The 72,089-nt window shown below is 42.6% G+C and overlaps 1 protein-coding gene across 3 annotated transcripts; it reads right to left on the bottom strand.

Moving 5' to 3' along the window:
- Nucleotides 1-13,979: 13,979 nt before the first annotated feature.
- Nucleotides 13,980-48,194, bottom strand: LOC147611250 (histidinol dehydrogenase, chloroplastic-like). 3 transcript variants are annotated; one of them, XM_086784304.1, is made up of 14 exons: nucleotides 47,914-48,194; nucleotides 47,705-47,829; nucleotides 47,489-47,541; nucleotides 47,264-47,336; nucleotides 47,039-47,143; nucleotides 46,821-46,922; nucleotides 46,664-46,735; nucleotides 46,488-46,554; nucleotides 46,346-46,383; nucleotides 46,126-46,185; nucleotides 15,047-15,157; nucleotides 14,788-14,955; nucleotides 14,614-14,704; nucleotides 13,980-14,523 (listed from the first exon to the last, which is right to left on the bottom strand). In XM_086784304.1, the coding sequence occupies exons 1-14, from the start codon at nucleotides 48,149-48,151 to the stop codon at nucleotides 14,255-14,257; spliced, it is 1,572 nt and encodes a 523-aa protein (XP_086640430.1). In that variant the 5' UTR covers nucleotides 48,152-48,194; the 3' UTR covers nucleotides 13,980-14,254. The 3 variants fall into 3 exon arrangements, with proteins under 3 accessions (XP_086640430.1, XP_086640431.1, XP_086640432.1); XM_086784305.1 differs by having other exon boundaries at nucleotides 47,705-47,826; XM_086784306.1 differs by having other exon boundaries at nucleotides 47,705-47,817; nucleotides 47,914-48,185.
- Between the last annotated feature and the right edge of the window lie 23,895 nt (nucleotides 48,195-72,089).

Here is a 72,089-nt window from a genome sequence, read left to right as displayed (position 1 = left end):
ATTGGAAGTCAACTGAGTCTTCTTTTTTAGTGGTCAATGTGTTAACCGGAATGGGGAACTCGTCGAGCTCCTTTTTCCAAACCTAGCAAAATTCAGAATGTGCATAAACAGCCTCCACATACCTCAGATGGCAGTGACTTAAAGTTCATCAAAAGCTAGGGGAAGTGCTACATTGAGTTTGTCTCCTTCAAAATACTACCCTAACTTGTTCACACGGACCATAAGAACACCCATGATTCCGTCTAATTCTATGGATCCTTCGTCATTGGTCTTGTTGGAACTTCCCAATTCCACCTGGTCCTCCATTCCAGCTCTAAGCCTTCCTTCCATTCAATCCTTCCATAGACTCGGGCTAACTTCAAGTAAGGTACCAATGGGAATCTAGATTTGTGAAGATAGAAAGGAAGAGAGACTAGCAATATCTCTTGGAATGGGTGTAGGTTTGTGAATCTAGTTATCCCTATTTATGCTTAGGCTTTTCAAAGTGTAGGGTATAGGGATATGAATATCACTGTCTGATCTTCTTGGGGTGGTCGCCCCCCTCGTATTCTTAAGATGCATAGCAATAGGGACCACTTGGTGTGGAACTATCATGGCTTTTGGTTCAACTTCTTAAGGCAGATTCTCAAAGAATACTTGGCAGTTGAAGCCTCTATTAAGCTCTTGGGTTTCATTGGTTGGTCATAGAGGAACTTCCCACAGTTTTAACTCCTTGAGGTTTCTCCTCCAATTGAGCTTGACATTCCTTGACTAGGTCATGAGCGGTCTTCAGCTTACATTTCTCCTCAATCAGGTTTGGATATTCAGCTAACTTTTTGGGCAGATGATTGGGGTCTATTTTCTTCCTTGTTTTTGAGGGGTGGATGGTAGTATCTTTTCTTCATCAGATGAGGAAGATGACACATTTGTAGTTGTCCCCTTTTTATAGTAGCACAGCTATCTCCCTTATCGATCTTTGTGGCCTTTTTCTTTCGAGAGTGCCTAGTTGTTCATTCTTTTTCTCAGGAACCTCCTTAGAAGACATGATCCTTGCGTGTCCTAAGGTTTTTTGCTTCTATGAAGTAGATTAGGTAGCAGCATGAGCTACAACTCTCCTCCTTCTTTGTATTCGTGTGACTACATTCAGAGGTACCGTGTGGATGAAGTCATCCCTTACACTCAACAAGTTAATGTCGGTACTCAGTTTAGCTTCATTTCCCTTCCCCATTACACCTATTCTTAATGGGAAATCCTTGTAAATATGGTCTATCCAACAACATGTGCATAAGGGAGTTAACGGGGGAGTACTTGTTACCATATTATAGTAGTGATGTGTGTGAATACACTTAGGACCGCCGGGGCACTTTTTCCCTCACTAGGAGGTTTTTTCCCCCGTGCATTGTATATACGCCCATTATCTTCTAGGGCTTGTTATCTTTCATTTTTGGCACTCATAATACACTACTGTGTTGTGCTCAAGCTTCCTCATCTTCTTGAAGTTGTGTGTGCATTCCTGCAACCCTAATTCCAACAATTGGTATCAGAGCAGGCTTCCTCCTCCCGGGCAGCATCACTGGCACCTGCCGCTTCATCTCCTCCGATTGCGACGAGGTTTCACGAGCGTCTGCAGGTTAGTATATGCCGTCATTTCAGAATTTTGATCTGAAGTCATTTCGCCCTCCGTTTTTGCATTCCAAGTACTGCGCAGGCAAAATCGTCCTACTGTGCAGATTTTCTGTCAAGATTGAAATCTGCAGGACAGGTGCCCATTCGTCTGTTTTGGGCTGTGCTACATAGCACAGGTCGATTTTATACAGGTTTTCCTCTTGCAGACAGCATTTACATCTAGTAGTACAGTCATTGGCCATGGCTGACAACAATGATGTATTCCGCATGTTGGCTGCTGAGGATAAGTTGGATGGCACCAACTATCCATTGTGGGCATATATGATGCGACATGTATTGGTAGCAAAGGGGTTATGGAACATTGTGCAGGGAATTGATGCACGTCCTATTGTGGCTGGGAATGCTGCAAACACATCAGAAACAGGTACTGTTGATGATGGTGCAGGCACAAGTGCTGTAGCAGCTGTTCGAGAACCACCACTTTCAGCAGAGCAGATTCGTTGGGATGGTAGAGATGCGCAGGCTCATGCCTTGATTGCGCTGTCTGTCAAACGTACCATTATCCCACATATTCGCTCCTGCAGGACTTCTAAGGATGCTTGGGATGTACTTGCCACATTGTATCAGGCAAGAAATGAGGCTCGTGTTGCTTACCTCCGAAAACAGTTGGAGAGTGAGCATATGAACGAAGGTGATTCTATGGATAGCTTTTTGACAAAGATCAAGGATTTCAAAGAGCAGCTCATTTCTGCAGATGAAATCCTGTCTGACAGTTCACTTGTGCAGACTGTTTTGAATGGTCTACCAGATTCTTATCAGGGTTTTGCTTCCACTCTTCGCTTGATGATGAAAGGCAATCCCAATGCCTTATCATTTGAGGAGTTAGTTTCTGTTTTGCTGCAAGAAGACCAGTCAAGGCAAAACAGGAATATTATGCGTGTCGCAGATCAAGCTTTCGTTGCTAGTCAGAGAAGCGGGAAAGGTAAAGCTGGCTTTTCTTCTAGTAAGCAGAAATCTGCAAATGCTGCGCAACCAAAGAAGGAAGACAAAGATGAGAAGAAGGGTGACAAACAGAAGACATTTTGCAAGTACTGTAAGGGAAATGATCATGTCATCAAAGCGTGTCCTAAGCTGGCTGCGAAAGAGGCTAAGAAGAAAGAGGCTGGTATGGCTGTTTTGCAGATGCCTCTCCTTCTAACAATGAATCTGCTAATGTTGTGCTAGATACAGAATGGGCATTCAATGCGCAGTGCAGTTATGACCCATCTTTGCATGACACATGTATGTCTGCAGTAGATTCAGATGTATGGTACTTTGACAGTGGTGCCACTAAGCATATCACCTCGCAGCGCAGTTTATTCACTTTCCTTGAGTCTGCTCCCACAGGGAATACTGTCACTTGTGCCAATAACTCCTCTTATCCCGTTGAAGGAGTTGGACAGATTGTGCTGAATGTTGCAAATGGCAACACCTTTACATTTTTTGATGCATTGTATGTGCCAGGGATCAAAAAGAATCTGCTGTCAGTCTCCGCATTTGCCAAAACAGGTTTGGTTGTAAAATTTGTGGATGACAGATGTACTGTTCATGATCTCTCTTGTGGTGACATCATTGTAGCATCTGGTTCACTATGTCGAGGGCTGTATAAGCTCAATATGGATGGCAAATGTGTAGAGGATTCAGCATGTGCTATTATGGATACGCAGGCTATTTCAAATGCAAAACTGTGGCATGCACGTTTTGGTCATCTGAATTTTGCAAGTTTGCTGCGCCTGCAGAAATCTGAAATGGTGTCTTCTTTGCCTAAGCTTGAGGCACCTGTCAAGCATGTTTGTGAGGGCTGCATATTGGGTAAAATGCAGCGTGCTTCCTTTCCCAAAGATGGATCAGTGAGAGCTGAACGCAGATTGCAGCTTGTTCACAGTGATGTTTGTGGTCCCATGCAAACTCCATCATTTGGAAACTACCTTTACTTCGTGACTTTCATTGATGATTTTACCAGGCATGCATGGGTATATCCTTTGAAGGCAAAGTCCGAAGTGTTTTTGTGCTTCAAACAGTTTTTGGTTATGGCTGAAAATGTGTCAGAAAGTAAGATGGGCACCCTCCGTTCAGATCGAGGGGGGGAGTATATGTCTTCAGAATTTAATGCATTTCTGGCTGAGCGTGGGATAAAACACCAATGTACAGTGCCGTATACACCACAGCAAAATGGCGTGGCTGAGAGAAAAAACAGGTCTCTCATGGAAATGGCAAGATGTATGGTTAAGAGTCAAAGTCTACCACATGGTTTTTGGCTTGAGGCTGTCATGTGTGCCACTTATGTACTAAACAGGTGTCCCACCAAAGCATTACAGGTTGTCACTCCATATGAGGCTTGGCATAGCCGCAAGCCATCTGTTGGCCATTTACGTGTTTTTGGTTGCCTGGCATATGCATTAGTGCCTGTGCAACATCGCAGAAAATTGGATGACAAAGCTGTCAAATGTATTTTTGTTGGATATAGTGCTGAGAGCAAAGGCTATCGTTTGTATCATCCACAGACAAAGCGCATTTTGGTTAGCCGTGATGTTGTATTTGTGGAAGATGCAGTTCAGCCCTTGGTTTCATGTACTAAGGAGACAGATATCAGCTCACGTGATGTCTATGATACATTGTTGCCTCTTTTCAGTGGTGCACAGTCAAGTGCAATACCTCATGAGGCAGTTTTTCAGCCTATGCAGGTTTTAAATGATGGCACAGATCAGCCTATATCTGATGCAGATGTGCATGATGCACTTGAGGATGAGAGACAAGAGATTGAGGGCTCTAGGAATATGCCTAGATGGCTGGTGCAGACTTTGCGTGACAGCAAGTTGGATGCCCCTTTGTCTAGTCGCACTCGTTCTGGCTCTCATGGTGCCTCTTATGCGTCAGATTGTTATGCATTGGCTGTTTCTAGTATGTGCGATGAAAGTGAGCCTGTTTCATTTGATGAGGCACAAAGTTCAGAAAATTGGATGGCTGCTATGCAAGCAGAATACGATGCTATTATGAAGAATGGTACATGGTCTTTATGTGACTTGCCCCCTGGCAAGAAGGCCATTGGCACTAAGTGGGTATACAAATTGAAGCGTAAGCCTGATGGCACAGTGGATCGCCATAAGGCTAGGCTTGTTGCAAAAGGTTATGCTCAAGAGAAGGGCATTGATTTTGATGAGACTTTTGCTCCCACATGTCGTATGACCACTGTTCGTAGCATCTGTGCATTAGCAGCTCATAATGGTTGGAATGTACATCAGCTGGACATAAAGACTGCGTTCTTAAATGGAGATTTGCATGAGGAGGTGTATGTATCGCAGCCTCGTGGTTTTGTTCAAAGAGGGCAGGAAAACAAAGTGTGCAGGTTAAAAAAGGCTTTATATGGTTTAAAGCAAGCTCCACGAGCTTGGTATGAAAAAATACATGCATATTTGACTGCACATGGGTTTCAGAATAGTCCAACAGAAAGCACTTTGTATGCTAAACGTGTGGATGGTGTACATCTAATCATTGCTCTCTATGTCGATGACATGCTGCTCACAGGACCAAATGAGAGTCATATTGCTGATTTTAAGGCTGATTTGAATGCCTCTTTTGAGATGTCAGATTTGGGGCATTTGCATCATTATTTGGGGATACAATTTAAGCAGTGTGATGGAGGTATTGCTTTGTGTCAAACAAAGTATATTGAAACATTGTTGCGGAGATTTGGCCTTGAAGACTGCAAGCCTATTGCTACTCCAATGGAGACAGGTTTGAAGTTGAGTCTTCATGATGCTGGAGATCACTTTGATGTCACACTCTATCAGACAGCTGTTGGTTGCCTCATTTATGTATGCATTACGAGGCCAGACATTCAGTTTGCAGTCTCACAGGTGAGCAGATTTATGCATAGCCCAGGCATTAAGCATTGGCAGGCAGTGAAGCGTATCTTTCGCTATTTGAGTGGTACTCGGCATCTTGGGTTGTTTTATCCCAAGGGGGGATCATTGCCGCCAGATTTACATGCTTTTTCAGATTCTGACTGGGCTGGTTGTTATGACACACGCGTGTCCACGAGTGGTTTTTGCTTCATGCTTGGAAGCTCATGCATATCATGGTTGAGCAAGAAGCAGCCTACTGTGGCCACTTCTAGTTGTGAAGCTGAGTACAGGGCAGCTTTCACAGCTACGGTTGAGTGTGTGTGGCTCAGACGCCTTATGGCTGATTTGGGTGTTGGGCAGCCATCTGCCACCACCATCTTCACTGACAGTCAGAGCGCATTGGCAGTTGCGCGGAACCCAGTGTTCCATGCTCGTACGAAGCACATTGAGGTGCACTACCATTATGTCAGGGAGAGACTCTCTGCAGGAGAGATCAGTTTGGCTTATGTGCCAACACAGGATAACCTTGCAGACCTTTTCACAAAGGCTCTGCCTCGTGAGAAGTTCGAAGCTTTTCGCAAAGCTTTGGGCTTACTCCCTTTTGTGGATTCGTCCACATAGCTAGACACTTCCCTATACATGAGTGCTAGCTCTTGTTCACCGCATCACTCCAGGGGGGATTTGTTACCATATTATAGTAGTGATGTGTGTGAACACACTTAGGACCGCCGGGGCACTTTTTCCCTCACTAGGAGGTTTTTTCCCCCGTGCATTGTATATACGCCCATTATCTTCTAGGGCTTGTTATCTTTCATTTTTGGCACTCATAATACACTACTGTGTTGTGCTCAAGCTTCCTCATCTTCTTGAAGTTGTGTGTGCATTCCTGCAACCCTAATTCCAACAGTACTCATCATAAGGGAGTTAACGTGGGAGTACTCGCCATCCCCCTCTTTACTAGACATTCAGTGATTTGATGAGTTCTAGCACAATGATAGCATTGCATAAGTGGTCTTTTAGACATATTGTTCAAGTCTTGCCCCCGAGGTATTGTGGCTGTTAGGTATACGGGGTACATGTGCTCACCCTTCATCACATAATGACTCAAGATTTATGGGGATGGGCTGCTTGGCTCAAGGGGGTTCAAAGATGGTGTTATTGGTAGGCTCTCCCTCCTCACCTTTTTCAAAAACAAATGTCAAGGTCAATTGGTGAACGGGGATCACTCGAGGTAACGGTGGTTGGTGTGGAAGGACTGGAGGTGGCAAGGGTACTTTAGGTACCTGAGGATTTCTTGTTGGGCCACTTTATGGCCAGGTTGAGGTGTATTGTGCGGTGCTTGTGCTAGTAAAGCCAGTGGGTGGCTACCTTCTATTAGAGGCGACAAGGCCTGCGGCCTTGCTTTAGCAACTCTTTGGTGGTAGCAGTTTGATGTTTCATGATTGTCCCATCTTTGGTAGTGAGTGCAATAGAGAGTGGGTCTGGGTCTCACGTGGACATTCCGTTCTAGTGTGGTTTGCTTGGCAAATCGAAAACCACACTAGTTCTCTCTTGGGATGATTAACATGCAATTTTTCTATTTACTTGAAGAAAAAACCAAAAATCAATGGAATCAAGAGCAAAATTAGGGAAATTAATTGCAGCTTCCTCTTTTAGTGTAGCCTTTGAAGCTCCTATTGCTCCCAATGCTCCCTTACAACTCCATTATACCAAGAAAAATAAAAATAACACAAATCAAACAAGCAACTCATACCAAACGCCTACAACAACCGGTGGGTTTGCATTCCAACCGGACCAAAAAAAGCTCTATCTTAGGAAGAGATTGTGAAGGACCCTAAGAGCTAAGTACTAGCAGTGCGCCAAAGATGGTCACCTAAATGAGAATTCTCCTTGCATGAGAAAGGAAGAAGATAAGAGAAGAGAGAAGATGCAAGGGTCGGTTCGGTAACATGTACTTAGCCAACCCTAAGTGGGTTAACTCCTCGAAGCTACTAGGGGCTCACTCCACCACCACTATGTCACTCAAGTGGAGATTTCCTTGAGCTAGGTAGGTCACAATGAGAGAAGGAGCTATGGAGAGCTCTAATCCTATCTCAATTCCTTCATGTGTGTGTGTGTGTGTGTGTGTGTGTGTGTGTGTGTGTGTGTGTGTGAGAGAGAGAGAGAGAGAGAGAGAGAGAGGAAGAAGAAGAGGGAAGGAAGGACGCATCACCTACAACAAGCACACACTCAAAATCAAGAAAGCAAGCATGCGGCAACACACAAGCTTACCACCATAGCCATAAAAGAGCAAGAGGGAAGAAGAAGAAGACTCAGTTGTGATAATGGGATTGTTTCTTTTCATATTTCCTAAGTCACTTATATATATGAGCTCTCTTTTTATAATGGTTGGCCTCCCATTAACCATTGGGGGTCCAAAATTGGTTCTCTAGCTCTATATACACCTAGGCTTTGTTGCTCATGGCTAGCGTTACACATTTCATAAGCTCGGTCATCCCATATCTTTTTACATAAAGCACTAGCATGGCTTTGCATAAAAATAAATTGCATGAAGTGTAACCATGCTTTGAGTAATGTTAACCATTATGGTTGACAGCTCTGATTGTTGCCAAGAGTTTATTGTGCTGCCTGAGGGTGAAGCATAATGCCTTTCTACCTTGGTAGAAAGTGCTACCATGTTTGGACAAAAAAAGATTACAAATCCAAACTGGGCAGATGTGTGGCTATAACACTTGGTTAATCCCAAGAAAGTAATGCTTCTCTTTTTACAACCCCAATAGATTCACATAAGTGGACTTCAAAGTGCTACAAAATCTCTACAAAGCATAAAGAAAGCATATAGAGAGCCAGATTGTGAGGCAATGATGAAAAACTTTGCAAAGCATGTTTATAGGGAGATTGAGAAAATCTTGAGATTGGGAGGCTAATACCTCGTTGTTGTAGGATTGCTCCTTACAGGATTATCTATTATGAAAGCCCTTCCGCAATTACCAGAGCCCATAAAGAGGCAAGCCATGTCTAGGTATCCACTCAAACTCCAAGAGGCAGAATCACTAAGGCCAACTCCCCACCCCCAAAGAAACCAATAGAGTGCAAGAGACCCCACAAATCACCACAAAAAGCTCCCATTAGACCAAGAGCCAAAAGCAAAAGTTAGTGATAAAAAGGGAATAGACTTAGCTATGGTAATTGACTCAACAAAAGCCTCGACAAAAGTTACGGTATTTGAATCCGATATCGACTCAACCAAACTCTCACACCATAGGAGCCATCACAAAAGGGGAAGGGAAAGGAAGGAGGATAAGTTGTGTAGGCCTGTTAACCACATATTGGTCAACACATTCCTATGACAACAATGTTCGCATAGTTATGTAATGGTCGCCCATGCTATATTGTAAATCCCGCCATCATGTGATGAGAGAAACACCCTAAAGACACTCCCAAAAAGTATTGAGCTAAAGGACAAACTAGAGGATCTTGGTCAATTGGCCAAACCATAGAGAAAAGCCTTGTAACTATGTTTTGGGTGCCCTAGGTCATTTACTCATAAGTGGACTAGTGGGAAAAGGCTTGGAACTATAAAAGCCAATTTCTCTTGTTTGGAACTCATTCTCCCATTTGTGCAATAGAAGTGGAGTGCTCTCTCTCCCTCTCTCTTGAAACTCTAATCTAGTTGTGTGGTGTGCTTAGGATTAGGGTTAGGGTTAGAGAGTAATTAATGCTAACCACTTGTTCCCTCTTGCTTCCTCTCTCTCTCTCTCTCTCTCTCTCTCTCTCTCTCTCTCTACCATATCCCTCAGCAGCCGCCCAAACCACAACCACAGGAGTCCCGCCGCCCTACCACCTCTACTTTCTTTACCGCCTTGATGGTAGAGAGAGCTATCCGCTGGTCACAGCATGGAAGACCAGCTGACCACACAGGTATACAGAGTGAGCATCTTATTTATGCAACTGACACACTGGGATCCTTTGTTGCTCACCTCTTTAATAGGGCACTAGTGGAGGGCCTACCAGCAACAGCTGAGTGGACTATGCACACCATCGTGCCTCTCCACAAAGCGAGATACATCATCGTGCCTCTCCACAAAAGCGAGTGGACTATGCACACCATCGTGCCTCTCCACAAAGCGAGATACATGCTAGACCCCAGCAACTACAGGACTATCATGATTGGTCATACATTGGCCAAACTTTATGGCGCAATGCTCGAGGCAGAGTTGAGCTCATATGCAGAGAAGGAGGGACTGCGAGCACCAAGGCAGGCTAGATTCCAACGAGCTTTCTCTACTATTGACCATATATTCACTCTGAGATGTCTGATTGACCAAGCTAGGGCGCGAGAGAAGAGATTATACTACTGCTTTGTGGATTTCCACAAAGCATTTGACACGGTGCCATGAGAGAGACTCTTCCAGTGCCTACAGTCAGTGGGGATCCCATCAGAGATGATTTGAGGCATCTATGCTTTATATGAGTATGTCCTCGGGCGCATACGATGCCTCGGGGGGCTATCTGATGTTATTGCTAGCACCATAGGTGTGAATCAAGGATGCATACTCTCTCCTACACTATTTGGGCTATACATGGATGAGGTGGCTGACTTCATTGGTCACGGTGTGGTGGGGACAAGGTAGACATCTCAGGTACACAGTCCACATTATGCTATATGCAGATGATATTATTCTGGTCTCTGAGTCACGGATGGGACTACAGCACCATCTCCAGGCACTCGATGACTTCTGCACACAGAGGGGGCTTACAATGAACCTTGGGAAAACCAAGGCCATGATTTTCCACACCTTAGGGTCGGTTCGACGAGACAGGCCATCTTCACACTAGCAGGAGGACAGGTAGAGGTGGTAGACTCATATATGTACCTGGGGATTACATTTACGACTCCGCCAGGAAGATTTACTATGGCACAGGCAGCCAGGGATAGACTCACACGAGGGTATGCAGCTCTAGCCATGCTAGAGAGACAGTGTCACTAGGCACACTTCCAGGAGCCCCGCACGAAGACGTGGTTGTTTGACACACTAGTCACCCCTGCTTTGATGTACGCTGCAGCAGTATGGGCACTTGGGCTCGCCACCTCCACATGGTCTCAGATAGAGAGGCCTCAAATTCTCATGCTCTAGGATGATCCACAACAAACCCTCCGTCCCACATGACATTGTCCGGAGACGGAGTTTGCTGCACCTCCTATGCTAGTAGAGGCCCTCTTCCAGACGATTTGCTTCATACAGAGAATCAAAGATATGCCATCAGATCGACTCACATAGAGCTTTTAAGGCGTCCAGGCAGCTCACAGAGAGTGGAGATAGGAGATCATGGTATTCACAAATGATACAGTGGCTCACTCAGCATGGTCTCGACATAGATCACCTGCCACCTTTCCAGTATGATATGCATGCACCACACATCCAGCTCTCTCAAAGTGAGAGGAACAGAGTTCGATAGGATTTATGGCAGTGATACACTCAAGAGACTTGGATTACACCCAGTCAGCCTCTACCGCCAAGGATGCTATATTACAGAGATCAATTTATGCGTATCTCAGCAGATGGATTCATGATACAAAAACCTGGATACATGGATGTGTACATGCCTCACAGTGCCCAATTGGCAATTGGCCAGCTCAGAGTGTCATCACACCAGCTTGAGATTGAAGCAGGTAGGGCAGCACGGATCCCCATAGCAGAGAGGATATGCAGACTATGAGAGTGAGGAACATTATGTATGCAGATGCAAAGCATATAGTGTCATTAGAGAGAGATACAGCACCATCTTCAGTGGACATCCCTCACTCCGCCAGATCATGGAGTCCGCAAACCAGCGCAGATTTAGCCAGTTCTTGTTAAGAGACACAGTGCCATAAAGAGACAATGATATGGACTCATACCACAGGGAGAGGTGGGCGACAACTCCAACTCACTGATTTCTTCCAGAGATCTATGCCAGTGCCTACCCTGGCATAGGAGGGGGTTACACTTCAGCGCGTTGCTGCGGACCTCCGAGCCAGACAGAGACCGGCTACCAGACTCCCAGACTACATCAGAGGGAGATCACAGAGATACGGGCTCGATATCAGCATCATATCCAGGAGCGGCTAGCTCACTTACACTCACACCCAGAGATCATGCTCCGAGGTATTTTTGCCTCGCCTTCGCCTATTATCAAATATTACATCCCCATTATGGTATTGGTTGGAGCTAGACAGATTTGCATTGCATTCTTGTATACCCTACGCATATAGGTTGCATACTGAGCCTCTAGCAGTAGTGCTCCATCCATCACCCCCCCCCCCACTAGCTTAGTACTTTCATACTTTATTTCATGTTCGTTTTGTCTTTTTTTTTTTGGACATCCGACACTTGTACATTGATTTGTCTCATAGGTCGAGTTCGGCCTCTAGTAGACGTTAATACAACTTTCTTTCTTTCTTTCTTTCTTTCTCTCTTGTGATTATGCTAACCAACGCGATCCTCTTTCGCGGAGATCCCACACGATCTTCGCGAGAGCTTGCGCCACCCGTCAGATTAGAGCAACCGCCTCGGAATGACAACGCGTGCGGGAGGACAGTGTTGATGAGCGCGTACAGTGGAGCTCTTGAGCCAGCAACTTCCCACAACACGGTTAGGGTGGGCTTTCCGAATGCTCTTATTCTCTACTCTCCCTCTTGCCTCTTGCTTGCTTGTATACATGATTTGAGCTCTCTAGCTGCTTGTCTATGTGTGTGTGAGTGAGTGTGTGAGAGGGCTCAAGCTGTGAGGTGGTTGAGCTATGAGGAGTGTGTGGCGATGATGATGGCATAAGATCTTGAGAGAGTCTTTCATCAAGAGAATCCACACTCCGAAGGTCCACTCCCTTTGAGCCTACCATATGAATAGCACTGATCTCGCGCAACCAATCTTTAAGGAAGAATAGAATCACCCTTTTCTCCCTACCCTAGAGCTAAACTCATAATCCTAAACCTTACAGCTAAAGCCTATAATGCATCAACTTCATGTTGAGAAAAACAACAAGAAAAAACGAACTCTTTGGATCTAGAAACGCTTCAAATTTTTCTTTAAAGAAGATGATCATTGCATCGTGCCTTCATTCTTTAGAACACAATAAAAAACATCACATTCATTATTGTTATGTATGCATTTCTCGTCTCCAAGGCAGAACATACATGACTATCATCATTAGTTACATTTGATACACCAATAGTAGAAGAAATTTTACTCATTGAACCAAATAAATCAACCAAGAAAAACTTTTTCATATTATGTTCAAAAGTGATTACATCATGTACATAGTCAATATTTTGCAATAGGGCTTTTGTGAAAAAAACCACTCTTTGCTCAGTAATACATCTATGATATCCATGCGCATAACAAGGTAAAAAAAGATCTTCAAAATAGATAAATAAAAATAGAGCTTAACTCTCTAATAATCGTCGAGTCCATGCTTCCCGCATGCGGGAAGCTAAAAACATAAAACAAACGAACACGCATTTCTCTCATCATATTGGTTGCTCAACCATATTTCTATTAAAAGGACAACCATAACTCACATAAAACTCAAACAATCCTCTACAATATTATACACAAACACAAGGATAATTTCTTCAAACATTAGGCAAGCTCTGATACCAAATGAAACACACCAACTTTAGATTCCACTTACCTCTGTGGTTGCCCAAGACCAACACCATTGCATATCATCATGAGATCACAAAACAACAAAGGGAAAATATAAAGGTTTGGCTAGTACTTGCCAAACAACCTTAGGCTCCAACACCACGCGTGGTGGGTAAGCCACCCGCCGAGCTAGACACCACCGCAACCCTAGCGAGCCCGTGCTCACAAAGCATGTGTGTCCCATACCACAACCCCCCAACCATCTCGATTGTCACTACACTACTCACCAATGGGCTACCCACTAGCTAGGACCCTTGGGATGCCATAGTAGCTCCACAATTGGAACTACAGCCATAATCCCAACTATATAGCCACTTGACCAATTCACACTACCATGAGAATATCCCACCGGCCTCTAACACTAGTCACGTTATGTCCACACAGCACAGGACAACACACATGGCACACGGGTCCCTTTCTCACTGATCGGACCGGCGACATTACTTTGGCATTATAGGCGGTTGCTTTGGCTCTCCCCACCCCCCTCCTCCCCAAGAACCCATGAGGTAGTTTTCCTCTGAGCAGCCAACCATGAGGGAAATCCCTGTTTGTATTTTGCCCCCTTCGAAGCCCTTCGAGGCCCTTCTAAGCGTACATCTGGGCCTCGGGCTGCCATTTTTTAACTAATAGAAGAATCTTTTTCTCGGGAAAAAAAAGGGTAGGAGGGAAGGATGAAACTCCCTCTCATCATCATCTATGATTGGTTGATACACGCATTTCTCTATCATCCTCCATCAGACCAAGGGTGTCGAGGAAATTGCTTTCCTCGCAACGTTGCTATGTCATTCGGGAGAAGGGGCTGTAATCCAGAACATAAGTTCGTTCTTGATGCAACCTCATACATTATTCATGTTTCCAAACAAGATCAGCATAAAAAAGCAATTGATTCAGCCTCACATCGACCAGATTGTCGAGATTGCTCGCACCTCCTACGGTATTGATGGAAACAATGCTTAGGTAAAATAGCATTGTTTAGCTCAGATTTACAAATAAAATGTCATAAATCGCACCAGGCTCGAGATATCCTTCAATATACTGAAGAACATTATACCACTGGCAAATCCGTCTAAGAATGGACTACACATTCACTGCAAGCTCTTGTAATCTCAAAGTTACTGCCCGCTTATGTGCATCAAGCCCTTCAACTTCCGCCATCTTTGCTACAGAAGGGCCAAGAGCTTGAAGACCTTCCTCTGTCAAGGACTGGACGGTCATCTGCTTTGTGAATGAATCCAGTGAGACTCCCCCATACATCCGTGCATAGCCGTATGTCGGTAGCACATGGTTTGTGCCACTAGCATAATCACCAACGCTCTCAGGTGTCCACCTCCCTAAGAAAACCGAACCTGATAATTTCCACAGACCAACACAACAGGTGAAACCCCGAAACCCAAACAGGTTAGTGAGAGAAGCACCAGCAGAAGATAATGACTGACCAGCATTTTCAATGTGGCCCAGCCACTCTTCAGCATCATCCACGTTAACAATCAGATGCTCTGGAGCATACAGATTGGAAAAAGAACAAGCCTGCTCTCAAACACAAAATCAAGCAATCCCTTAGACAGCTGTGATATTCAGAAACAAAGCCTGTTGCTATGATATAGATGTACCTCTGCCATGTCAGACACAAGGAGAATGTAACTATGAGCAAGGGCTTTGGCGGCTATTTCTCCACGTGGAAGCTCCTCACACTGTCTCCTAAGCTCATCTTCAATGGGTAGTAAGTCTATTTCTCCAACCCCAACAAGAACCACTTGACTATCCGGTCCATGCTCAGCCTGAGAACAAGTGAGAAGATGTCAGCTCTTCAAACACAAAGCAAACACTCCATATAAACTATCTTAATTTGTCAAGATTTTGCCTGATTACCTGTGAAAGCAGGTCAGCAGCAACATGACGTGGATTGGAAGATTTATCTGCTATTACCAACACTTCAGAAGGACCAGCAGGCATATCAATAGAGATCATGGCTTCGCTATTCTGCACCAAAAGTGAAACAAAAGCCAATCAATTCGATGAATCATAAAGCCATTAATTGGTGGCAAATTGACTCTCCTCCCTATCATTGCATTTTCTTTATAAATATATGTCATGTGCATCCCATGCTTGGATGTCATGTGGACATGACTGTATAGGACAAGGGCAGACCTAAGGCCGAACACCAAGCATTTTGTGAGCCCTTGTTCAAGGATGAGTCATTGGTGTGTTACCCCAAAGGGTGGTAAATGTACAAGTTCCTGGACACTCATTAAACGCATGTTGGGTGTATCCCAAGCAACTCGGTCTGTATCTAGGTGAGTAGGCAGGAATCTGTTGTTGCGTATGAACCCTAAGCACCACGTACTAGCAGTAACCAGAAGGTGTATGGGAAGCATAGGTATTGTTAAAGGCTATGTAGGGCTTGGCCCCAGTTAGCCAGCCAAAAAGGGGTAAAACTCCCACGACCGGCAAGTTGGCCAGCCCTACATCCAGTCAGCCTACATGGCTGCACAACTTACTTGCAAAACAAACCCTATTTGGGTCAAACTATGTGGCCATGGGGAGGATGCTTGAGAAGGAGTTCTCCACAATAGTTTGGACACCTTGTGCCACGCATAGCCTCGACTTCATGTTGAGGATGTGGGAAAGCTACCTTGGGTGTCTCATATTTTCTCTGCGGCATCAAGCATGGTCAATTTTGTCTGCAAGAGACCCCAGGTTTTGAGCATGTAGAGGGCAAATAGTGACCTTGAGCTTCTAAAGCCTTCGAAGACAAGGTTTGCATATATGTTCACAGTATTGAGATTGCTTGAGCAAAACACCTACCCAATAGAGCCCCGCCAAGTCAACCCAAACAAGAAAGACATCACAAAGTGCAATGAGCTGCCCGATATTCCACAGGAGGAGAGGGATATATACACCATGCTCTACGAGGAAATCACTGCTCCATCTCGTGGCACACGATCTCAGGCAGGAGCTTCAGCTGGTGCCAGTACTTCGCATGCACCTCCACCTGATGAGGATGCATTTCAGGAGTCTTTTGGGAGTGGCACTAGTAGTGAGGATGAGGTTGATAATATTGAGCCTACAGATGATGATATGGATCTGGCTGAGAATCAAGACGATGATAAGTCTTGACTCTAGAGTCTTCTGGTTGTAGGAATCAAGACTCAAGATTTAGGATTTCATTTATAGTTTGACTTGTGTTATTTACATTTATCTTTATATACCTAAATGAATCCAGGAACATGCCCAAATTCACCTTTTAGAACGTGCATGTTATATACTCATGGTAGTCAACCCACAAGACTATATAACTATCAACTCATTATGCATAGTATGGACTAGATACTATGACATCCCCACTAACGTCATCAGTGTCCAATAGTGGGTGTAGAACTCTATATCAAGATATGCTCTCTCTCACACACACACATAAGAGCATATATTCACACAAAGTCCTTCGTACTGAGTTTCTGTCAAACCTTTGGAGATGCAGGGCAGACTCAGCCATAATGAAGCCTAGCACTAAGGGAAGTAGCAAATAGAAAGAATTAGTACACCAAACAAGTAGTTGATAGGGTAAATGCACCGCTAAAGATAGAAAGAATAAGCACAATATCAACTGGCCGCAACTCTAGTCTCTTCATGAATCATGTGAAATGGTTTATCATTGATGACTCCAGAGTGCAAGGATTTCATTACATGATTCATATGTAATCTCATTTGAGTCATTATTCGTCTATGCTTCTGCTATAATCATTGTTGTCTGTTGAATGTTCATTTATGCTTTTGTATACAATGATGAATCATGATCAATCTGTGTTTGCTATGTATCATGAATAAGTCATGACATGAGTCATATTCTGTATATGTATAAATTTCCACACTTATTTTTCAGTCCGAATGAAACCCGTTTCTTACATTTTACGAAGCTCATACAAAACCTACGAAACCCGTTTCAAAAATGCCTTGCAACTATGCACCCAACAAATATAAAGCCCACTTGGTGGCTAAGGGCTATGCCCAAAAGGAAGGCGAGCATATCTCGGTACCAACCGTGGTATTTGCCAATAAGCAGGAAGATGAGGTTGAGGGGAAAAAGAAAGCCCTCATTCGTGCTTATGGCACAACAAAGGGACAACAATTCATTGTTCTCTTCAATATGGACAGCTCTGAGGATGCCATTTCTCCTCAGTTGGCTAAAAAGACGAGTTGTACACTTGTACCCCATTATCTGGACATAGACGGGTTCACACCTGATCTTTGCACTCACATTTCCCATAAGGCTAAGCAATTTGAATTCAAGGTTCAAAAGGCCACATTCTAGTGGGACTTAATTGTCTCATCTCTTTTGAGGTGTGATGTGATTCTCGGCATTCAGTGGTTTCGGAAGTACACACCCATTCCTGAATGGAGGCATGACACTTTCACAATTGTTGATGGTGTTCTTGAGTGTGGTTTGATTTGCAGGGATAGAAGCATTCCCGACATTCCACTCATCTCCCATATCCAGGCATCCATAACCAGCAGTCTGTTGTTTAACTAGCAACCCCTTTGAAGCAAAGACTGAAAGGTCTCCTATCACAATTTCAATATATTATGCTAAAGAATGATCTCTTGTCTCATCTCCCACCCAATCGCCCTAAGGACCATCGCATTGAGTTGGTCCCCGAGACAGAACCACAGAGTAAGTTCCCCTATATGGCATTGGAGGGCAAACTAGAGCGGCAACTTCCCCAGTTACTCCAAGCTGGATTTATCCAACCCTCATCCTCGCCTTTTGCTTCACCTATTTTATTTGTGCAAAAGAAAGACAACTCCACACGATTACGTGTGGACTACATGACACTTAATAAGCTCACTATCAAAAAGAGGTTCCCAATGCCAAGGATTGAGTATGTTCTTGAGAGACTCAATGGTGCTAAGTTCTTTTCGAAGATAATCTCAAAAGTGGCTATCATCAATTTATGGACATTCCAAAAACAACCTTTAGGACTAAACGCGACCACTACGAGCGTGGTGATGCCATTCGAACTCACCAATGCACCGACGACATTTAACAAGATGATGTCAAGGGTTTTTGTGGAGATCATAGGAAAGTGTGTGTTCATCTTTTTAGATGATATACTCATCTTTTCTACCACTATAGAGTGGCATGACCAGAATGTAGAAAAGGTCTTGTAACTATTGTGAGACAATGAGCTCTATAGAAATCCACTACCTGGGATATGTCATCAGTGTAGACGGGATTAGCCTTGACCCCGAAAAAGTAAGAGCAATTTTCAAATGGGATGTTCCCAAGAATGCTTAGGAGATCCACTCTTTTGTAGGTCTCTGTCAAGCATGCAGTTCCCACATGAACAAATTTTTAGACCTTGCAACACCTCTTACGAACTTGCTCACGGATGTGAAGATGCATCGGCAGAAAGTGTACATTATGGACAAAGCACTCGAGGCATCCCATGCAATGAAGAAAGTTGCCTCCAAGTCTCCGATTCTCAAGTTGGCTTCAGGGGATGATCCTTTTGAGGTGATGCCAGCAATTTAGATATAGAAGCTGTCCTCTAGCAAGAAGGGTGCCCGATGGCTTATTATAGCCAAAATTGAATGTGTGACCAAACCAAGCTCGGGGGACTAAGGGCGTCGACACACTTTCGTATGACCATTAATCTTAAACATTTGAACACTGGCCACAACCATTAAACATAATCACACATATGCACAGGACACCACGCTGCAATCAGAATGACTGGCATCCCTTTGACGAAATTCTATATTCCTTAACAGTAATCTGCCAGAACATTATCCCACAAATTCACAAAATTCGGCACTTGTAACTCAAGGCTAAAGTCTGAGAGATTTCTTGAAAAGCACACCGCTTTTCACAATGAAACTCTCCAGAAACACTCCAAGAGGCACTATCTATGCTCGGGTCACCATGAAAACACATCTAGCACCCAAGAGCATGCATAAAACACTTGTCTATTGCGAAGAACCTCGCTGTCCAGCCCTGAATCAGTGAAAAAGAGCCCAAAAAGCAAGATGCTTTTCGCAATGAAAGTACCCGAAATCACACACCAGAGCTTTTCCTATGCATGGAACACCTGGAAGACTCACTAGCATCCCAAAACATGCATGAAAACCACATCCATCGCGATGAAACAAGCTGTCCATTTCTCTTATGTGGAGAGTTTAGGCTTCACCTAAGCCTAGGCTAAGGCTTAGGCAAAGGTCTTAAAAGAGCTAAGCCAACAACGGCTTGAACAAGTCGACCAGCAGCCGGGAGGCTAGTGCAGCACGGCCAGATTCAGGCCAGCAGCAAACAACTTCACAGCCAGCAGTAGCGCGCAGAGCATAGAATAGAGAGCAGTGCAGCCGACCAGGATCAGTATGTGGGACTGCTCTACGGCAGGTATACAAGCCGGCATCCTGTTTGCTACAGGAAAAATACGTGGGACGCAGCAGAGAGGCACACGGGCATTGTTCTGTGCGCAGTAGACAGATACACAGGAGGGGCCTTGCGCAAGTGGCGAGAGGAAAAAGCAAGGAAGAAATGCATTGTTTCTTTTTAACTGAAAAAAGCGATTCAAACGTTTTTTTTTTCTCCTCGTAACCTGATGCGCAAACTAAAAAAACGAAGCTTTTTTTTTAAAGCATTCATATGTTTTTAGAAAAGAAACTCCCACTTATAGTGGGAAAAAAACAAAAACAGAAAACAAATTTTTTGAACTTTGAAAAAATTTTACCCCAAAAGCAACAAGTTTTTAAAAGCTCAGGAAAAGCGTGCTTTCTTTTTTGGTGTAAAAGAGGAGCCTAGGACTTTTGTTTCTCACAACAGTTTGGGAGTTTCCAAGCATTAGTAAGAGCGGAAGCAGAATTTTAGCAATCCTCTACCCTCTTCCTCTACAATGCAGTAGCGGTCCTATCTCCATGGCTTCCAAGCTTTCGCTTCAAGAACGAAGTGGACGTAAGTGACCCGACCTTGGAAGACCACGAGGAGTAACCTTGGAAGACCACAAGGAGTATGTTACGAAGGCAGATTTTGATGCAAAGATGGCATTGTTGGAGCTAACGATGAAGGGTATTTTGGACACCCTTACCAATAACCGGTGCAAAACGCTAGAGGACGCCATTCGGTATGCAAAGATTTACGATGAGCTGTGGCAAGGAAACAGTCAAAGAAACCTCTGAAGAACTAGTCAGGATATTTGCCTGAATGGAAGTTTAAGCAAGGAAAGATTTCTTCAGCTCCAACAAATACCCAAAGTCCATCTAAGACTTTGCGGGACCTCGATTCGAATAAGGCAAAGAACATGGAGGAGACACTCTGCCTCTGTAGACGACAAGGCAATAGTTGGTTGCCTCTTGCCGCTCCATGAAATAGCTCCTAAGCCGAGGGTAAAACCATAGCCTGATGTAAATCTCCTTGTTTCTGGATATCCTCCCCAATCTGAGTCACTCCAACCATGGAGTCTAACTCCATCCATCATTCCCCCTCTAGTATCCTTCGCGCGCTGCAGAAACCGCAAGATCCGCAATCCTGCGTCCCAATGAGTCTTCAAAGGCATCTACATGAATGAGCTCAACAGCCCCATCGGGAAGCTCAAATCCAATCTGCTTCCGAAACAAAGAGGCATCAACCTGCTTACAAGGATCATCAACTATAACTTCGGAATGCCAAGTCGTAGGAACCTGTTGAAGACCATACAAGGCCTTCCGGAACCTGTAAACCACCCCCTCTGAACCCGGAACCTCAAAGCCTAGAGGCTGCTCGACATCTACCCCCGAATGATACGAGACATCAAAGCATAGTTTACCTGTAAAGGCTCCTCTGACTGACGAACGCAAGAACTGGAATGTTCCTGCCTGCTACCATCATCTAGCAAGCCATCCACCATCTCGTCTTGGAAAGCCTGCCGCTATCCACTTCAAGTGGTCATGACGAAGCTGCCACACATCACCTGACTGAGAACCTGTAAGAAAGAGTGTTGAGAGTTTGTAAATCCCATTCTCCATTCCACCGCTCCTCAAACTCCACCCATACACTAGTCTTGCAAACCTCATGCACTAACAAAACAGATGAAAACCAAGAGATGGGACAAAAAGAACCTGGGAGGAATGCTTCCCCCCTCTGCCATCGAGAACGATCTCTAACCTGCACTCACTGTGAATAGGGATAGTGGACTCGCCACCAATCAGGATGTGACCTGCATGCCTCCGAAGATCCTGTAATAACTCTCGAGAAGGAATCATGTGCCTAGAAGCACCACTGTCTAGAATCCAGTTCTGAGTGTCCCTAGTCGTGAGTCCAACCGCCTCCATACAAAATGTTCGATTTAGATTAAATGAAGGCCTAAGTTTGATTTTAGACTATAGATGAATTAATGAATTGAAAGTAGAGTTTAGATGGGTTCTAATTAGGTTTCGAAATCCCATTAAAATTTTTAAAAGTTAAGATAATAGATTAGAAAAATAATTTGTAGATGTGCATTAGATACACATTGCCATATGTTAAATTAAGATAGATTTTTGGTGTATAAGTTAAAAGAAATCTCTTAGACCTAGAGGTGCATAGTTAAAATTAGATAAATCAAGTAATGCATATGTAAAATTGTTGGAAAAATACACACAAAAATATGGACAAATTACCCTTAAGAAATTAGTTAATTAGTTACACATTAATTATTATGAGATCTTAAGATTAGGATTTTACCTTAGAAAAATTAAGTTCTTTAATAAATTAAGTAAACACAAATACAAATCTTTAAGATCACGTTTTAACTAGGAGTATACCTAATTTACACATAAATTCATAGTGAGAGAAAGTGGGATAATTCTTAGGTAAAATAAGAAGATGAAACGCCGATGTCCATAATCTCCAAATGCACAAAAGTTGGAGTCTTCACGGTTACTGTTGAGAAATCTGCACGCTTCTCGGTGCTCCGCTTAGGACATTTTCTCCAATAATGGCCTTTCTCGCCACAATTGTTACAGGTCCTCTTTACCTTCAAGGCGTCACGATCCAAGTCGGGCTCCTGCTCGGAAGACTTCTCCTGTGAAGACTTCCCTTTGCCCTTACGGCAGCCTTGCAACCACTGGCCGGTCAAGGCCTCAAAACCTCCACCCTGTGGAGGGTTCGTAAAACGCTCAACCTGGTCCAAGACCATAGGCACAAGCTCCTCCCATGTGATGGTGTTGTGCCTGCCCCACTGGTGATTAAAGAGTAGTAGAAAGCTGAGTACTAAGAGGTCAGATGAGACAACAAAGTGATGGCCATGTCCTCTAAAGATATCTCCTTCCCAGCCTGAAGAACCTCTTGCTGAAGAGCCTACAACTTGTTGATGTGCTCCCGCATCGTCGAAGACTTTGCAGGATCCATCACCCGCATCTGCAATTCCAAGGAAATCTACTTCATGCGTGATACCCTGTTATACAAAGAAGCCAAATGCTGCCAAATCCCTCTGGCCAGCATCATATGTTTGATATGATTAATCACCTGTGGTGTGCGATTAAGGAAGATGAAAGAACGCACACGGGCATTGACACGATCCCACAATTGTGCCTGAGCCTCCCGTTCTTTCCGAGTAGAGGGTAACAGCTCTCCGTCCTCCAACTCTGGCCATGGAACACCAACAATAATGAAATCAGCCAAGTCATAAGACTCCATCATAACCTTCCAGATGCCATAGTTGGTCCCATTGAAAACGGCCTCTGGTAGAAACCAAAGTGCGGTAGACTAGCAGTCACCTATCCAATTGTAGTCCAGACAATTAACAAATAAACAAGAGCTAGAATGCTCCCAAAACAAAAAGGAAAACGACACCCGTTGGCCCCAAAGCTTGGCGCCCCTTTCGGTATTTCTTTATTCAATTTCAATGGAAAAGTAATTGAGGACAACAAAGCCAGTCAAGGAAAAGAAACCTGCATGTCCAATCTAGCAACCCTCAAGACCTCTTAGCATAGAGAATACACATACAGATCTGTGTCCCACAAAAGCAGCACACTGTTGTCTCCTCTAATCAACCAAGACAATGCAACATGGAAGCCTTGAGCACGCATCTGGCTGTTCCATGATCATGGCTTCAAACTCAGCCAAAGAACAAATCCACCATCTAACTCTGTTTCCACCCTTCAAATTGCCACACCCCTCCTCTCACAAAGGGCCGGAAGAAACAACTCTGAAGCAGTCGTAAGCCAGTGTAAAGAGAGATAAAGATATTCAGTAGATTCACTGTTGTCCCTCAGTCCAATCCTCTTCAAAAACACCAGCCCTGAGAGTATAGAGTATGCTGTCCTGAAAGTGCAGCCACCCGTGTTCGCCCTCTAGAGCTCACACGAGGGAAAGAGAAGAAGAGAGGGAGAGAGAGAGAGAAAAAGAAGGGTTCAGTGTGTACCAACTGCCTAGCACAGTTCTGCACCACTCGGCCTGCACAGCCTGTACCTGTCTACGCTAGTTAACCTGCAGCCGCCTGCGTCAGAAAACCTGCAGAGCAGCCCATACCTATCCGTACCAACCTGTACCTACAACCGCCTGCGTCAGAAAAACTGCAACAGCCGCCTGTACCTGTCCGTACCAGTAGCCCTGCAGCCGCATGTATGATGCACCGCTTGTACCAGCAGCACCTGTACCAGCCTGTACTAGTCGCCTTGCAGTTGCTGTACTGTACGGCTTCCCTTCAGGCAACCTGTACCAGTCTCTCTCCACGCAGCCAGCCGACCAGTCTTTTTCCAAAAGCAAGAGAGAGAGAGAGATGGAGAGGGAGGCGTGTACTCTAAAAGTGGAGTAGCCCCCCCTCCATAATTATCCTAGTGGCCCTTTCAAGTTTTTAAAACTTTCTAAGGGCCACCCAAGGTTATAAACCTTATAAGGTTTAATCCCTTGGTCCCCCTTCACACTTGGGGTTGTCCACTTCTGTTACCTTTTTGTTCGAACACCCAAGTATGAATCTTTAAAAATTTATCTTACTCATTGACCACCATGCCCACACTTGTGCTGTTCCAATTTCACAGGGTCATGACACCCGTCAACTGTCGATCCACTGGGAACGTGGGGAGAGTAGGGATCTTCATGTGCTTCTCAGCCATCTCAAGCAAGTCTCCCATCTCGAGGGGGTTACTTTGGTCTTGTAAAGGGAGGATGGGTGGGAAAAAAAATGAAGAAGAGGTTGCAACTAATATGCAAGGTGCCTGTCCACGGTGATGGCCGCTTTCTACCCAATCTCCAAGTCTCGAACAGCCCAAGAGATCTCCAATCAGCACCAAGAAACCAGCAATCCCGCAAGCTCCTCAAATCTCCCGCAAGCTCCAAGGTCTTCAAGAAACAGTCCCGCAAGCTCTCCAAAGTCTCCAACCTTCAAGCCACCTAGGGCTCTGATACCATGTCGGAATACGCAGCGGATATGAGACAAACAACTGAGAGCACATGCAGCAAGACTCCACGATGAAGATGAGCAAACGCAAGAGAACCACTAGCCTGAAAACGCAGGACTAAGTGTGGAAGAACAAACGCAAAGGAAAGAGTGAGAAGCTATATGAACTCTGCTCTATATACAAGATCCGGTACAATGTGGAACACTAAGATCTCCGTAAGAGAGAGAGAGAGAGAGAGAGATTACAAACTCAACACTTAATTCTATTGCATATCAGTTATGTGTGTGTGTGTGTGAGAGCATATCTTGATACAGAGTTCTACACCCACTATTGGGCACTGATGACGTTAGTTAACATGCATGTTCCTAAAAGGTGAATTTGGGCATGTTCTTAGATTCATCTAGGTATATATATATATATATATATATATATATATATAATCTTGTGGGTTGACTACCATGAGTATATAACATGCACGTTCCTAAAAGGTGAATTTGGGCATGTTCCTCGATTCATCTTGGTATATAATTTATCACGCCTGCTGTTTCTATGAGCACTCCCCTATCACATGGGGATTGCATAATAATATCCCGGTCAACATATTATGCTACTTTACATAGTACTTCTGTGGAGGAACAAGACTTCTTTAGGGACACTTCAATGCCAAGAGCAAGGGTGGTATTTATACCACCCTACAGCACCAGTCGGCCAGCTCTAAATCAGCCGACAGGCTGCCAGGGTGTCCACGACTGGCAAATAGCCAATCAGCCCGAATAACGGCAGTCGGCCAGGATACATACAGCAGTCAGCCACCACAGATAGAGTCGGCCAGTGCAAACAGCCCTCCACAACCCAAAAAATTGGGGAAAATACATGGAAAAATAAGGGAAAAATGGAGAAACACCTAATGGGCGGGCACACCCACAACAGAGGCCCTAGTGTGTAACAAGTCTCAGGGCAAGTCAAAGTCAAAAGGAGCCCATTTGACCGAGCTAAAGGAAGATGTCAGTGAAGATCAGTTGAATGATCACCTTTAGCTTATTTTTCAATAGTTAAATGTTGTCTTTTGTCTTTGTATTACACTAATATGGATGATTTTAGTTCTCCCATCCATGACTTTATATACCGAGTTCTATTTTAATGTAATGGAAGATTTTCATTATGTGGTATGTTATCCATTTTTAACTTTAAATGGAAGAAAAATATTTTGGAAACACATCAAGGTTGTAGGCCGATGTGTTGAACTGAGTGTCATTGAATTGATTAGACTCCAGGGTCTCTACCTATAAGCAGTGTGCCTTCAGGAGAGCTAGCTGCATGCAGGCTTAGTTCCGTACGTCGTACGACTGAAATCGTACGTACTTGCTGTACGGTACGGTACCGTACGGATTCGTACGATACCGTACGATTTTTATATATATATATATATATATTTTTTTTTTTTGTCGTTGTTGTTGTTGTTGTTGTTGTTGTTGTTGCTGTTGCGTGGAGCAATTTCAGTCTTCTAGAGAGCCATTCATCGCCATTTGCAGCCTATAGGGAGCTGTTTGTCAGCGTGTGCACTTGCCATTGCCATATTAGGCAAGCGATCATATTGCCTGATGAGGAGGACGAGGCAATCTTCATGGAGCTCTATAGTGAGCTTGTGGCAGGCTGCAGCAGATACTCGCAGCACCAGGAGTCAGCATGGACGGGGGCCCGAGCAGTTGGAGTTCATAGGCCTCCGCCTTCGGCATCGGCAAAGGGTGGCCTTCGCACATATGTGAGGCGGGGATCCTCGAGCTCCAATCCCCGCCTTCATGATGATATTCCATTGCCCCCTCATGATGATACCCCACTGCCTAGAGAGCCCTTGTTTGATGATGATGGCAACCTACTTAGCGAGAATGATCCCCAGAGTGTCTCGTCCACCTTCGAAGAGTCCTCTTCAGAGAACTCTCTTGATGGACACTCTAGTAGTGATCATGTTGATGATCATGCAGATGTTGGTGATGATGTAGACTTTTGATATGTTATAGCTCTCTAGGCATTGGGCATCTATCTCCTTCTAGCCCATCGATGATGTATTGTAGTATGTAGTATCATGTATGTACGCATGTTGGCGGTCGCCCATGCCATGAGTTTTTGGCCTATCCTTTTGTAGCAATTTTGTACTCTAATGGCATGATGACATTATGTTCATGGTTCTACTATTTTGTAACTTCTTGTCTACAATTTTTAAGTTTAGGAAGTATTTTAAAAAAAAAAACGTACTAATATCGTACCGTACCTCACAAAATTTTAAGGTACCAATTAGTACCGTATTTTATCGTACCGTACCGTACCGTACCTTTCGTACTAACTAACCATGGCTGCATGAGGATGGATGGGTGATGACAAGGAAGCTCGAGAGACGTGGGTGTTTCTTAAGCATGAAAGCGACAAAGGCAAGAGGAAATCCCTTCCCAGAATAGATGTTTTGACTAAATGGGTTGCAAAGAGCTACCTATTATGAAGGTTGACTTTGATGTAGATTGGTTATATTCTTCAGATAGTCAAAGAGACCTTCAGGAAGTCAAAAATCTTCGATACTTTGGGATTTATCGTCTCTTTTCGAGAGTCAGTAAGGGATTGTACCTAATTGTTCCTTTCGCAATGGCAGGTTTGGGAGCAGATGGAGGTGAGAGAGGGCTGGGGAAAGTAGAAGAGGGCAGGAAGGGCTGGAAAGACCTATAGGGAAACCATGGCATGAGGGGAGTTATAGTCGAAACAAGACAAGGATTGGGAAAGGATTGACCACCCTAACCCAGTCTTGTGGTCTAAAGGAGATTTTGTGTGGAGTGTATCTTAGTGGTATGGGACGCTAGGGTATACAATATGTAGAATTTCCCCGATGAGACTGTATTGTCCAAGGTGGAGCAGTAACCAGGTGCAGGTGAGGGTGGAAGGTATATAAGCAGGGGTTAGAAATGCAAGGCCTTAAATAGAATTGGGGAGGATGAACTAATTCAGTTCGCCAGATTGAGGACTAACTTTTATAGATTCCTGAGAGAGCTATGTGAGACCAACAATCCCCTTTGGTCGATTTCGGCATTAGGTCGAAGCAAGCAGTTCCACTGATCAGACCAGAACTTAGGAATCATACCATCTCTTAGAGTGGTTATTGTTCAGCACCTCAACGGGAACAAGACGTTCCAAATTGATAGGTCTAAGTTTCGGATAATGCTGAGTTTAGGAGAGGATCCTTTAGTGCACTTAACTCCTACAGCAGGTCATCCAGGGATACATTGGATCTATTTTAGGAATGGGGGATGTAGTTCCTCTAGAGATCCCAGGATGGATTGGGAGAATTCCCACGACTATTGGACTGTCACCGACTTGCAAAGAGTGTGATACTTTTTGGGCAGGTAGTCGATGTACGGACCATACGATTGGACCATACGATTGGTCAAGATTACTAAGTGTGACGGCAGGCTTTCTGCCAAGATTCCCTGACATTAAAGGACTTAAAGGTAGAACAACTTATGCTTGGGATGTTCTATCAGGGTGTTCAGGATTGAGCACAGTGACCACCTGATAGGATGAGTATCTTTTTGGGAGTCATGACCCAAGATTAAGATACTCAGATATATATGTTTACCTGACAGTTCTAAGATTATTGGAAGGGAAGTATGTTATGTTTATCCCCTAGGTACATGATTTTTTACCGATCCTAGTATGGATAGATAATTAGAATTGGACTCTGTGGATTCAAGGATTACCGGATTTTCCGAAGGAGTCACTTGAGGGAAATGGTAAGACTTGTTGAGATTGAGAAATCTATTGTTTTTTCCACGAGATCTAGAGTTCACATTTAATTTTCCGGGACATAGAACTTTTTTGAGATGTCTCTGGAGGTTGATTGTGAGCAAGATTCAGAGACAAAGAGCTCGGTTGGAGCTTGTCTTTGATTAATACATCGTGGGAAGATTTGACAGTTCAGTCTCAGAGTCAGAGTTCTAGTTGACACTTTTTCGAATACATTTACACGAGAGTGAATGCTTGAAGAGGGGAAGTATGTCATGTACCTGGACACTAGTCCGGAAGGATTAGGGACTAATCCGGTCGGGTTAGGGGGCCCCAAGAGTAGGGATTAGCAGGCCGATACCAGGCTAGGGGTTCCAAGTTAATAAAACAGGCTTAAAAGTTGTTTATAGCAAGATAGCTATTTATGGCGAGATTTTAACTATAAAAGGAAAGCTTGGATTATTGTGAGACACAGTTGTGTGGAGGCACTTCTGTCGGTCTGGCTTGGACCAGAAGAGCAGACGTGCTCATGCCATAGACATGGCAACACATAGGCTCACATGTCAAAGGCCTATGGCAGGCTCCGGTGGTATGGGACGCCGAGTTAGACACGGACCTATGGGATTACGTTGGAGCCCTAGCCCTGGCTCGAGGGAGATCGGTGGATGCCGATCATGGCTGGGAGGTGAGTTAGCCTGCTACTCCATGATTTGGTTTGGTCTAACTGTGTTTTGTACAACTGTGATTAGGGTTGATCCTGAGGGGACGTTACAGTGCTTCACAAGAGATACGCGTTGGAAACTCTGCTATATATACCTGATAACTGATACAACTTAGTGTGGGGGAAAAGTGTGGTATATATACATGCTGGGGCTACTGGTCGGCCAATGTAAAACAGGCCGGCAGCCCCTGTGTAAGCCCCACAACCTGGTCGGCCAGCATGCAGTTGGGCACCTCCAAGCAACAATCTCCTACTGCCGACCAAGGAAAAAATAAAGCCCCCCACCCCACCCCCCACCCACGACTAGCAAAATTGGGAAAATGGACAATGGAAAAAAATGGAGAAAACCTCACATGGGCGGGCACACCCACATCACTGGCCCTCACTCCCTAGTGTAATATGGTACAGACAGGAGATGACTGCTAACACCCCCTCTCAACTCCTGGTGGATGTGAGACCGACCCCAGTGAGCTAGAGTGCTGACGGAGCATTTGCTGAGGTAGAGGCTTCGTGAAGAGGTCTGCCGCATTGTCCTCCGTCGAACAAAAAACTAGCAAGATGTCACCATCCAAAATCCTCTCTCAAACAAAGTGATATTGTATCTCTATATGCTTGGTCCGGGCATGGAAGATCGGGTTCCGAGCAATAGCTATACAGCTCTAGTTGTCGCACTGGATAACCGTGTGTTCCTTTTGTGGAAACCCAATCTCGCCAAGTAACCTCCGCAGCCACACCACCTCGCAAGCAACACCACAAGGAGCCCAATACGCTACCTCAATGTGGAAGACAAGGCAATAGTTGGCTACCTCTTCCTGCTCCAAGAAATCGTTCCTGAGCCAAGGGTAAAGCCGTATCTTGAAGTAGATCTCCTCGGGTCTGGATCTCCTCCCCAATCAAAGTCACTCCAACCTCGGAGTCTAACTCGGTACTTCGATCCCCCTCCAGTGTCATAAAGGAGTCCAAGATCCTTCGTACCCTGCAGGTCCCACAAGATCCGCAATCCTGTGTCCCAATGAGTCGTCAAAGGTGTCTGCATAAATGAGCTCAACAACCCCACTGGAAAACTCAAGTCCAATCTGGTGTTCAGCAACCAAATCAATGAACCGACAAGTTTCCGATACAAGGAGGCATCAACTTGCTCACAAGGATCATGTACAGCAAGTTTGGTATTTGGGACCATCGGAGATGAAATAGGCTTGCAATTCTCCATCCCAAAGGCCTCCAGCAACTCATGAACATACCGCTGCTGAGAAACAAAGAACCCCCAAATCTCCAATCCCAAAAAGAAATGGAGTAAGCCTAAATCCGTCATCTCAAACTGCTCTGACAAGGCAACCTTCGTCACAACCATGTGCTCCACATGACTGCCAATGAGAACAAGATCATCCACATCATAGCAACCAGAAATGTATGAAACATTAGAAACGGAAACGTATGAAATGCGTAAGAAACGTTTCTAAAATTTGGGCCAAAATGAGAAACGCCGTTTTTTTAAAAAGGTTTTTAATTATTTCATATAGAATTTTAGCTTCAACCTAAACATTATAGCAACACAAAAGTAGTAAGAAGCTAAAACTTGTCATTGTCACTTGGCGGATGGAGTTGCTCAAAATTGGAGCAATTTTGAGAAATAGCTAAAATTGGGGCTAATTCCATAATTGGGGAAAATTAGGGTTTGCAAATTGGGAGAAATTGAAGATTTTAATTTTCAGCTGAGAATAATATGGGGATGAAGAGGAAGAATAGAAGAGGAGGAGAAGAAGATGAAGAAAGAAAGGAGAAGAAGAAGAAGAAGAAGAAGAAGAGGGAAGAAGAAGAGGAAGAAAAAGAGGGAAGAAGAACATGAAGAAGGAAGAAGAGGGAGGGAAGAAGAAGAAGAAAGAAGAAGAAGAAGAAGAAGAAGAAGCACGTGCGAGAGAGAGAGAGAGAGAGAGAGAGAGAGAGAGAGAGCTCAGAGAACACGGTAGAGAGAGAGAGAGGGAGCAGGGGATTGAAAACGTCAAAACGTTAAAACCTTTGCTAAGGCTAAAGTCAATTTAAAAAAAACCTTACCTCATGTTTTTTATGAAAGAAACGTTTCTTATTGTAAGAAACATCCCGTACGTTTCTTTTCGAAAGAAATGCATTTCTTTGCTGCAATGATCCACATAGAGGATAATCAAAGTGACCATACCACGGTCACGAACGAGATACAAGTTTGGATCTGCAACTGATCTCTAGAAACCCTGCTTCTAAAAGAAAGTATCGATCTTCTGGTTTCAAGCCAAGGGAGCCTGTTTCAGACCATACAAGGCCTTCCGCAACCTATAAACCATACCTTTTGAGCCCGAAACCTCAAAGCTTGAAGGTTGCTCAACATACACCTCCTCCTGCAAGTCACCATCTGTTACACCGGCCACTGCTAATGAGAGGAAAAGGTAAGAACTGTCCGAATCGTGGCCATCCGAGCTGTTGGTGCAAAAGTGTCCTCATAGTCGATGCTTGGCCGCTGAGCATCTAGTGTTGAGAGGGGGTGTTAGCACATTCATCCCCAATTTCTGCCCCTTTCTGGTGTCCTTTTGGTCCCTTTTGCATGGCCCTTGATTGTGGGCTGGCCACCCCTATTTTATATATTTTTCTGGGATTTTTCCCAGCCTATATGGTTTTTTCCCAGTCGGCCAGCTCTCCCCACCTATAAATAGGTAGACTGGCCTCTCACTTTTTCATCTTGCCTAGTCTATCTTTTGCTCCCTCACTTACGAGACTACTACTGTCTCTTGCTTGGGACTGTATTGCTTCAGTATATTCAGCATAGTTGCTCCATATCGCTCTCTCTTGCACTCTCTATTCAGCACACTCTAGTGCTCTTTTGCTTCCGCTATGTGCACTCTTTCATGTGATTATCGTTCCCGGTTCAGCGATTCCATCTGCTGCCCCAGATTCAGCCCTCTTTACAGCCCCTTAACCTCTGCGTTTTTCTCAGATTTGCAGCCTTCTCCTTGCTGTATTTTCTGGACAGCTTCTGCTGGTTGTTTTCCTTCAGTTTGGCTTCATCGCTTGCAGCCAGAAGGTAACTTTCTTATCAGCGTTTCACTTCTACTTGGAGTTTGGATCTAGGCGGCCTGTTTTTTCAGGACAGCAACCCCTCTTTGGCTGTGTTTTCCTCTCCGGTGGACATTCCCTTGTGCAGAGAGGTTTTGTGGTGGTTTGGGCTTTGGTGGAACCCTTGGTACCTGTAGAGGACACTTCTTCTTCTCAGAGATTGTGCGTTTTTTTTCTTGAGGAGAGCCCAAGCTACAGTCCTAGTTGATGCCTTTCCCTCTTGCACCCTCTTACAGCATATTCCCAGCTCCTGTGTGGCTGCCTTTTCCCTCTATATCAAATCTGCATTTTTTGCTTCCCTCTTCTATTGGCCTCAAGGTTGGAGGTACAGTCGACAGAAGCTTCTGCGTTTTTTGCTACAAGAGGATTTTCGGGTGCTGTCTAGCCTCTTAGGACTGCGTTTTGGTGGGAGGAAGGGACCTACATCAACGTTTTCTGATTTGGACAGTTTTTTATCTTATGAGGTTTGATCCTAATGGTTGGATCAATGATGACAGCTTCAGATTTGGCTCCCATACCACTTTCTTGTTATTTCCTAGATGAGGCAGACAAGTTGGATGGTGGTAACTTTCAATCATGGAAGTTGCAGGTTACTTCTATTCTCAGGGAGTATGGTTTGATGGAGTTTCTCTCGTACAAGAATCGGTGCTTGCCGGACCTTGCCTCTACGGAGAATGTGTGTTGATGGAGGAAGACTGACGGACAGATCTATGGCTTTCTCCTCCTGCATTGTCAGGATTCAGTTCTTCGACACTTCATCTATGCTCCTGATGATGCTTCTACTTTCTATGTGTGGCAGTTGCTTTGTGACCTATATGGTGATGCCAGTGATCGGCAGATGGTTTCTGCTTCTGGGTGCTATGCAGCCACTGATCTTATGGATACTTCTATTGGAGATGTTCCTGCAGTGAAGGATAGTGGGCCAATTTTGCTCACTGCATCTGAGGAGTTTGTTTCTCTGATAGCCTTGCCTTCAGTTTCTGTGCATACTTCTCCTTGCCAGGATGATATCTCTGGTAATGTTTTTGAGGAAGACAGTGGGCTATCTTTGCTCACAGCTTCTGAGGGGGATTTGTCTCCTTGCTTCGCCTCCGACTCTTTCTTCGTCAACCAGTGACCGGGATGTGTTACTAGTCCCTTTGCCTTCTATGAAGGAGCCTGCTTCTATGCTGTGTGATGCTATTGAGGAGGCTACTACTACTTTAGTTACCACTACTATGAATGTTGTTGTTTCCCTTACTCTGTGTGAGGATTCTGGATTGTGGTCAGGTGTGTCCGTGACCGTGCCTGGGACACAGTGGTACTTCCAGGGCTTGAAGGATTGGGATTTGGATTTGGTTGGGCCTGTGGAGTCCCGACGTCAGTTTTCAGAGGGGGCAGTTGAGTTCTTAAATCTGGCGATGCCGACCTTCGCGGAGGATGCTATTGTACAGCATTTGGCTACTCTTGGTACAAAGTTGGAGCAGATGGACTCTTTCTTTTGAGGGTATTATCTACTTGGAGCTACAGGCTTCTAGGGATTTATGTGGCACTGTGTTTACATTTGGGTTTGGCACTGATATTTGGAGCAGCACGACGCAACCTACATGGTTGTTTTCTTCTAGAGGAGCAGTGTACCTGGCAGCTTGTTCTGTTGCTTTTGTAGTTGAGTTGCTGTGGAGATTGCTTGTGGAGCTTTCCTAGTACCTGTTGTTGCTGCATTCTTTTGTCTTTGACAGAGGACGACTTCTTCGGCTTCTCGGAGTTTGTTCAGCATCTGGTGTTGAGAGGGGGTGTTAGAACATTCATCCCCAGTTTCTGCCCATTTCTGGTGTCCTTTTGGTCCCTTTTGCATGGCCCTTGATTGTGCGCTGGCCAACCCTATTTTATATATTTTTCTGGGATTTTTCCCAGCCTGTATGGTTTTTTCCCAGTCGGCCAACATATGCAGCTCCAGTCGGCCAGCTCTCCCCACCTATAAATAGGTGGGCTGGCCTCTCACTTTTCATCTTGCCTAGTCTATCTTTTGCTCCCTCACTTATGAGACTACTTCTGTCTCTTGCTTGGGACTGTATTGCTTCAGTATATTCAGCATAGTTGCTCCATCTCTCTCTCTCTCTCTCTCTCTCTCTCTCTCTCTCTCTCTCTCTCTCTCTCTTACACTCTCTATTCAGCACACTCTAGTGCTCTTTTGCTTCCGCTCTGTGCACTCTTTCATCTAGTTCCACTTGCATGGCTTTCCTCCAAGTCTCTTGGGAAAGAGCTTCTTTAACTAAAGTAGGCTCCTTGTCCCGAATGCATAGTCACAAGGAATGGGCATTTTTAGACTCGGGAATGTTGGGGATGGCAGCATCTTCCCATTCCCGTCCCATGTCACTCTATAGTCACAAGGAATGGCCATTCTCAATCTTTTCCGTCCCCATTCCCCATCCCCATTTCGCGTCCCATGTGACTATGCCCGAATGATACGAGAAATCAAGGCATAATTTACCTATAAATGCTCCTATGGCTAACATTTGTCACGAACTCTATGTGATCTTCGAGGTCCATCCTCCGTGGTCCACTCGGAGGGATACTCCATCACACCAAACTCTCGAATGGTATCCAACAACCACTTTGGTACCCGAATAGAACACGGAGCCTCTTGCTATTGTTGTGGCACATCTCCAATCTCCGGCTAAACCTCTACAACTGACTAAGGCTAGCTAGCTGGGACAATAGCCCGAGACTCATCCTCATACACATCTGGCTCTCCAAGAAGCCGTGGCTCCTCAACAGTGGAAGCTGGAACATGCTCATCAAAGACAACATCTCTAGTGACAACAACCTCATTCCGCTCCGAGTCATATAACCTGTAGCCTTTGCAAAGAGAGTTATATCCCACAAAAACAAGCTTCTGTGACTTTGAGTCAAGCTTCCCTCTCTGCTTCTTTGGAATGTGAACATAGGCATCACTCCCAAAAACACGGAAATGGGAGACATCTAGTTTCCTGCCAAAATAAGCCTCAAACGGAGTCATTTTAGGCACTGCAATCGTCGGAGATTGGTTGAGGCTATGGACACTCGTAGCCACAGCCTCTCCCCAAAGTGGCAAGGAAGGTCTTGATGCTCCAACATCGTCCTCGCCATCTCCACCATAGTCCGGTTCTTTCGCTCAACTACTCCGTTCTTTGAAGGCGACCCTGTATTGGCCAACTCCCACTTGATGCCATGCTCCGCACAAAAGCATTAGAAGAGAACTCCCCTCCTTTGTCAACCCGAACAATCTTCACCTGCAATCCAAACTCCTTTTTCACCAAAGCATACCAGTCCTTGAACCGAGTAAATGCTTGGTTCTTATGTGGCAAAAAATACGTCCACGTGAACCTACTACAATCATCCACAATCAACATAAAATACAAGGCTCCTCCCAAGGATGGGGTCTGCATAGGCACACACAAGTCTATGTGAACCAACTCTAGTGGTTTCGAAGCCCACCTAGTAGCCTGCTTCGGGAAAGACTGCCTATGCTGCTTCCCACGAATGCTAGAACTACAATGTCTTTGCCTCCTGCTGCCAACATCTGGCAAGCCATCCACCATCTGATCTCGGAAAGCCCGCCGTAGTGCGTCCACATTCAAGTGGCCAAAACGAAAATGCCACAAATCACCGACCTGAGTACCTGTCATGTGCATAGTGTGTATCTATCGTGTGCTACACACACACAAGACTAGCTTCGAGGTTTGGGGAAGCTTGGAGCTAGGCAAGCTGATTGGCGAGCTGAGTTAGGGATAGACTAACGGGCGGGCACCCAAGTATGGACGGGCAGGCGCCCAAGTGTGGACGCCTGATGACCGGCCAAGAGCCTTTTAAAGGGTGGCCCAGGTTAGTCATTAGGATATAGAGTCTCACGTGTCTTTATGAGAGCTCTATGGTCAAGAGCCTGGATCTAGTGCAGACGTGCACATGCTTTACGCAGCCGAGGCCGACAACAGTCTCAAGGCCCGCGAGGGTAGCTTTGTGGCGGTATGGGACGTCACGAGGTAGAGATTGATTGGTACGTCCATCGAGTTAGCTCAGCTCGTGGCTCGGTGGGGACAGCCAAGACTTGTGGGCTTGCCCACGGCTGTCAAGGTTGGGAGGTGAGTCAGGCCTGCACCCCCTTCACGTTTGTTTGGTTTGTTTGCAGGTTTCAAGTCTTGTACCAGGAGCGTTCTACGAGATGATCCTATGGGGATTTGACAGTGGTATCAGAGCAAGCCTCGTGAACGAGCATGTCGGTAGGTAGAGAAGATGAGGTCAAAGAAAAGGTATGAGTTCGAGAAGCTTGCTGTTTTTCAGAGTATACTGCTGTTTTCTCAATTTCAGCATGTTGCTTTTGCATCGTAGGAACCCGTGTTGTTTGCTTTGCAAGAAGAAGGGCTATAGGTGTTTCAACTGTATGAACAATTATGAGAGAGAAAAAGTAGAAGCCAGTCGGCTGTATGAGAGAGAGAGAGAGAGAGAGAGAGAGAGAAAAGTATCGCCAGCTGTTCACTGGTTGGCGCCTGAGTGGTTGCGCAGCCCACCTGAGTGAAGACACCACCCGCTTGTGACTGCATGTGTACGTAGGCGGCACTTCAGTCGGTGCACGCAGGCAAGATAGTACACGTAGGCAGGCGGACAGGATGGTGAACGTGGGCAAGCGGGACTTGCATACAGGCTGTATGTGCAGCCAGGCACAAGCTGGCACAGGCGCCCATGTGGATGTGCAGATGGCCAAGTACATGCGCAGGTACACGCACAAGTGGTTACGGCCACGTACACGCACAGGCGCCAACCGAGTGCAGGCGGCTAACCACATGCGCAAGTGGTCCACGCGGGCAAGCGGGCGCTAATTACAGGCAGGAGGCAAAGAAAGAAAAAAAAAAGCGAAAAGCAAACGCCAACGCTGGATGGAGTTTTTTTTTAGTTTTTGATTTTATCTTTTTTTTTTAACCCACGCCACGCTTTGCTTTTCTTTGCTTTTGTTTTTTTTTTTGCTGAACCTTAGAAAGGGTTTAAAAAACCCATGCTTTGCTTTATAAGTGTTTTTTTTTTAAGAAAACAGAATATATATTTATTTATTTATTTTGCCCCAAAAAAAAACACAAAAGCAAAAGCTAAGTTAGCCTTTGGGGAAGCCTATATATTCCCCTTAAGTGGGCTTCTTGCCACACATCTCTCAAGCTCTCAAGTTCTCTAGCACTCTTATTTGTGCAAGATCAAACTTTTCTCACCTTGCCCTCTTCAAGATGTCGACCCAAGAATCCGAGTTGGAGCCCATTCCTGAACGTGAAGACCTGCCGGCTAAGCCACCGAAGGCGATCTTTTCAACGATTTTGTTTCAAAATCAGATTTCCAAGAGTTTAAAGTTGCTCTCGAAGCTTCTTTCTCGGAACGTCAAGCACAAATCGCCGCACAGATGCAGGCTTTACAGAACTCCATCTCTTTGTTGACTACTACCCTATCTACTCTTTCGGGTATGGATACTTTGACATCTGCTTTAGGCCCCAATATTACTCCGGAACAGTTTGGGGGCAAGCAAAAGCAGCGTACCAAAGAGATAGTGGACACTTGGCTACATAAGTGGCAAGTCCATTTTCAATTTCATCCATATGACGATGGCAAAAAGATCCAATTAGCAGCAGGTTTCCTCTCAGGCAAAGCTTTGCTTTGGTGGAAAGAACTCAACCCTAAACCAACAACTTGGGCACAGATCAAAGACGTCTTTAAGAAAGAATTCCTCAAGAAAGAGAATGACTATGATGTTGTTGCCCGGTTTGCTACTTAAACCATGACCTCGCAAAACCTCACTTATGAGGTCTATCTCCAAAAATTAAGGAACTTGCAGATGAAAGCTACGAAGATGGATTCTACTACTCTTTTGGGTTTCTTCGTAGTAGCCGGTTTACCCGACTCATACCGTTTACAGATTAAAAACAACAAATGCAAAACTCTGGACGAGGCCATTCATTCCGCTCGTATCTATGATGATACAATGGTCTCTTCCAAGTCTAAATCCGTTACCGAGAAGGGGAACAAGCACAAAAGGAAGTTCTCCGCACCTATGGTTGGCATGACAGGAGGAAAGTCTTCGGACCAACCTTCGAAGAATTCAACTTCGACCCCAACAAAGAAAAAACGTCTCCTCAAGGCTTTGAAGCTCAAGAGAGAGGGGCGTTGCTTCATCTGCGAAGAAAAAGGACATATACGTAACGAGTGCCCGAAGCAAAAGGGTGCAAAGACCAATGCAGGACCCAAGCCAAAGGCAGCTAACCAGTTGTCTTTGACAGGTACGTCAGTTACTGTACTTTCTCACCCTAGTTCGTGTTCTGATTGTCTGTTCAACTCTAAAGTTTTTGGCGTGCATGATCTTCTCCGAGTTTATGGAGAAGTGAATGGCCATAGAATCCACATTCTTCTAGACCTTGACAACTCACACAATTTTGTTAATTACAAACTTGTACAAAAATTGGGTCTTGACTCAACACCTAACGATCATACCTATGAGGTACGCTTACCTGCGGGTCGGCAAGTATGGGATCGAAAGGTGGAGACACTACCGATCTGGAGTCAGGACTACAAAGTTACTCTGGAATGCTATATTATGCACCTAGAGCATGTAGACTTGTTATTAGGGATTGAGTGGTTTAAGACTCTTCAAGTCCAGATAGATTGGTCTAGTCATATTTTTTCTTTTAAACATAGGAACACCTAGTATTGTATCTTAGGTGATTGTATACATCCCTCTCAGGAACGTCTTGTACATTCAGTTGATTTTGGTAATCTAATAGATTCTTCTTTGTATCTTGCTTTCCATTGTGTCTTGATTCCACTTTCTTCAATTCTCATACCTACTATGGATGTCAATGAATTAAGTGTGTTTGAAAGCAAAGAATTAAAGAAGATACTTGATTTATTTCAAGATGTATTTCCTAAGGAATTGCCATCGGCTTACCACCCGAAAGGGCAGTAGGTCATCGTATTGACCTGGTCCCTGGTGCTCACCTTGTTAGTATTCCACCTTACAGGCTGAGCCAAGCTAAGGAAGATAAGTTGGCCAAACAACTCGCAGATTATTTGAGGATGGGCCGGATCCGTCTAAGTAAATCACCTTGGGGTGCACCTGTGTTGGCTAGGAGAAAGAAGAACAACACCTGGAGAATGTGTATAGATTACAAGAGATTGAACAAGCTGACAATTAAGAACCGTTATCCTCTTCCTAGATCAGATGACCTGATTGACCGGTTAGCCGAAGCGAAATATTTCACGCAGATAGATTTACATACTGGTATTGACTGATCATCAGTCAATCAAGTATGTGTGTGTGATACATATGATTTGAGAGGAAGGAAAGCTCGATGGGCTGAATTAATGCAAGATTTTGATTTTGAGATTCGTTATAGAAAAGGGTCCATGAATAGTGTCACAGATGCGCTTAGTCGATTTAGAGAGGTGAATACTTTGTCGTTCACCGAGATTTCTACTGACTTATTTCAGTCATTGAGAGGGCTTTGCACGACTAATAGTTATTTTGGTCCATTTGGCAGAAGATCCAGGACGGGCGCTCATTGATTGACCGAGACTCAATGACTGAGCAGCCTACCATTCAGGCTGCATGAGATCAGTGGATGATTCGGAATGGTTTACTATTCCGTAATGACAAAATTTGTGTACCACAGATCCCGGACATTAGGTCCAAGATTCTTAAGGAGTGTCACGACAACCCTTCTGCTGGACACCCTGGGATACACAGGACATTATCGTTAGCGAAACACACTTTTTATTAGCCAAAGATGAAAGGGTATGTAGAAGATTATGTTCTCAAGTGTCAAGTTTGTCAAGCAAATAAAGCTGAACGCTTTAGCCAAGTTGGGCTTTTGCATCCTTTGCAAATCAAAGGTAATAAATGGGAAAATATTTCCATAGATTTTATTACCGGATTGCCAAGAACAAGTCAAGGCCACGATTCGATTTGGGTTGTGGTGGATCGCTTGACAAAAATGGCTAGATTTTTACCGACACGGAAGACCATTACAGCTACGCAATTAGCACGGCAGTTTATCGAGCAATTTTTTAGACTGTACGGGTTACCGCAGGACATAGTCAATGATAGGGACTCTAAGTTTACAAGTGACTTTTGGAGACTTGTTTTTGAGAAGTTGGAAACAACTTTGAATTTGAGTTCCTCATATCATCCTCAATCTGATGGCCAGACTGAAAGAGTTAATCAGATTTTGGAGGATATGCTTCGAGCATATGTATCCAAAAGACAGAATTCATGGGAGGATTATCTTCCTTTGTTAGAATTTGCATATAACAGTACTAAGCATACAAGTTCAGGTTTTAGTCCTTTCATTGTATGGTTTTCAACCTTGATCACCTGTTACAGTGGAATTTTCAAGACTTCAGCATGATGCACACGTCATTTTTTGCAAGATATGCAAGAAATGTTACAAGTTGCGAAAGAATCTATTAGAAGTGCTCAAGACAGAGATAGATTTTATTCTAATAGACATCATTCACCCAAAGAGTTCTCTGAAGGAACGATGGTGTATTTGCGAGTTCCGAAAGGTTTCGTGTGACCCCTCCCTACAGGAGGCCTACAGATCGGAAGACAATATACACATATTTAGAACACTTAATTTAACTGTTATTAAACAATGGAAACAACATCAGCAACACAAATACTGAAAATACAAATGACACCAGCACTAGGGCCAGAAAAGGCCGGCTCCCCCCTCAATACTTTTTATATTTCTTGGAGAATTTATATTTGTACAAGTGTCGCAGGCCTGAAAGGCCAAATTTCTCCACAAGGGAGTGAGAACAACCAGATAAAACTGGTTCAAGTCGATGAAGAGGTGTTAGTCGGAGTAGCCCCAAATCACAGGCTCATTCCCACCTTCACTAGGTGGATGCCTGTCACTGGTCTTCCGAGACCGTGCACCAACAGGCATGCCCGTACTAACGCAGGCCAAGGGGTACACTGCGGAGGGAGCATGACCTGGTTCTCCCCAATGAGCTTTGCTCCCAAATTCCCTGGTGAGTCAAACCTTCACTGGCTCTCAGAGGCTCTGAGAGCACCGTTAACAACACCGCACAGGGAAAAATACTAACCAAAACTTCCTGAGCATGGTCAGCATATACATGCTTTGCTCCTGCACTGCACAACTTAAAGAATTCTCTGAATTTAAATTAACAAATTTCAAATTTACACAAATGAGAAAACATGAGAGCACCTGGTACAGTGAGTATAATTCGTGTACAACACGTACAATCAGGCACATCAAGTACTTCACACGTGTGCAGGTACAACCAGCCAAGTACTATGCAGGTACTTGTACTTGCAACAAGTACAACAGGTACATCAAGTGCTTCACACATGCAAGTACAACCAGCCAGGTAGTATTCAGGTTCTGTACTTGCAGTAGGTACATCAGTTACTTCACACGTGTACAAGTACAACCAACCAGGTAGTATTCAGGTTCTGTACTTGCAACAGGTACATCAGGTGTTGTACTTACAGATTAAGCACATGGGCAGCAAGTACAGGCCGGTTCAGAGCAAGCAGGTACAGATTTCAGCAGCCGTACAGCTCACGTGTGCAGGTGGGAGGCAGGTACAGCAGGGACAGTAGCCGTACAGCACACTGGCAGCAAGTACAACAGGCGGACAGTAGTCGGGTACACGTTTTTTATTGAGGCGGGTACAAGAGCAGAATCCAGCCTATGGGTAGCAGGCGATGGAGAAAGAGAGAGCTGGTCACCACCCACGTGGGAAATATGTACTAATCTTCCATGCAATAGTTGCTTTTAGAATTATTAAACTCAAATCAAAGGTTAGTTTATGGGCACCCACACTAGAAAGTAAATGTCCAGCCCAAATTTAAATGTGTGAACACATTGCCTTATAAACATTAAAGTTAACCATAGTTTATGGATTTTACATTTTAAAAGGGCCAAAATGGTAATACTTACCACCTATTCACACGCCACACCACCAAGTCAACAAACAGCATTCCACGGTACACTGGGGGCGTCCCCATCCAGTGTACTGGCACGGCATAACAGGCAGACACGCGCAAACAAGTCATGCAAAAACAAATTTATGCATACAGGCATAAATGCATGTATATAAATAATGGACGAAATCTCCCTTCGATGAAACTTGTACAAGAGGTTCATGTCGGGCACAAAACTGGCGCGACAAATATAAATAAATGTCCTGGTCTTCCTATGGAGTGATAGTCCCATAGATAAGATACCATCCTGGCCATACCCGGGTGGCACCAACAAGCTCCCGTCCATACAGCACAAAGCAAATCACACGCGTGACACAAAACTGGTTTCCGTCCATGTGACGCAGCACTGGTCGCACACGGGTGGCACTGATCTGGCTCCCGTCCATGTGACACCATAAAACTGGCCCTTTCACATGGGACACTGGCCTGGCCCCATGTGAACATGGCACAAATATGGCCGCTCTATGGAGTGAGTCCCATAGAAGTGGCTCAAAAAATGGAGATGGACCAAATGGTGACATTCTGAGACTTTACGGACATGTCGATCTCCGAAATTATCCCCTTTATACTGTGGACCATTTCGTATTACAAGACGGATTGGTTCAGACGCATATGAATTGGATTTGCCTTCTCATGTGAAAGTTCATCCTGTACTTTATGTCAGTAGACTTAAGGAAATACTGGGTGGAACAGACCAGTTAGATGTCGAGGATATGACATTTGTTCCACACGAACCTGAAAAGATTCTTGGATTTCGTGAAAGACGATTGTGTAATACACTTATCACGGAATACAAGATCGAGTGGAAGTATCGTGTTGAGGAGGACACTACATGGGAGACATTGACTACCCTTCAGAGGGATTACCTTGGCTTTTTAGTGAGCTCAGGAGTGAGCTCTTAGAGGAAGGGAAGTATGTCATGTGCACAATGTGTATCTACCCAAGACTAGCTTCGAGGTTTGGGGAAGCTTGGAGCTAGGCAGGCTGATTGGCGAGCTAAGTTAGGGATAGACTAACGGGCGAGCACCCAAGTATGGACGAACAGGCGTCCAAGTGTGGACGCCCGATGACCGGCCAAGAGCCTATAAAAGGGTGGCCAAGGTTAGTCATTAGGAGATATAGTCTCGCGTGTCTTTGTGAGAGCTCTATGGTCAAGAGCCTAGATCTAGTGTAGACGTATACCTGCTTTACGCAGCCGAGGCCGGCATCAATCTCGAGGCCCGCTAGGGTAGCTTCGTGGCGGTATGGGACGTCACGAGGTAGAGATTGGTCGGTACGTCCATCTAGTTAGCTCAGCTCGTGGCTCGGTGGGGACAGCCAAGACTTGTGGGCTTGCCCACGGCTGTCAAGGTTGGGAGGTGAGTCAGGCCTGCACCCCCTTCACCTTTGTTTGGTTTGTTTGCAGGTTTCGAGTCTTGTATCAGGAGCGTTCTACGAGGTGATCCTATGGGGATTTGACGGTACCTGTAAGAGAAGAGAGTACTGAGAGTTTGTAAATCCCATTCTCCACTCCGCCTTCCCAAACAACCTGGCATGTTGTTTTGTCCCGGATAGTAACTGAATGCTCATAAAACTCCACCCGCATGCCAATCTTGCAAACCTCATACACTAGCAAAAGATGAAAACCAAGAGATGGAATATAAAGAACTAGGGAGGAATGCTTCCCCCCTCTACCATCGGGGACAATCTCCAACCTGCCCTCACTGTGAATCGGGATAGTGGACTTGTCATCGATAAAGATGTGACATGTTTGCCTCCAAAGGTCCTGTAACAACTCTCGAGAAGGAGTTATGTGCCTAGAAGCACCACTGTCTAGAATCCACTCCCAAGTATATCCCCAATGGTGAGACAAACCACCTCCCTGCTCGAAGAAGATGAAGCTCCGGTGTCCATAATCTCCAAGTGCACAAAAGCTTGAGTCTTCGCGGCTGCAGCTGAGAAATCGACACCTTTCTTGGTGCTCCGCTGAGGACATTTCCTCCAATAATGACCCTTTTGGCCACAATGGTTACATCATTACATGTCCACTCAGCCTTCAAAGCACACGATCTAAGTCGGGATTCTTCTCAAAAGACTTCAACAACTGGGAAGACTTCCCTTTGCCCTTCTTCTTGTTGTTGTTGTTGCGGCCTTTCGACCGCTAGCCAGTCAAAGCCTCATAACCTCTACCCTGTGAAGGGTTCAAAAATTGCTCCTCCTGGTCCAAAACCATAGACACGAGCTCCTCCCAAGTAATGGTGCTACACCTCCCACTAGTGATCAAAGAAGAATAGAAAGCTGAGTACTGAGGGAATAGATGAGCCAGCAAGGTGACGGCCATGTCCTTTGATGATATCTTCTTCCCAGCCTGAAGAACCTCTTGCAAATGTGCTTGGAGTGAGTTGATGTGCTCTCTCATCGTTGAAGACTTTGCAGGATTCAGCACTCGCATCATCTGCACTTCCAAGGAAATTCTCTTCATGGGCGAATACCCGATTGTGCAAAAAGGCCAAGTGCTGCCAAATTCCTCCAGCCAGATGTGTTTGGTGTGATTGATCACTTGGGGTGTGCGATTGAGGAAGATGAAAGAATGCACACGGGCATCGACACAATCCCACAACTGTGCCTGGGCCTCCCGCTCTTTCTTAGTTGAAAGTGAAAGTTCCTCCTCCAAATCTGGCCTTGGAACTCCAACCACGATGAAATCAACCAAATTAGTAGACTCTAAGACAGACTCCATCATTACCTTCCACATGCCATAGTTGTTCCCATCCGACTGTCGGTCCACCAGGAACGTCGGGAGGGTGGGGATCTTCACATGTTTCTCTGCCATCTCGAGCAAATCTGCCATCTTGGGGGCTTATGTGGTCTTGTGAAGAGAGGGTGGGTGGGAAAAAAATCGGCATTTTATTGCAAGGTAGCTGTCCAGTAATGGCGCCCGCCTTCTACCCGCTTCTCCACGTCCCGTACAGCCCAAATATTCTCCAATCAGCACCAAAAAACAGCAACCCAGAAAGCTCTCAATGTCTCCAAAGATTCAAGCCATCTGGGGCTCTGATACCATGTCGGAATGAGCAGCGGAAATGAGACTGAATACAGAGCCGAAAACGCAGAAGTGCTGCACAAGAGATAAGTGCTGGTAACTCTGCTATATACACCTGATAACCGGTACAGCTCAGTGTGGGCAGGAAGTGTGGTATATATACATGCTGGGGCTGCTGGTCGGCCAGTGTAAAACAGGCCGACAGCCCCTGCGTAAGCCCCACAACCAGCAAGACCTGGTCGGCCATGACCAGGCCTGGTCGGCCAGCATGCAGTCGGCGGGCACCTCCTGGCAGCAATCTCCTACAGCCGACCAGGGAAAAAATAAAGCCCCCCCACGACTAGCAAAACTGGGAAAATGGACAATGGGAAAAAATGGAGAAAACTTCACACGGGCGGGCACACCCACATCACTGGCCCTCGCTCCCTATAGTGTAATATGGTATAGACAGGAGATGACTGCTAACACATGCATCCTTATCTACTTGTGCACCTCTATTTTTCCAAGGCCCTCTAACCTTACAAATCAATTTAACCAGTGGAGTGGACAGAAGATAAAGTGTTTGAGGAAGAGCCTTCGGTAGTAGAGTACACACAGGCAAGATGGAGTTCCAGATCAATTAGACACACATCAGATTGTATCTGTTTCATTATCCAAGACAAACATTCGGGCAACTCAAAACCTCAAGCTGTTCTAAAGCACTCAGTACAGACCGTAGACCAGCCACTAGTATGAGATGTAGAACACAGTGGGAGGCCCAACGACGACAGAGAAACCAGAAACCCTGGGCATCCAAGCTGCTCAACTTTGGCTGTCCTTTAAAATGGGGATTTAAAAGATGTGAAAACCGAGGTACACGTCTCCACATTCTTACCAACTGCACACCAGCAGAACGTGAACTGACCAGTAGGAGTGAGATGTGCCACCAAACAAACCACCAAAGTATAGATTATCTACTTGATATGTGCACTAAACATCTAGCTTATTGGGCATTGGATTACTACCTGTAGTAACATCTTTGCAGCTGTGACATACTGGTTCCCTGGCCCCAGAATCTTGTCCACCTAACAACACCAAAATGCCAAATTGAAGTACTTTTAGTCCTATCCATACTACAGAAGCTAGACCTGCAAGACTACCGCATACGACTGCCATAGTATGCCGCTTTCACCACAACCACACACACATGAACGTGTGCATGTGTGCTATAAGAGAACATTGCACCTTTGGGCAACTTCCTGTTCCCCAAGCCATTGCAGCAACTGCCTGCAACAACCACCAAAAGACCAGAGTTAAAAGATCAAGATCCACCCATGTAAATGCTGCTCTGAACTACACTAACAGGGACACAAGGATATCCAAGGACCTGCCTGCGCTCCTCCAGCTTTCAAGATAAAGGTGACACCCGACTTCTTTGCACAATACACAACCTCCTGCATAAACTTAGCACTTGTCAATGAAACATGAATACATCATAATGTCCCACCAAACTGGAACACACATATGCACATGCATACATGTATAAAGTAGTTGAAGACTTACAGGACAGATAGACCCATCATGCCTTGGAGGTGTGGCAATTACCACAGTTTTACAGCCCGCAATTTGGGCAGGCTGCAGAGGAAACCACCAACCCTCATCACCACATGCTTTAGAAGGTACAAGATTCTCCTCTGTATATAATCAAACTAATCCTTACCACTGCAAGCATCAAGGCAGTTGATGGTAAAACCGCCGTTCCGCCAGGTACATACAAACCAACGGCATTGATGGCACGTGCAACTCTCCTGCACTTCACGCCCTATTTCCCCCAAAGAACACAGTCATGCATGTAAAGCTAGAGAAACAAAAGGCTTGAAAAGAGATGCTTTTTCAACTGAGTGTAAGGCGAAGCAGAAAGAGAATGGGAAGGCATACTGGCATGTTTTCTACTTCAAGCTCATGGGTCTTCTTTTGGGCAGCATGGAATGCATGAATGTTTTCGTAAGCCACATCAAACGCCACCTTCACGTCTACTCCAAGCTTCTCAAAGGCATGATTGAGGGATCAAATTTTTCAGAAACCATCAAATTAAGGGCACAAAATTGGCCAATCCAGGCTTAGCATTATTACAGCTTTTTTTCATAATGATAGTAATAGTACCTCGGGATCTGGTAAATCTGCTACTCTTACAAGCACACGGTCCAACTTGACTCCATCAAATTTGGCAGTATAACTACATCAAGTGAAAGGGGGGGAAAAGGATTTGCAAAGAATAAATCAATTGCTGGTTTTTTGTGCCAATATACACACATATGCATGTGTGTGCACATTTCAGAAAGCGAACATCTGATCCTTTGAAAGAAAATCACAGGGCATTCAACTCACTCGATTACCGCAGAATCTCCGCGATTGCGAACATCCTCTACAATAGGGCTTACCTGCATTGCAATAATGGAGAAAATCAAGGCACATGATTAGATTTTTAAAAACCCCAAAAATATGAATGGATGGATGGGTGAGTGGGTGGGTGGGATGAAGGGGAGAAATGTTAGGGGAAAGCAAACAGAGTATGATTTAAAACTGATGGGAAAAAGACTTTACTATTTGAAAAATCGAAGAGAAGTCTATTCGGGGACGATCTCTGAGGCTCTTCAATTCGCCATCGCCGAGTTCGGAAAGCTTGTAGGTTTTCAAGCCAGTGTCGAGCAGGCTACCTGCACAGGCTGCTGCAGCAAGTTTTTGTAAAATATACGATCAAAAGAAGAAAACAGAATTATTGATTTTAGATCGATTGGGTTGGAGATGAAGACCCATGCTTCTGTTGATGAAGAACTGATGATTTGGGCGCCTCTCTGCTGCAGAGAAACTCGAACGAGAAAGCCACTTGAAAGCGAGAGAGGAAGGCGTTGAAGAATGGCATGAACGATGTTGAGGAAGTATTGAAGTGCGAAACAGAGAGACTGATGATGATGATGATGATGATGATGATGATGATGATGATGCTGCTGCTGCTGAAGTGGTGTGTGAGAACAGCAGCGAGGTAACCATAGCGTTCCCTCTTGAAATGCTACGCTGAGATCCTTAAAGAGTTACCCATTTATAGAACTCCATTTTGCATTTTATTTTACATTTAATAAACAAGAGAAAGGTGGTAGTGTGAGAAACAACCTGTGCGTGCGTGTGAATGTGCATGTGCATGTGCGTGTGTGTGCGAGGGGGGGAGAGAGAGAGAGAGAGAGGACTTCATGTGCTCATTGTAAGAAGAGAAAGAAAGAAGAAACTACCCAATCGTAAGATTGAGATGAAACAAGATGAGATGTCAATTGAGAGATTGAGATGGAACAAGATGAGATGTCATCCAAGGACACTGAAATCAAGAATAGTCTAATCAAGAATAGTCTTTCAACATCATAGTTGATGCTGGAGTGCTGCTTAAGAACAGCGTCGAAGTAACCATAGCGTTCCCTCTTGAAATCCTAGGCTAGGTACCTTTAAGAGTTACCCATTTATAGAACTACATTTTGCATTTTATTTTACATTTAATAAACAAGAGAAAGATGTTAGTGTGAGAAACAACTTGTAAGCACGTGTGCGTGTGCGTGTGAGGGAGCGACAAAGACACAAAGAGAGAGAGAGCGCCATGGACTTCGAGCACCCATCTCTATATTATCTTAAGGAAGAGTTTCACAAAGTTGCCACATGGGAAGAGGAGGAGGAGGTCGGGGAAACTTGGGTAAATTTTGAATTTTAGAAAGCTGAAAACGTGTGGAGAATGAGTGGCCGGCTAGTTGTAAGACGAGAAAGAAAGAAGAAACTACCCATTTGAGAGATTGAGATGAAACAAGATGAGATGTCAATTGAGAGATTGATATGGAACAAGATGAGATGTGTATATAAGGACATTGAAATTGAGAATAGTCTTTCAACATCATAGCCAAGACAATGGTAAGGAGAAAGACAAAAGAAACTACTAAGGACACTATGATTAAGAAGAGTCTTTCAACATCGTAGCCAAGACAATCGTATGGTCCATATGATGGCAAGGAATGGAATTCAATTAGGAACCCAATGCATAAACCACTACACCAGCACTCTTTAAGAGAGAGAGAGAGAGAGAGAGAGAGAGAGAGAGAGAGAGAGAGAGAGAGAGAGAGAGAGAGAGAGAGAGAGAGAGAGATTTCTATGAACTTTAAGCATATTATAAACAAGAGAAAGAAAGATCCTATAATTTTCAACTATTCTAAAATTGTTTACACATTACTACCTCCCCGTCTACATTCAATAGGGACAATATCAATGTGAGAAACATGTCCTCTTCTGAATTTTATGAAGCCTTTGCTATGTACACGGAGTTTGTAGACTTTGCCTATTTGACATTAAGCACAAGATAAGCCCACTTTATATGTTCCAACACCGTCTTACAAAACGATAAGTGTTTGTTTATGCTAGTAAGATGGCAAAGCACCTTACGGTTTGGGCAGGTGAAAGCATGTTAACCTACGGAATGGTTAATAGCCATAGTGGTGGCTCTTTTTTTGGGAGAGATACGGATGCCGTATAGGAATAAATCTCTTTATTCTTTAAAAGGGACCGTATAGTGCTTTGGGACTACTTGGAAATCTCTCACAACAATGACCTCAAAGAAAGTGTATTCTCTTCATGTGTACTCCATTCTGCATGCACCCTTGGCATTCCATGTGCCACTTGCACACCAAATGTGCTAAGTAGGGGTCCATGGAGCGAGTGCTCCACATGCATCAAAAGTGGCACCATAACAAGCACCAGATTGAGTGCCACTACTCATCGCTGAAGCTCTTCTATCCTGAACAATAAGACAACAAAGAAAATCTCATTAGAATCTTCCTAAATTATAAAAAGAAAATGAGCTAAAATTTTGCACTCTATTGTATTTGAACCCTCTCAAACATAATTGTTTGTTCTAGAGGCATCCTCTTAGCTTCTGTTTTAGCAAGCTACAAGTATTCTAGCCACAAATCATACTGATCCTTGTCATTGAAGATTTTCCATTGAGAAAACTTTGTTGCTCTTATATTGGTGGTAGTACTCTCAAAACATGTGATACATAATTATTTTGAGACTTATGACATTATTGAAGGATGTGAACCATGCTCACATGGGACTTAGAGGAGTAACAACTATTGTTTGCCTTGGTAGAGGAATTACTACTGCTTTCGTTTTAACCTTTGGAGATTAAAGGAGATTCAAAAGCATTTTTTGTTATTTCATGGGATGTGTCTTCTTTAAGATGCACTTAAAAATGGAGGAGAGTGGGTAAAATTGTTTAAAATTTGCAAAAAATCTACACGTCCTCATTTTTTTACAATTTTATATGTATCTTTCACATGTAAGTACACATAAGCCTTTGCATGTTAAGGTCATAAAAAGTCCCTCTCTACCTCCTCTTTAATGTTTTCCCCCTTGGACTAGAGTTTAGAATTAGAATAATTTCCAACTAGTTAATCTAACAACAAGCCTTTGCATGTTAAAGGTGATTAGGGTCAACATTCCCTCTCTATCTCCTCTAATGTTTTCCCCCTTGGACTAGAGTTTAAAATTAGAATAATTTCCAACTAGTTAATCTAACAACAACCCCAATCTTATCAAATTATCTACCAAAACTTTTCCTAATAAAGTAAACCTGTCCATGAAGCTTAGAGGCCCGACCATTTTTAAGTTTGGTGAGCCTAGTGTGAAAACTAGGCTCACCAAACTAGTGTGAAAACTAGTCATTCGTATATAAGTCATCTTACATAGTATAACGGGGGATGAAGTTTGACTTTTTCCCCTTGCTAGGTGGCACATTCTTTAGCCCCTGCACCGTCCCGCTGTCAACTAATCAAAGGAGTGCCGCCTAGAGTGTAGCCAGGTGGCGAGTTTTGTAGCCCTTGCGCCTATTTGCCGTCCACGAATCAAAGGAGCGCCACAAAAAAACTGCAGCCAGTCGTGTCTTTCATGTTACCGTGAGGGGGTGCCGCCACCACAGTGCGTCCATAGCAATGAAGGGGGCGGCAAGTTTGGTGCCTGCACTGCTTCGACTGCTCCTCCTCGCCTTCGCGACTGCTCCTGCTCTCGGGTTTTACGGGTCAAGCTACAAGGGTTAGTAAGGCTCCTCTCTCTCTCTCTCTCTCTCTCTCTCTCTCTCTCTCTCTCTCTCTCTCTCTCTCTCTCTCTCTCTTGTGCTCGCTCTTGGTTTTACTAACCTTCTTTGGGTGTGTTTTTGTAGGTTTCAAGCGTCTGCTGGGTGCCGGGTCCGACGCTCTCCATAGTAAGTGGGCTCTCCCTTTGCATGTCTGTTTGGATGGGGGGGGGCTTTTCATCATTGCGTGTTGCATGAGGATGAGTTTGGAGCGAACCGCGCATGAAATGGGCTGGGGCCTCATCACCACGTGGAGCATGGGCTGGGGCCTTAAATTAAACCGTATGCATATATTTAAAAAAACATCAATCTATTTTGTTTTAATCTATTTTTATTAAAGGTGAGAGATAGATGTGTGTGTGAGTGTGGGGGTGTGTGTGTGTGTGTGTGTGAGTGTGGGGGGGGGGGTGTGCGCGCGCGTGAGTGAGTGAGAGAGAGAGAGTGTGTGTGTGTGTATATGTGTGTGTGTGTGTGTGTGTGTGTGTGTGTGTGTGTGTGTGTGTGTGTGTGAGAGAGAGAGAGAGAGAGAGAGAGAGAGAGAGAGAGTGTGTGTGTGTTTTTGTTTGTACTTGATCTATTTTTATTGAAGGTGAGAGATAAATGTGTGTGTGTGTGTACCACAAAAGCAATTACCCATTACTACGCGTGCATTCAATGCATACCCACGAGCAGGACAAAAATCGTGAGGCAAATTCCTGCTATACAGACACCCAATATAAATAAATAGCCTATATGCATCCAGTTCCTGCAATAATCCATTTAATATGGACTGGTCAATGTGGTTAGACAACTATAATATGTCAGCAATACGACAAAACAGAGCATCAGGCAATCCCTGAACATCTAACAAAACAACTCACTATGAGATTTGCCAAAAACAATGAGGAAATAGCATGGCACACATGCCACTATTCCACAGAAAGGTAGACTCCACCTATACATCTATCCCTATGGAATCAAGGCATCAGCCATCCTGTATAAGCTAGCAAACATGTATGAAGCCATCAAAGGGAGAATAAATTGCAAAATCTTCAAGGCCATTCAGCTAGCAGCAACAGACATAAACCAAACAAGTGCATTTGTTAAAAATATGCACCTGATAAACCGAAGGAGGCGCACCCCCGGATGTAGCCAGAGACAAAGCCATATCTACTGTAACAAGCACAAAGGACTAAATGAGTGGATAGACCACTCACCTTGAGTTATATAGGAAGCCATGCACCATCTATGTAGAGCTCCCGCCATTCGCCAAGCAGAAGATCCAGGGCCCCAGTCGTTGCAGGCGAATATCCGAGTATTCATGGAAGTAAAGAGGCGGACGGCTACCAAACCCAATGCCCACCATATATAGCATAACCTATTAAATGGTTATCAATACACCAAGGCTAAATCCAGCCCAAAAACACCAAGGATGCAGTACCAAGGGTCCAGTCATGTGCCAATCTAAATTAGTTAAAAAGATCTTTGTAGCAAGATAAATTAGTTAAGGATCCAGTCATATGCCCCACAATTAGAATGAGGTTATTAACTCATTTTTTTTTAAGGGAAAGCAAAGAAATCTTGTAATATAGAATAAGAGTGCCAGCCTAGCAACCAAATAGTTCTAATGCAAGAGAAATGTGTGTGTGTGTGTGTGTGTGTGCCCACCCATTCCCAGGCACCATACCTATTTTGAGGCGTAGGCCCATAGGTATGGGCCTACAATCTCAAAATGGTAATTAATGCAAAAGGCTAGAAACGTAATCCAGGCCAGTCATATTCAACTAATCTGTCAATAAGAAGGTTCAGAATCTTAGGTTTGTGAAATCCATTAGCACAAAACTTATTTACCAGTTTGCTAATGTTTTCAAATGCTTGCCATGCAGTAGTACAAGAATACAGAATTAAATGAAAAGAGCTTAAAATCGTATTTTTTGCCTGTATAAATGGCCGGTTACTCTTTTTCTTAACAAATTCAAAAGGGATAATGGGTAGTAATTCCCTTTTCCAAGTATAACCAATGCTGTACTCACCAATAAATGGACTAACAAGAGTAATTTCCATGTTCAGATAAACTGTTTTTGTTACAAATTCCCCTTGTAGAGGTATATTTTCATAGCATTGCGTAATATCTGCAGTATATATTGAGAAAATCTTATCAGGCAAATTCAAATAGACTTCTGTGGCATTTTCAACAACCCAAAAAGGGTTGCAGTCTAAATTAAGAAATTTCTTAATATCATGTTGTTTCCTTGCACATATCTCATGAAATCCTTTTAGAACTAGGTTTAAAACTGAGGTAATAATGGAAGTAACCTCAGTAAATACACAATTTGAAGCATTTGAGATCCATCGGAATTTGTTTTTATGAATCTTAAAAGTAGGAAACAAAACAGGCAAGTTTCTATTACGAGGGACAATCTTTCTATAACTTAATTCTTCAAAAATTATAGCGCTAAACTCTGAAGGTTTAAGTGAACATTTATAAAATTCAGCGCTCTCAAGTCTATTCCTGGCAGCCATATAGGCCAGATTTTTACAAATGAATGAAGCATTATTAGGAGCCTTATCTAGCCCTATAATAAGAACTCTATTCATTAGTGTATGAAGTTTTAGCATAAGCGAAGGACTAGCCCAGGATATTTCGGTAGAAAACCATTTCTTAGGAAGAAAAGACACAAGTTGGTTATACACCTGAGGAAGTTTTCTTGAAATAGCAACTACATCAGTGTCTTCCAGATGAAGACCTTTGGCAATGTCTGCCAAGCAATCAGTAATAGCACCAAGTGCTAAATGTGGATTAAGTGGTTCATTAGGGATATGATTCAAGCCACAACTAAGTAAATTCTTAACTTCTTTGTCTTGGACAAAATTAATATTACTAGTGCAAACATGCACACCCAAAGCACCAAAGTCACTTGTAAATTCTCTATATTTATCACATAGACATATAGGTATACTATCTAATCGTAATAAGAAATCGGTTCTAGAGAATAATTTCTTCAGATTAGATGTATATCTCCATCCAAATCTAACATTGTCAAGTATACTATGATCTCCAAAAACATCATCAAAAACTTAAAAAATACCTGTGATGGAGTCACAAAATCCAAAATTTTGTTAACAAAAAGACAATGTACGTAAATTACACTAGAAAGGTCATCCTCCTTTGTATTAGAAATGCAAATTCGCCCAGTAGGACCTTTAGTAACCTGAAAACATTACATATCCAATAAGTTATGTACAAGAAGGTTTCTACCCCTACCATGGTTAGTAAAGGATTTAGTTCTCCCATATGAAGCATTATGACTTACAGAAGCATTCTGACTAGTAGCAGGAGAAAGAAAAGAGGTAAAAGCACTTGAAGTACTATCCGCTATGCGTGCCAATTTAGAAGGGGTTTCTATACTACCCTCCGATTCATTATGAGAAACTGGATTTAGCAAAGAGTTAATCAGCTTAATACCCTTGTAATGTCCATAAGTGGCTAAAATAGTACCTGGTTCCCCACTTTGCATCTCAGCAAGAGAATCCAACATATAACTATGAAAATAAATAAAAGAGATCTGTGCTAACACTAAATTCTTTGCTTGCCCACCAAGCCAAGAACATAAAAGAGAGAGGTGAAATGCCACATCCTTGCCTGGAAAAAGGTCCTCAAGGTGATTGAGGACAAACCAAATAGCATGGTCGAACCAGATAATGCTAGATTCACAAGATGCCTTAGGGTCAATAAATTTACAAGCACATTTCAGGTATGGCCTGTAGATATTCCAAATAGATTCTGAATAATACTCTGCACCAGCTTTCTGAAATAACATAGTACCTTTAGTCCTCCCATAAATGCCAACTGGTGAAGGGCATTTGGAAGGATCCAAGAAATTCATGGAGAAAGGTGATTTGAGAAGTTCACCCTTATCAAGATATTGAAGACCTTTGATGGCATGGCTCTTGCATTCATCCAAAGTGGAGATAGGTAAGTTAGCCAAGAAAATCCAAGTTTCAGCCTGAATAGGAGAAAGAAAACCTTTATTTGGGAGGGCCCAAAGTCTATGAGCAACGCCAGTGGCCTCTACCTCAATTTGCCTGGCAGGTAAAAAAGGATAAACCCTTGACACCTTAGGTACCAAATCCAGCAACTTTGAATCTGTCATAGAACACATGTCGTTTTGAAAACTCCTGATTGCGTCCACCGCCGCAGCCAGATCCCTATTAAAAATATTACCCCCAGTTGGTATAACCGGAGTAACAGGAGTAGTAACAAACATGGGTTCTAATCTACAGAGTTTCCTGAGATGATTTGAGAGAAGAGAACCCTTAGCAGCAAACTTAGTAAGCTCAGTCTGAAGATTTTTGGTCATGACAGGTATTTGAGCAATAAGATCTCTAATATAGTTAAGACCTTCACCCTTATCCTTATCTATGGAAGCTAAGACCTTAATCCAATCATTAAAGGATAGGATTTGCAAGAGAGAAATAACATGAGGCTCTTGGCTGATATAAGAGATAATGGCATCTTGTAATTCGTCATCTCTAATGCAGGAGATGACATGCTGACAGGCATTAGATGGAATATGGCTCGGAGGAACCGGCTTGCCTCTAAGAAAGGGTAGAATCTGAAAAATCAAAAGAAGAGGTGTTAATAGTTTTTTTTAGAACGTTTGTCTCCTTCAATCGATAAGCCCATAAGGGCATAACTATCGTGGACAAATGCTCTATCTACAATGATATCTGGGTACTACTTAAAGACTATCGGCCAAGGCATAATGATAGTGAGTCCATATATCATTATAGATGAAATCTCGGGCTGTAGGTCTCTCTCCAATACCCGAAGGTACTGTAAAACTGTGTCAGGTGTGTGTGTTTTGCCTAAATTAAAATACATAATTATACACAGCTAACAAAAACGTCAGAAGACCAAAACAACTCCGACAAGTAAATGGGAAAAACTGTATTATTTCATTGAAATTATACAAGATTTTCAAGTGAAGAAACAATGTTTCAAAAGAACAAAATTGCCCATAGGCTTTACTGTCCAACAGCAACATCAACCCAAAAACATCCTATTTGAAAAGGTGAGCTCTGTTACCTGCATCCATACACAAGCAACAACAGAAATGTTAGTCCCTGTGCGTATTACAGGTGTCGTAAAGCCCAACCACGTGTTATAGATGTCCAACAAATAGGATTTTTTAAAGTTAACATTTTAATCATTATGAAATTTATCCAGAATATCATTGTCAGATATTCTACAAAGTTTGTAAGCCCATCAGTTATTCATGAATATTCTAACATTTGTAATATTTTAATATTAACCAAAGCCTTAATCTGGCCACAAGCAGTCTAAAATTAGTTCTGCATTTAGACAAGATTGGTGCAGATCCCTGAAAAATTGCAGTTTCGGTTTTTACCTACCAGATACATTCATTACAGATTATATACCATAAGCAATTTGAAACTTTTTACCATCCACTCAGACCAGTATGCAGCTCTAATACTGTTGAAACATATAAACTCGAATGCTGTCCAGATGAATTACGTAATTTTTTCATAGGCTTAACAGATTCATTAAATGTTTCATTCTTCATGTTAATTTACAGATTATATTATAGCATACTAGAATACCCCTGTATATTGAAAACAGGTAGATGACTACATAGTAGCAGTCATGTACAAGTTGTACCAACATTATCAGAAATCCAACCAAATCAAATCAAAAGCACGACAATGCCAGAGTATGCCCAGACTATAGAACATTCTCTACAAAATAGGTAAGCAATATACCAAAAAACCATGGATGACAAATCTAGCAAAAGGGATGGATTACAACTGGCAGAGCACCAGACAAAATGGAGCATCCATTATATCTCAATCCATATATGGAGTACATGCATCAAAGCAAGTGCCCACCTACCACAAAATCATGCCTGCAGGAACCATATCATACCATACCAGTAACGGCATCACTATACTCATGTTAATTCCCATCATATAGTATAACTTATAAACCTGTATATTGACAACAGATAAGTGACTACCAGTTAGCAGCCTAGCCCATAGTGTACCAAAAATATCAAGGATTCTTTCCACAGTAGAACATCAGCACTACAATACCAGCCCATGTACAGAGCTCATAATGTCACCTGTAAGATTCCTCCCCCAACCCCCTTTTTGATGTCTAGTATCTTCCCCCGTAATCAATCCCTCTTCAGAAATATAAAGACCTTGTTTCTAACTGTTTTAACCTAGAGAGAGAAAATATTCTAGAGAGAGAATATTCAGATTATGAATATTTTTGGATAGAAAAATAACTCATCTTATTAAAATAAGTTCCCTTGAAACAGAAATTCAAAAAGAAATTTCCAATGTGCAATTGGAATTAATTGGAAATAGGTATAAAGAACCTTAGTCTAAGGGCCTAGATTTTCAGAAATCTTTAGACTATGGTCCAATTAAGGTTTCTATGGGCCAATAGCATCAATCCATGTGTAGGGAGGAGATAAATCCAAATTGTAAAAGAAGATACCCAAAAATGAGTAAATGCTCACATAAGATGAAGAGTTGAAAATGTACAAGGTTTATTAGTAAATAAACTCATATGTAAGGAAGAGGAGTTCTTTAAAGGAGGTGCATATTTCACATAAGATGAAGAGTTGAAAATGTACAAGGTTTATTAGTAAATAAACACATATGTAAGGAAGGGGAGTTCTTTAAAGGAGGTGCATATTTCACATAAGATGAAGAGTTGAAAATGTACAAGGCTTATTAGTAAAAAAACTATGACACATATGTAAGGAAGAGGAGTTCTTTAAAGGAGGTGCATATTTCACATAAGATGAAGAGTTGAAAATGTACAAGGTTTATTAGTAAAAAACTATGAGCAATACAATTTTGACACATATGTAAGGAAGGGGAATTCTTTAAAGGAGGTGCATATTCCACATGCTTGAATGAGTTTTAAACTCATAAAAATTGAGATATTTCATCTCTCCTCTCTCCTCATTCAAGTCTAGTTCCAGAAAGTTAGCTTAACTGACCTAAAAATGGTCAAAAAGTGACCAAACTGACTTAGAAAATTCTAGAATCAGTTTGTTTGGTTAGGAGCTCAAATTTTCCTATAAATAGAAGCCTCCCCTTGTTGAAAAAAACATAGTCTCTTATGCTTTGTTACTCTACTCCACCTAAGCCAAAATATATAGTCTCTTATGCTTTGTTACTCTACTCCACCTAAGCCAAAATATATAGTCTCTTATGCTTTGTTACTCTACTCCACCTAAGCCAAATTAGATAGAGTCTTATGCTTTGTTACTCTACTCCACCTAAGCTAAAATATATAGTGTCTTATGCCTTGTTACTCTACTCTACCTAAGCCAAGAACTGTGAATTCTTTAATAATTCACTAGTTTTTGATACCTCTCTCTTTCTTCAATCTCCATTGGTGGCTCCATCAACATACTAAACCAATTGATTGGTTGGGGGCCTCTACCGTGAATAAAGAATCAAGCAAATCATAAGGTAAGTATATTGAATTTCGATCTTTTCTATGATTTCTCAATGATTCTCTCTTCTCAACCCCTCTCAAGCTTGAGAAGTTTAATTGGTATGGTTTTTTTTAAATGCTAATGAAGTTAATTGGTGAATAGTAGTGAAGAGTTACATAATTTAATAAATGCTATAGAAGTTAATTTCCACTTATATTTAAATTCTAATGGTTTTTATAATTTCTCTCTCTCACTCAAGAAATGGTCATACTCATGACCCATTCTCAATCCAAATGAAGCTTTTCATAAAGCTTTTCCTTAATCCAAGATTAAGCTATTCTTGAGGCCAAATTAATGGCTTTTTGCTATGCTTTTAGTTTATGCACATTGATGATTCAATCCATTATGGATTGATGACCCAATTAGAGACCATTCTAATTGTTTTCTTAATGATCCAATTAGAGACCATTATGGATTGATGACCCAATTAGAGACCATTCTAATTGTTTTCTTAATGATCCAATTAGAGACCATTATGGATTGATGATCCAATTAGAGACCATTCTAATTGTTTTCTTAATGATCCAATTAGAGACCATTATGGATTGATGACCCAATTAGAGACCATTCTAATTATTTCTTTAATAATGAGCTTTATCCCTTAGAAAAAAATTGAGATTTATCAGTCATAGTAGCGGAGCTATGGCAAAATTTTTATAGAAATTACGCATAAAATAAATTCATTCAAAGCATAAAAAGAGGACTTTCTACCATATTCTAGGAACTATCATCCTAGATTAATTAAAAGAATTTTATCATGCATGGAGATGTGGATGTTTGCATGTAGATGTAGATGTATAGATGTAGATGTGGATATGGAGGTGGATGGATGCATGTAGATGTAGATGTGAATGGAGATGTGGATGTATGCATGTAGATGTAGATGTATAGATGTGGATGTGGATGTATACATGTAGATGTAGATGTATAGATACGGATGTGGATGTGGAGGTGGATGTATACATGTAGATGTAGATGTATAGATGTAGATGTGGATGTGGAGGTAGATGGATGCATGTAGATGTAGATGTATAGATGTAGATGGGAATGGAGATATGGATGTATGCATGTAGATGTAGATGTATAGATGTAGATGTGGATGTGGAGGTGGATGGATGCATGTAGATGTAGATGTATAGATGTAGATGTGAATGGAGATGTGGATGTATACATGTAGATGTAGATGTATAGATATAGATGTGGAAGTGGAGGTGGATGGATGCATGTAGATGTAGATGTATAGATGTAGATGTAGATACGAATGGAGATGTGGATGTATGCATGTAGATGTAGGTGTATAGATGTAGATGTGGATGTAGAGGTGGATGTATGCATGTAGATGTAGATGTATAGATGTGGATGTGAATGTGGAGGTAGATGTATGCATATAGATGTAGATGTATGGAGGTGAATGTGAATGTGGATGTAGATGTATGCATAGAGATGTAGATGTATGTATGTAGATGTGAATGTATGCATATAGATGTAGATGTATGGATGTGAATATGCGATATGTGATGTGAGGGAATCTGAAGTGATGAGATAGAAATGATGTGATGGGATGAGTATACATATAAATGGAATATGGAATAAGTAATGTAGATTGATGAGGGATAATGTGGAAAAATGAAAGTTAAAATAGAAATTGTATTGTAAACTGTTTGTAAATGCTGTTTGTAAATGATTGTTTTATGTCAAGAATGCTGGGGGGAGCATTTTGACCGTCTTGTGATTAAAGTCGTGATGGTAAAGTTGCAACTGCTGACGGGGAGTCAATGAAGGACGTCTCGCGTAGCAAGGTCGGCCGAGGTCTTGACCAGCCTCGGTGCGATTAAAATGGTGAGCTTCCGGTACGGTGGATGAGGGGCCAAGGAAGCGGCCTATGCGTGAAGCGCTAGGTTACCTGCGAAGGATCCTAGAGGGTGCTGACCATACGGTGCTCGGGCTCTGGGTCGCCTAGGATACCCACGCGTGCGTCGAGGAAGATATTGGAACAGAGTTGGAGTTGTTTTCTGAATCGGGCATGGATCTGGTTGATTGACCTTGCTGGTCTTCAATGGATGAGTCCATGGCCCCTTATATGGATCTGTTGGTTGATCTTGCTGATCTTCAACGAGAGTCCATCTTGATAAGTGATTATATTGCCAAGTATTAAAGGCTAGGAACTATCGAAACGGCCCCTGAGCGTTCTAGTTGCCAATGATGCCATATATACTCTGATGAAGGAATGATGGAAAATTATTAAAGGCTAGGAACTATTGAAACGGCCCCTGAGCGTTCTAGTTGCCAATGATGCCATATATACTCTGATGAAGGAATGATGGAAAATTAAGAATCAATGGGATAAATTGGAAGATGGTGATCAATGATACTATGGTTTTATTAAAGGATTGTTTTAAACTGGTTGAATCTGGTTGGAAAAAAGGCAATTTCATATTGGGTGTGTGAGTGGTGTGACTAGTTTTATTTTGCATGAACATCCGGCTAGGGGGCCTTGGAACTCTTTTCCTTGGTACCCGGGACAAAACCTAACCAAATTTTTTAATTGGATCCCATCACTACAGTGGTTGGGCGGTTGGCTAACCCATGGGATTGGATGGGGTTAGGCTGGACTGATGGATCCGTAAACCGAGACTCAAACTTTTGTTTTTACGATAGAAAAAAAAAAAAATCCCGGACAGTAACTGTTCTATGGATAGGAATCAACGGCTGTGCCTCTTGAATGGGGAAAAAAGCGTTGATCCCAATGATCCAAGTGCAAGTTTCTTCCTTGAACTGACTAAGTATCTTATAGATGTAATCGGATCATCTCGATCAGAAATGATCTTGACTACGTTAGAGTAAAAAGTTATCCTGGTGGAATCGCCCGTGCTTTCCGGTAAAGGAAGTTTTTCCGGGTTCGGTTTTGGAACAACCGACGGATTAGTCTCTTATCCGGATATCCGTGGGCGAGGCCCCGAGTGTGGGACCCCTGTCCCACGCGAGAAGCGCTACTTCCGCTGCCAGTACCCCGAATCCGTTGCTCGGTGGGAACAGGGATCTTACAGTTGGTATCAGAGCATTTGGTTAATAAAGATCAACTGAGAAGACAAATATATCAAAAATTTATCAAGAAACACAAAAAGGTTATAATTGTGTGATATAATTCATACAATTTGATGTTCAAACGAAAATTCGTAATTTTGGTAATTGGGTCTTCAGATGGAAGTACCGCAATTATATAGAAACCCTGACTTGCTTGAGGCCTAGACATGATAGTATTTACCTTATAATTCCAAGGGCCGTGACTACCTGTATATACCGAGAGTATACTGCAGCTCTTTACTGACAGTATATACGAGTAAATCTAAGACTTGAAATTATAAGCGTTAATGCTATCCAGATGATGATTTCGAATGTGATTGATATGATTTTTAATTCTGTTTGAGAATTGATGAATTGATTGGGATTCTGATTGAAAATGCTGATTGAAAAAAAAATATTGATTTTTAAAAATTAGTTGAAATATAATGAAACCACAATGAGGGGGAATGGGACGAGTCCCTGTGATGATATTCATAACTAGAATGATGATAACGAATTCAGCAAATCACTATGAGATTAGTGGGTTGTGCTGTCAGATTGCTACTGTTAATACTTGACCGGTAGATCAAGTTAAGGGATGTCAAATTGAGAACTTGCTTGACTGAAATTTCCGTGGGGAGGAATGTTCCGAAGGAAACTTTTCGGTCTAATGGACCTTTATCATGTTAAAGATATGAATGATATGATCTGAATGAATTGTTATTTAATGATGAGTTCTATATAAGGGATATTTATCCCAGTGTTCTATTGGGTTGACCAGAATATAAGGAACCCAGAATAAAATTGGATCTTAAGAATAAGAGCTGTCCTCTACCTTGCGAGATGAGGACATCTCGCACTTTTTAAGTGGGGTAGGATGTAAGATTCCTCCCCAGCCTTCGAGGTATATAGGAGTAAGAATCTCCCTTTCGGATCTTATAATTATTCCCTCTCTAAAATAAAAGAAAGTTTCTGTTTAAAAAAGGAATACCCTTTTCCTAAAATACTTCTCAGGAGTCACGCCTAATTTAAGGATTTAGAACAATGAGTTTAGAAGTGAGAATCGGTGTTTTGGATACCAAGGTTTTGGTTTTCATTCGAGTATGGCCCAAAAGAAGTTCTTTATCTCTTGGGGAGTATAAGAAGTTATCCCCCAGATATTGTGATCCTTATATCTGAATTCAATGAAAGTAGGTGACTTAGCCTACAAGTTTCTTTTATCTCCTCATCTCAAAATTCTTAATGCCTTCTATAGAGAAATGTGTCAAACACAAATCATGGAAAGACGGTAAAACTTCAGTGGCAAGTTACCGTTGGCTTCTAGGTTACGCTAGCTCCTTCCTTTATATAAGTCGTAACTTTTACTTGTCACTCACAGTAATCTTACTCCCATCAATCTCCTTTCTTTCTTAATCTCCTTCATAGCTTGGCAACAGGAATTAGTTTTATCCCTGATGATTTCTCACCTTCAAGACGCAAGAGAGTCTGTGAAGAAAGACTTTATAGAACAGTATGAGCGCTCACTTTTTCCTCACCTAGGAACTTCTATAGCGCAGACCAAATGGCGGACCTATCAAAACATAACTAGGGTAACACCCTGGGGTCAGCAACACTTTCGTAACAATGTCCGCTTGGCCATGGTTATTGAAGCTTTGGGTTTGGGTCCCCGATACTACTGTGTCATGAGATCAAGGCATCTTGGGTTTTCTGAGCGGGTCTTTTTACTGGCATGTTTTCTTCCTCATGAGAAGATATGCCTTTACCCCGTTTTTGGCTTGCCTCTCTGAGGTCCTTTTGTTAGATCACCTCATACCACTGAGATAGGTGCGGCAATAACCAGCAGAATCATTCCCATAGATGAGTTACCCTATACTTGTGCAGCTTGTGAGGACTGCTTTTGTGACCATATGATGGATGGGCTTATGGAAGTGTAAAGAGTTCTTCTATCTTTACTGTATAAGTCCCGTGAATGAGTAAAGTTTAAATCTTGTTCTTATTTTGAATCTTGCTCTCTTTAAGACTTTTCTTGGTGGTTAATCTTGATTAAAAATTTTCTCTAAGTCTCATATTCGTGCATCTTGCGAAATTATCCCAAGTTGCGAGATGAGGACATCTCGCGTTTTTTAAGTGGGGTAGAATGTAAGATTCCTCCCCCAACCCCCTTTTTGATGTCTAGTATCTTCCCCCGTAATCAATCCCTCTTCAGAAATATAAAGACCTTGTTTCTAACTGTTTTAACCTAGAGAGAGAAAATATTCTAGAGAGAGAATATTCAGATTATGAATATTTTTGGATAGAAAAATAACTCATCTTATTAAAATAAGTTCCCTTGAAACAGAAATTCAAAAAGAAATTTCCAATGTGCAATTGGAATTAATTGGAAATAGGTATAAAGAACCTTAGTCTAAGGGCCTAGATTTTCAGAAATCTTTAGACTATGGTCCAATTAAGGTTTCTATGGGCCAATAGCATCAATCCATGTGTAGGGAGGAGATAAATCCAAATTGTAAAAGAAGATACCCAAAAATGAGTAAATGCTCACATAAGATGAAGAGTTGAAAATGTACAAGGTTTATTAGTAAATAAACTCATATGTAAGGAAGAGGAGTTCTTTAAAGGAGGTGCATATTTCACATAAGATGAAGAGTTGAAAATGTACAAGGTTTATTAGTAAATAAACACATATGTAAGGAAGGGGAGTTCTTTAAAGGAGGTGCATATTTCACATAAGATGAAGAGTTGAAAATGTACAAGGCTTATTAGTAAAAAAACTATGACACATATGTAAGGAAGAGGAGTTCTTTAAAGGAGGTGCATATTTCACATAAGATGAAGAGTTGAAAATGTACAAGGTTTATTAGTAAAAAACTATGAGCAATACAATTTTGACACATATGTAAGGAAGGGGAATTCTTTAAAGGAGGTGCATATTCCACATGCTTGAATGAGTTTTAAACTCATAAAAATTGAGATATTTCATCTCTCCTCTCTCCTCATTCAAGTCTAGTTCCAGAAAGTTAGCTTAACTGACCTAAAAATGGTCAAAAAGTGACCAAACTGACTTAGAAAATTCTAGAATCAGTTTGTTTGGTTAGGAGCTCAAATTTTCCTATAAATAGAAGCCTCCCCTTGTTGAAAAAAACATAGTCTCTTATGCTTTGTTACTCTACTCCACCTAAGCCAAAATATATAGTCTCTTATGCTTTGTTACTCTACTCCACCTAAGCCAAAATATATAGTCTCTTATGCTTTGTTACTCTACTCCACCTAAGCCAAATTAGATAGAGTCTTATGCTTTGTTACTCTACTCCACCTAAGCTAAAATATATAGTGTCTTATGCCTTGTTACTCTACTCTACCTAAGCCAAGAACTGTGAATTCTTTAATAATTCACTAGTTTTTGATACCTCTCTCTTTCTTCAATCTCCATTGGTGGCTCCATCAACATACTAAACCAATTGATTGGTTGGGGGCCTCTACCGTGAATAAAGAATCAAGCAAATCATAAGGTAAGTATATTGAATTTCGATCTTTTCTATGATTTCTCAATGATTCTCTCTTCTCAACCCCTCTCAAGCTTGAGAAGTTTAATTGGTATGGTTTTTTTTAAATGCTAATGAAGTTAATTGGTGAATAGTAGTGAAGAGTTACATAATTTAATAAATGCTATAGAAGTTAATTTCCACTTATATTTAAATTCTAATGGTTTTTATAATTTCTCTCTCTCACTCAAGAAATGGTCATACTCATGACCCATTCTCAATCCAAATGAAGCTTTTCATAAAGCTTTTCCTTAATCCAAGATTAAGCTATTCTTGAGGCCAAATTAATGGCTTTTTGCTATGCTTTTAGTTTATGCACATTGATGATTCAATCCATTATGGATTGATGACCCAATTAGAGACCATTCTAATTGTTTTCTTAATGATCCAATTAGAGACCATTATGGATTGATGACCCAATTAGAGACCATTCTAATTGTTTTCTTAATGATCCAATTAGAGACCATTATGGATTGATGATCCAATTAGAGACCATTCTAATTGTTTTCTTAATGATCCAATTAGAGACCATTATGGATTGATGACCCAATTAGAGACCATTCTAATTATTTCTTTAATAATGAGCTTTATCCCTTAGAAAAAAATTGAGATTTATCAGTCATAGTAGCGGAGCTATGGCAAAATTTTTATAGAAATTACGCATAAAATAAATTCATTCAAAGCATAAAAAGAGGACTTTCTACCATATTCTAGGAACTATCATCCTAGATTAATTAAAAGAATTTTATCATGCATGGAGATGTGGATGTTTGCATGTAGATGTAGATGTATAGATGTAGATGTGGATATGGAGGTGGATGGATGCATGTAGATGTAGATGTGAATGGAGATGTGGATGTATGCATGTAGATGTAGATGTATAGATGTGGATGTGGATGTATACATGTAGATGTAGATGTATAGATACGGATGTGGATGTGGAGGTGGATGTATACATGTAGATGTAGATGTATAGATGTAGATGTGGATGTGGAGGTAGATGGATGCATGTAGATGTAGATGTATAGATGTAGATGGGAATGGAGATATGGATGTATGCATGTAGATGTAGATGTATAGATGTAGATGTGGATGTGGAGGTGGATGGATGCATGTAGATGTAGATGTATAGATGTAGATGTGAATGGAGATGTGGATGTATACATGTAGATGTAGATGTATAGATATAGATGTGGAAGTGGAGGTGGATGGATGCATGTAGATGTAGATGTATAGATGTAGATGTAGATACGAATGGAGATGTGGATGTATGCATGTAGATGTAGGTGTATAGATGTAGATGTGGATGTAGAGGTGGATGTATGCATGTAGATGTAGATGTATAGATGTGGATGTGAATGTGGAGGTAGATGTATGCATATAGATGTAGATGTATGGAGGTGAATGTGAATGTGGATGTAGATGTATGCATAGAGATGTAGATGTATGTATGTAGATGTGAATGTATGCATATAGATGTAGATGTATGGATGTGAATATGCGATATGTGATGTGAGGGAATCTGAAGTGATGAGATAGAAATGATGTGATGGGATGAGTATACATATAAATGGAATATGGAATAAGTAATGTAGATTGATGAGGGATAATGTGGAAAAATGAAAGTTAAAATAGAAATTGTATTGTAAACTGTTTGTAAATGCTGTTTGTAAATGATTGTTTTATGTCAAGAATGCTGGGGGGAGCATTTTGACCGTCTTGTGATTAAAGTCGTGATGGTAAAGTTGCAACTGCTGACGGGGAGTCAATGAAGGACGTCTCGCGTAGCAAGGTCGGCCGAGGTCTTGACCAGCCTCGGTGCGATTAAAATGGTGAGCTTCCGGTACGGTGGATGAGGGGCCAAGGAAGCGGCCTATGCGTGAAGCGCTAGGTTACCTGCGAAGGATCCTAGAGGGTGCTGACCATACGGTGCTCGGGCTCTGGGTCGCCTAGGATACCCACGCGTGCGTCGAGGAAGATATTGGAACAGAGTTGGAGTTGTTTTCTGAATCGGGCATGGATCTGGTTGATTGACCTTGCTGGTCTTCAATGGATGAGTCCATGGCCCCTTATATGGATCTGTTGGTTGATCTTGCTGATCTTCAACGAGAGTCCATCTTGATAAGTGATTATATTGCCAAGTATTAAAGGCTAGGAACTATCGAAACGGCCCCTGAGCGTTCTAGTTGCCAATGATGCCATATATACTCTGATGAAGGAATGATGGAAAATTATTAAAGGCTAGGAACTATTGAAACGGCCCCTGAGCGTTCTAGTTGCCAATGATGCCATATATACTCTGATGAAGGAATGATGGAAAATTAAGAATCAATGGGATAAATTGGAAGATGGTGATCAATGATACTATGGTTTTATTAAAGGATTGTTTTAAACTGGTTGAATCTGGTTGGAAAAAAAGGCAATTTCATATTGGGTGTGTGAGTGGTGTGACTAGTTTTATTTTGCATGAACATCCGGCTAGGGGGCCTTGGAACTCTTTTCCTTGGTACCCGGGACAAAACCTAACCAAATTTTTTAATTGGATCCCATCACTACAGTGGTTGGGCGGTTGGCTAACCCATGGGATTGGATGGGGTTAGGCTGGACTGATGGATCCGTAAACCGAGACTCAAACTTTTGTTTTTACGATAGAAAAAAAAAAAAAATCCCGGACAGTAACTGTTCTATGGATAGGAATCAACGGCTGTGCCTCTTGAATGGGGAAAAAAGCGTTGATCCCAATGATCCAAGTGCAAGTTTCTTCCTTGAACTGACTAAGTATCTTATAGATGTAATCGGATCATCTCGATCAGAAATGATCTTGACTACGTTAGAGTAAAAAGTTATCCTGGTGGAATCGCCCGTGCTTTCCGGTAAAGGAAGTTTTTCCGGGTTCGGTTTTGGAACAACCGACGGATTAGTCTCTTATCCGGATATCCGTGGGCGAGGCCCCGAGTGTGGGACCCCTGTCCCACGCGAGAAGCGCTACTTCCGCTGCCAGTACCCCGAATCCGTTGCTCGGTGGGAACAGGGATCTTACATCACCAATCACAACAGGATAGCAATTAGCCATATCCCGAAAAGGCATGTATGAAAAATCCACAGAAGGATGGATTAGAACTAATAGAGCAGAGCAATAGCAAGTAAGGGTTAATGCATCCATTGTACCCCAATCTGGAATACATGTTATAAAGCATGTGACCACACAAAAGGCAACTAACCTGCAGGAACCATATCATATCAGGCCAGTAGTAGCTGTAGCACTATATACATATCATTGAAAAGTACAAGGCAGCCCAAACATCCTGCCCAACATGCCATTAAGCAAGAGAGAACAGATAAGCAGAGCAAAACCAAGAACACCCAAAATGACCCTTTAACCTATATCCAGGATTGTAAAGTGATAACCAGGTTTTAATCTATTCATTATATATAGAGAAGGTACCAAAGTAACCCAAGTTTTAGAGAAATAATCTGCACATACCTAGGTTCAAGAAGTGTATGTATTAACACCTATCCATTTCAGAATGTGTCTTATGCCATTAGTGTTTCCATACAAACCCAATGTCCACCTCAACACAATCAGTCGAGATAGATTTATGGCATGAGAGACCACCAAATCCTGTACAGTGAAAACCAATGTATTGATTACCAAACATGGTATCAGGCAGCACTCAACACCTCCTCATAATAACGCAAAATCATCAAACAGGAAATACTCTCCACCTGACAAAGTGCCAGAGGACATAAAAAAGCCATCATCCAAGTGTAAAATACAAGTCAAACAGCAGTACCACAAAAGCAATTACCCATTACTACGCGTGCATTCAACGCATACCCACGAGCAGGACGAAAATCGTGAGGCAAATTCCTACTACAGACACCCAATATAAATAAATAGCCTATATGCATCCAGTTCCTGCAATAATCCATTTAATATGGACTGCTCAATGTGGTTAGACAACTATAATATGTCAGCAATACGACAAAACAGAGCATCAGGCAATCCCTGAACATCTAACAAAACAACTCACTATGAGATCTGCCAAAAACAATGAGGAAATAGCATGGCACACATGCCACTATTCCACAGAAAGGTAGACTCCACCTATACATCTATCCCTATGGAATCAAGGCATCAGCCATCTTGTATAAGCTAGCAAACATGTATGAAGCCATCAAAGGGAGAATAATTGCAAAATCTTCAAGGCCATTCAGTTAGCAGCAACAGACGTAAACTGAACAAGTGCATTTGTTAAAAATATGCACCTGATAAACCGAAGGAGGCGCACCCCCGGATGTAGCCAGAGACAAAGCCATATCTACTATAACAAGCACAAAGGACTAAGTGAGTGGATAGACCACTCACCTTGAGTTATATAGGAAGCCATGCACCATCTATGTAGAGCTCCCGCCATTCACAGCAGCAGAAGATCCAGGGCCCCAGTCGTTGCAAGCGAATATTCGAGTATTCATGGAAGTAAAGAGGCGGACGGCTACCAAACCCAATGCCCACCATATATAGCATAACCTATTAAATGGTTATCAATACACCAAGGCTAAATCCAGCCCAAAAACACCAAGGATGCAGTACCAAGGGTCCAGTCATGTGCCAATCTAAATTAGTTAAAAAGATCTTTGTAGCAAGATAAATTAGTTAAGGATCCAGTCATATGCCCCACAATTAGAATGAGGTTATTAACTCAAATTTTTTTAAAAAGGGAAAGCAAAGAAATCTTGTAATATAGAATAAGAGTGCCATCCTAGCAACCAAATAGTTTTAATGCAAGAGAAATGTGTGTGTGTGTGTGTGTGTGTGTGAGAGAGAGAGAGAGAGAGAGAGAGAGAGAGAGAGAGAGAGAGAGAATCTAGGTTGCACTTCCTCATATTCATGGTTAGGTCTTTAAAGACTATTTTCTTTATATCTTGCTTTGATAAGAGCAAGTACAGACATTAGGTTCGGAAGTATTGAGTCTAAAGATATTCGTTAATCGACTCAATGCTATTATGAAGAAGATGAGCCGTGTGCTGGAAAGTAGCACAATTGCTTAGTGATTTTGTGAGAGCATGATGTTTTTGTCTACTCTAGGAGAAAATTGTACTCAACTATCATGCTTTGACTCTTTGGGCGATATTATTAAATTTCCTACTTTCTTGAAGTCTTTATATCTCCCTTTCTATTTTATTCTTTGCTCTTTCTTTCTTTATGTCTCAATATGTTTTATAGCTCTATGTTTTTTTCTTGCTTCTCTCTCTCTCTCTCTCTCTCTCTCTCTCTCTCTCTCTCTCTCTCTCTCTCTCTCTCTCTCTCTCTCTCTCTCTCTCTCTCTCTCTCTCTCTCTCTCTCTCTCTCCGGAGTAATGCCTTTGTTGGCAAATAAAGGTGAGAGACACGCAGAGGGGTTATCACTTATTAGTGCAACTGATTAGTTTGTCTCTCTAAATCTTTCTAATAATTACACAATGTTTGCTAATGTGTGGAGTCTATCCTTGAGAGTAGGGTCATATGTGTGATATACGTACGAAGATCATATGTGAGGATAATGGCACTTAAAGTAGAATAAATTTAATAAGATAATAAATGTCAAAATCAAATTAGTAGTTGTTTTTTTCTTTTTCAAAGCAGTTTGAAGATGGCTTGGAGCTCTACATACCTAAGCTCAAACCAAGTTCGTTGGCTTAAAATTTTGGATGTAATACGCGCATCTCGTGGTAATTGTTCGCGAAAAAGGGCCAGCATTCGAAAACAAACTCATGCTAATTTAATGGAGTACTTAATGTAAATGAGATCGAAACATTTGGAAGGGTTGAAGATGAGGAGCATAGAGAATTGTATGCTGGAATTCACTTGGATTTGGGTAATAGAGCAACTCCTACTACTATGGCTCTTCAAGAACTTAGCAATGAAAATTTGAATGTTCAGGGACGTACAGATATGGCAGGAGGCCTATTTCTTTCGATTTAAATGAGCCACCTATAGACGAGATTGGTCGTGTTGAAGATTTTTAACATATTTCCTATTCTATTTGCAATGTAAAAGGTATTAAATCTGGATGTCATTCCATAAGGCGTGTTTTTACATTTTCTCAGAATATTAAGCACCCAACAACTATGGCGTTATGTTCCGGAGTTTGTACTCTCACTCTTGGGACCCTTTCTTACAAGTGCCATTTTAATGAGGCACTAATTTGGAAATGTGAGGCATCAAGAAAGCTTCGGCAATATGTGGGAAAACATTGTTGTGCAAGTGGGAATATCTCTTTATTGCCTTTGGAAAATCCTCCTCCTGCATTATCCAATCTGTTACTTGGTAATGATAATGTAATTAAGGAATACAGGAAGAATATACGCTCTTATAACAATGCATTAGCATTCGTTTCACTGGGTGCTCACTTAGACAATCAGTTTACTAGGGGAGGAGGTGTATTTAATTTTTGAATCCATGGTACTACCTATCATCGTGTTGGTTTTGTAATACTCAATGAAACATAAGATGCAGCTCCTCAATTTGCGCAATTGTATGTGTATGATACAGAGTATGAATTGGAGAATCGACTTAATGGGATGCCTTCTTTAAATCATAATGTATTTGAAAGGTTGCAAACAATGATGTATGAACACAATCCGTATGCTGGTGCATTTCGTACAATGAGAGAAATGTTACAATCCAGTCCGCATGTAGATTTGAGAATGGTCATCACACTG

This window comes from Cibotium barometz, chromosome 47 (assembly GCF_041138505.1).
Source record: "Cibotium barometz isolate CiBa-2024 chromosome 47, ASM4113850v1, whole genome shotgun sequence".
Classification (NCBI taxonomy): Eukaryota; Viridiplantae; Streptophyta; class Polypodiopsida; order Cyatheales; family Cibotiaceae; genus Cibotium; species Cibotium barometz.
Note: the sequence above shows the minus strand (reverse complement) of the source record. Positions and strands in the feature narration are given on the sequence as shown.

Excerpts from the sequence above, each read along its gene's own strand:
- LOC147611250 (XM_086784304.1), bottom strand. The coding sequence starts at position 48,151 with ATGGTTACCTCGCTGCTGTTCTCACACACCACTTCAGCAGCAGCAGCA. Across the intron at positions 46,186-46,345 it reads GAACAGGAAGTTGCCCAAAG|GTGGACAAGATTCTGGGGCC; the intron begins GTGCAATGTTCT and ends TGGTGTTGTTAG. Across the intron at positions 14,705-14,787 it reads TTGTGTCTGACATGGCAGAG|GCTTGTTCTTTTTCCAATCT; the intron begins GTACATCTATAT and ends GTTTGAGAGCAG.